This window comes from Blennius ocellaris (genome assembly GCF_963422515.1).
Source record: "Blennius ocellaris genome assembly, chromosome: 10".
Classification (NCBI taxonomy): Eukaryota; Metazoa; Chordata; class Actinopteri; order Blenniiformes; family Blenniidae; genus Blennius; species Blennius ocellaris.
Window position 1 is genome coordinate 23,306,587 of NC_137659.1, and position 65,654 is coordinate 23,372,240.

The 65,654-nt window shown below is 41.4% G+C and overlaps 1 protein-coding gene and 2 long non-coding RNA genes across 4 annotated transcripts; all 3 read left to right on the forward strand.

The window, feature by feature from the left end:
- The first annotated feature begins 28,792 nt into the window (after positions 1-28,792).
- LOC308135775 lies at positions 28,793-31,031 on the forward strand. 2 transcript variants are annotated; one of them, XR_013936809.1, is made up of 4 exons: positions 28,793-28,890; positions 29,035-29,163; positions 29,812-29,992; positions 30,525-31,031. It is a non-coding gene; the product is annotated as an uncharacterized lncRNA (long non-coding RNA). The 2 variants fall into 2 exon arrangements; XR_013936810.1 differs by having other exon boundaries at positions 29,930-29,992.
- Positions 31,032-45,587: 14,556 nt separating this feature from the next.
- LOC308135773 (uncharacterized protein) lies at positions 45,588-49,777 on the forward strand. The gene is made up of 4 exons (XM_080503880.1): positions 45,588-45,663; positions 45,808-45,936; positions 48,197-49,105; positions 49,240-49,777. The coding sequence occupies exons 2-4, from the start codon at positions 45,813-45,815 to the stop codon at positions 49,242-49,244; spliced, it is 1,038 nt and encodes a 345-aa protein (XP_080360006.1). The 5' UTR covers positions 45,588-45,663; positions 45,808-45,812; the 3' UTR covers positions 49,245-49,777.
- Positions 49,778-51,582: 1,805 nt separating this feature from the next.
- LOC308135778 lies at positions 51,583-55,416 on the forward strand. The gene is made up of 3 exons (XR_013936812.1): positions 51,583-51,676; positions 51,821-51,949; positions 55,247-55,416. It is a non-coding gene; the product is annotated as an uncharacterized lncRNA (long non-coding RNA).
- Positions 55,417-65,654: the final 10,238 nt, after the last annotated feature.

The following is a 65,654-nucleotide window of genomic DNA, read 5'->3' on the forward strand; positions in this document are numbered from 1 at the left end:
GAGGTGGTCTTCTTCAGCCAGCTCCCTCTGGCCAAAGACATTTTGTTCAGCAGTACCAACCGTCCGGCCCAAGTCTCTCGGTGCCGCTCTGCCGTGTGCTGCTCATGTACCTTCCTGCTTGCTGATGACTGTCAGTCATATTTTAATCATGTTTAGCATGTAGCCTCGCTACTGTGTGAGCCCTGGAAAACATTAGCATGTAGCACGTAGCATAGAAGTTTGGTTTCCATTTGTGTTGAACTGCACAGAGGCTGACAAAAGGTCCCCTGGTTGATGATGAATCTTAAAGAAGCACATTTCATTATTATTTCTAACAATGCTGCTTTTTGTGTTTTGAAAAATGTGAAGTTAAAATGTTGTATGAGCAGATGTGAACTTTGAAGAAATGGAAGTAAAATGTTGACATGAATCCAATGGGTTTTGTTATTCAGTGTTTTTATTGAACATGAATGAGTTGTCATTTCATTTTTCACTCTTTTTACACTACGTAGGAAAAACTAGTGTTTGTTTACATGCAACATGTGCTGAACTACATATCATGAAGGAAGACATTTCAGTGGAAACATGCAATGATTTCCTCGTCTCAAACTATTTCTTCAAACAACAAGTGACGGCCGTTTCCAGCTTTGTGGGGGCCCTCGGCGCGATGCTGTCTGGAGGTCCTCAGTTTGTCAAACTAGAAAGGGGAGATTCCTCATCCTTTAGATTTTCCTCCAACAACCTCATATTAAAATGAAGGAGCTCATTTGGAGCCACTCAGACACGTTAAACTGTTTAAAGAAAAACCTATAATATGAGGAAAACAACAATCCTCCATACCTCAATAAATAAAACCAGACACAGTGATTTTAAAAATGTTTACTTTAAATCATAAAGTACAATCAACATTAATCTATAGTGCAACAATGAAAACCAATCAACACTAAAAGTGTCTCACACTTGATGTTTTTAGTCTCATTATTAATAAGACACATGTAAGGTCACAGTATATTGCCTTCAAAATGTCTGCTTCCTGGCTTGTTTTGACTTTAAAAGTCATCAATGATGTCCTTATATGACGGCTGCTTGTCTTCTCATGGTTGATGCTGATTATTGCAGGACCAGTGAGGCCATCCTGTCCCTGGATGATTTTATTGATGAGATCAAAACACTGGGCTGCCTCCACCACAATGCCATTTATCGGTGACTGGAAGTGTTTCAGACAAAATGCAGAAGAACAGAGAATTGAAAGTGGGCAGAGTGGAAGAAGGTCAACAGGAAGAAACGGCCCTGGAAAGACAATTATCCCACTTTCAATAAAGTAACTAAGTAACTTTTTTAAAGCTCTGAGTGCCTTTTCTATCAGCTACTTTTCTTTTACTTGAGTATATTTTCAAGTAAAAGTGTACTCCTGCAATCAGTAGCACACAGTAAAATATATTTGTTTGGGGGTAAATCAAAGCATGGAGGCTATTTGGTGGGCGATGCTGCAAAATTTGATATTAATCTGATACCAAGTAATAACAGAACCAATATTGTAGATACTGAGGCTTTTTACCTCAGAAATGTAGCTCATCTACTTTGTTGCAGAGGAGAGCAATGTGTAAATATTTATCGAGGGAATCATCAATATGCAAATTTGAATGAAAATAAAATAGAAAGGTTTTTCATGATCTTTGAATGATTTTGGAACTTTATTAATTGCTTTAGTTGATTACTACCATAAGAACATGCAGTACAGAGATTGTAGGCAAATAAAATTGAGTTGTTATGAACTCATTCAATATATGCAGGGTAAATAAAATCTGTAGAAAAGTATCACTGCAGAACAGGTCGTTATGACACAACGTTTTTATAAGTATTGTGTAAAATAAAAACGTGGAATTTCGGACAAAAACATTCAAGATATCACAACTTTAAACACATTTCCTCTCATGTAATTAAAACATTTTAATCGCTGAAAAAAACATGATCTGAACGATCACGTGACGTCAGACCGGAAACAGGAAGAGGAAAGGCGGAGCCAGCACGAGTGAAGCGGTAGGAGCGTGCAGACCAACGAAGAAGAGAATCGACCTGAAATGTAACGATCCATCTAATCACGTAAGTATTGATCAACACTAATACCAACGTTGGTTTTAATACGTGGATATTGTCGCTCTTCCCGCCGCCACTACTGTTTGGAGCTTGTTGGACTCTCTCGCTGTGTTGTCGTGTCTCACAGAGGAAACATTTCATCTCCTGCAGCAACAATGACTTCAGTTCAGGCTTTGGGAGAGTTTGAACAAACTCTCGTCGAGCACGAGGAGGAGGCTGATTCTCAGCACAAACCGCTGGAAAACACCTGGAAACCTCAAATCAAGTTCCACACAACAGGTATGGAAAAGTGTGAATGAACACATGAATGTGACTGGTGCAGGATCTCCATTGTTCTGGCTGTGTTTGGTTTATCCAGCGCTCACTGAAGCAGGATTTGTGTCTCTGGAGGGAAACTTGGATTGAGCTCACACTTTGACTTTTTTACACATTTCCAGGTTTGAATCAATACACAGTTGTAGTTGAGGTCACAAACTGGAGAAGAGCGTCTAGAATCACGTGGATCAAGTTTTCAGAATAGTTATTACACATTTCAATAGATTTTTTCCCCTTTTCATAATATTATCTCATGAATCAAAATAATAAAAAGCTGTCTCTTGTCGTCTTGATTCAGGTCCTTCATTATCGCATATATATATATATATATATATATATATATATATATATATATATATATGTGTGTGTGTGTGTGTATGAAATAGAGAACCCAATAAAAAGAGTGTACTTTGCATTTCAGTGCATAATTGAGCTATTACTACTATTCACTCCTGCCGATGGGAGGCAGAACTGGGCCCTCATTAAGTTTTTATATTTGCTTGGTCGAAGGGACCGAACCAGGGATGTGCAGAGGCCTTTGGAGGGGCAGTTGTGTGGTGTCAGTTTAGTGCCACAAACACATAAAAACATCGACATCAAGCAGAAGTAGACCAATTTCTGGGTGCTTGCTGTGCCTTTCTGGCACCTTTCTTTCATCTGCATTTGAATTACATGTGAATTCTACAGATGGGGTGACAATAGTTGAGTGCAAGGCATCTTAACATCACGCCAGCAGCAGCTTTAACTACCACAGTACGTATTCATTTATATCCTGCTGGTTTCAAAATCTCAACACATATATGGGTTATATTTGTGCCAAATCTCTGAGCGGGCAAAGGGAAACTTTGAGCGTAGAAAAATAAATTGGGCGAGCACACAGCACAAGTTTACACATGAGAAGAGTTTATTTGGCCCAAACAGCTCATGTGTAGTTTTTTAATGTTAATATTAATACTTATATAGTGGAGGTCCAGTCATGTCGGGGGTTGTTTAAGATATCTTGTCCTGGGCCCCAGCAAAGCGCTACTCTTGTCCCACATGGACTGGACAGTCAAGTTGTGGACTTTGATGTTTGTTGAAGATGAATTTCCTGAGAACATTTCAAAGCAGGACGTCTCATTATCACTCCATCTCAGGCAGCATGGTAAACTGTTGACACAATGTTATGAGAAGATGAGAGAAGATACCATGTAGAAAAAGTAGATCCTAAACAGTCCTTGTTAATCCAGCAGCTGTTCAGCAGCTAAAGGTTCACATCAAGCAATAACACGACGACTGTACGCTGTTTATGACATTTGAATGGAAGTTTTCAATTTCACTGCTTGAGTTCAGGGTTTTTCTGAAGCTGCATCTGTAGAAGTAATGTAACTTTTACTTTGTACTTTTTGTCCCTCCAGAGCTCCAACTGCACCGTGACTGTAGGGAGGAGCAGCTCTTTACACCAGAAACAAACTGCAGTCTAAAGCAAGAAGAACCAGAACCTCAACAGATCAAAGAGGAACCAGAAGAACCAGAACTTCCACAGATCAAAGAGGAACCAGAAGAACCAGTACTTCCACAGATCAAAGAGGAACCAGAAGAACCAGTACTTCCACAGATTAAAGAGGAAGCAGAACTTGTACAGTTTGAGGAGCACCAGGAACTCTGTACCAGCCAGGAGGAGACTTTGGAAAATATTGACCAGAAAAGACATAAATTGTGTCAGAATTTAACAACTCTCACTGGTGAGAAGAAAAGTGGTGAAGGCTTTGTTCAAAGTTACAGCGGACAGGAGGGTTTGTTGGTGCAGAAGAGAACTCACACAGCTCAGAAGCCGTATTCTTGTAAAATGTGTGGGAAAAGTTTAAGTGAAAAGTGTGATTTCATGACACACAAGAAGCAGCCTCCCACAGGTGAAAAGTCATATTCTTGTGAAACATGTGGGAAATGTTTCAAGGGCCGGTGTCGTTTGTTTCGCCACATAAGAACTCACACAGGTGAGAAGCCGTTTTCTTGTGAAACGTGTGGGAAAAGTTTCAGTGAACCGAGTAAGTTGCGGCGCCACATCAGGACTCACTAAAGCCTCGTTTCCACTGCGCAGTACACGGCGGTACATTACGTTCTGGTACGGTACGGGGTTTCATGTGTTTTCACTGCAAAAGCTACGGCTGTACCTGTGATGTAGGACCTGATAAATGTACATGTGGGCACGGGGACGAGTTGGAGAGAACAACGTGGAAGTTTGAAGTGATAAAAGTTGTTCAACTCCAGGAGAAGTCCCCCCCTCTGGTACGTCCTCGTCGTACGTGAACAGAACACCTTACATGGTGTCAGAAGTACTGAGCTCTGCCAGAGAAAACATTGGAGGTCAGGCAGAGAGACGTGGGTGAACGGAGTAATCCCGGTTGGCAGAAGCTAAATTGAGCTAATTAGTGTTTAGCAACAAGTGGAGAAAGGCTGTGGGCGGAGCCAAAGCGCTACACAAGCTTCTCCCAGAGGAGGAGACGAGAGAAACGTCACTCCAGAAATGATCAAGAGTAGTGGATGGATTCCCCATTTTCCATACGCCCACCTGAACACTTTGTATATTCACTGGTATATATCACTTATATTACGCACAGTTTAGCGTAGAGGTTTATTTTTTGATCGCTTAAAGGTGTACAGGAGGATTTTCCCGAATTTTAGGAAAGAACCGCCCTCTCCACCTTTTGAAAAAAATGCACATGCGCAGCGCTGTACCTGCTCCCGAGACGGAACGCCTACTAAAACGTGTGCGAGAGACGTGACGAGCCCAGTTCTCCTCGTGCACGCTCTGTTTACAAGTCGGCGTCGCTCACATCGCTCACCGTAATCACTACTCACGATGCAAATGACAAAACAAACTAATCAACCCTGGAAAGTTACAATATAGACGTAGATAACTTTTACTGGAAGTGATTTGAAATGGATTTCTCCAAATAGAAGCCAAACTTTCCCTGTGGAGTAGAAACTTGGCGACTGAAGCGTCAGTGGGAAGCCCAACCTGGGCTTTCAGCGCCATCGTGTGAAACAATCTCCCAAAAACACTCTGGTCTTGTTTCTCTCTTCCCAAGCCTTTCTCTTCTTCTCATACACTTTTTCTCTTGTGACCCTCTGCCATTTTCAAAGTACCCGTTGAGAACTGCGAGCTAGCTGAAGCTCACCATAGACACCTGAAAGCGCGCATGTGCAGAAAGTGAAAACTACTAGATCCACGCTACCTGGGGACGAGCACGAGGACCAATAGTCTTGATCCACCCGGAAGTATAACATCCTCCTGTACACCTTTAAGTTTACTATAGTTTTTTTTTTTTTAATGGTTTCAAATTGTGTGGCATTTGGCAGCAGAGTGAGACTTTCATTGTTCAGGGAAACGTGTTTCTTACTGTGTATATAGACAATAAACACCTTGAATCTTGAATCTTTTATAAATGGCCTCACTGGATTAAAGACTTGGAAAGGTTCAGGATGGCTGCAGGACTCTACCAACAGCCAGAAGAATACGAGGTAACTCACTGGTTTGCACAATGGGAGATAAAGCAGATAGCATACTGAGCACACTGGGCTTTAATGAAGATGACAAAAAGAAGTACAGAGCAGTTCAGGATGCTTTTGAGAAATTCTTCATGCGCAAACATAATATCATCCATGAATGAGTTTGTTTCAAGAAGAGATGTCAAGAACCGGGAGAATCAGCAGAGTCCTTCATCTCAGCAGTGGAGAAGTTGGCTGACGAGCAGTATGGTGCACTGCAGGAACCCACTGTGTGAAACAACCAGTACACATCTGAAAGAAGCAAATGTGGATGTTGTGGAGGCTGAGAACCTCCAGCGGTGTGACAGTTCACCTGTCAAACGTTTCCTTCTGCATTTCACCACACTGCCTCTTTTAACACCTCACAAGTCCCAGTCAGTCACAGATGGATGATTTTGGTTACTTGTTATACTTAAGTTTCTGTCGTGTCCCAGTCTGTGGGATTTGGGTTGGAGGTTTAATCCCATCTTTATTCATCTAAACTCGTTTGTGAAGTTTAGTTCATAGAAGCTTGATTGAATGTAAGTGGCATTTGCAGTCTTTTGAGGAGCAGAGTCATTTTGAGAAGTCAGACTTGGGGAATGAGTCAGACGATTACAAAGAACCTCTTTGTGTACTTGTGCAAATGTTTGTTTTAAAATGTTGGGACACACCACCCCAAAATGTTAAAGATGTTTCAGAAAGATTTGATGGCAGTGAGCCTTAACTACCAGTCAAGTTGTATTATAGATGCACCAATTGTCAGTCCTTGTGAAAAATTATTGAATTTATTTGTTGAACTGGCTGGAGGTGCTTAAATTATCTTTCGTTCTAGATAACTCAGACCATACCAGGACTAATACACCTAGTTTTAAATACTGGATAGTGACCGCAAAATCTTTAGGGATACTTCTACTGCAAGTTGTTAATGGCCATGGAGCTTTGGGAAATTGAAATACTGAGACTGCCTGTATAAATCTACCTGATTTGGCATTTTGTTTTGTATATTGACATTCACAGCATATGCATTGTTTGTGTTTTATTTAACTTGAAAGCTGGCTGAAGCTTGATTGAATATTGGTATTGTGATAAAAGGAGCCTTGTTGAAGTCTTAAGTAATGGAAAAGAAAGTTTCTGCATTTGTTATCTTAAAGATGTGCTTATAAAAGATTATTTTAATTATTTTACAAGGTTTACATATTTGTTTTCATGGTGAAATTTCATTTGTTTCCACAAACAGTGGCCTTGGCTTAAGATGCACAGAATTACATTTTGTTCAAATAATAAAAGCCTGCAAACACGTCATTCTTTGTTCTGCTTACTTGATTTGTTTAGTGCAATCCGCTTCCTAGAGTCAACTGAGTAAACACAACTGTGCAGTAAGTCAGACTAACTTGGCTTACTTAAGTTGGTTACACTTAGAAAGATCAAGTTTATGATACTTGCTATTTTTAAGTTTAAATAACTTCACAAAATTAAGTAAATAAAATTAGATTTAAAGCAAACTAACTTAAGACAATCATTTAGATTTACTTACCTTTTTTAGTGCTGAACTCGTGACATTTAGAGTTCACTGACACACCCACTCTATTCTGCCTGACAGAACCTCCTCCAGGTGCGGCCACGCAGTGGCGGCCTGTCAATAGGGGGCGCAAGGGAGCCGCCTCCATCAAAATTGCAGGAAAAATATATAGACACAATAAACATAAATTATGTGGTCAAAATAAATGGTCACATCTATTCACTCCTAAAAGGTGTCTGATTTAGATTTTTCAGCATTCCTATTCCATACTGCAGAGTTTTTCAACCACTGCTCCGCGGCACACTGGTGTTTCCGCGAGATCTAGTCAGGTGAGCTGTGGGAAATTATCCAATTTCACATTTTTTTCTAAAAATCATTTGCTCTCACAGTCCCTGTCAGCTGTGAGAGCAGTGTGTTGAAGAGTAATCATGTATAAATACTCTTCACCACTAGAGGGCAGCACAGAACTTTGCCGGTGAAATGTAAAGTGACAGACGTCAGTGTGGTTCATCTCCACCTCCTGCTACCATCTTGTATCAAAGTACTGTGTCAGTGACAGTGATGGAGAAGTTTTAGAAAAGGAAGAATGTGAACCAGGATCTCAGCTCTTCATCCATCAGGTCCAGGTTTCACACTGACGGAGTCACTATTAAAAAAAAAAGAAATTGGGAAATACTTTTTTTCTGTATTTATTTGATTCCTGTTGATAAAACTTTGATGAGAAAGACTTTATATTGTTAATAGAGGCTACAGAGTTTAAAATGTGAACATTTTCGGGTGGTGGTGGGCCTCCAGATTTTTCCAAAGAAAGAAATGTGCCTTGGCTCAAACAGGTTGAAAAACACTGCTATACTGAGTTTATTTGGGGTTGTTTATGTGTGTGGACGTAAATACATACGTTTCAATGGCGGGGCGCTGGCCTAATGAGTGTTTGGCTTCCATGTGACTTAATGCTGGTCCCTGATTGGCTACGTAAAGATTCTCCTCCCCCTGGCCAGTTTTGTGTCATTCTTCCTCCAATCTGATAGATTCTTCATCTTGACACTTGCCAGTCAAGGTCACTCCCTGGCAGACTCTCCCTGTCATTCGACCATACGGAGGCAAACTGAAGAATCGGACCACGACCAGACAGGAAACGATGGAGGAGCGAGCGAGAGCAACATCGAATAATCACAGAGTGAAAGATTATCAAGAAAACAAAGAGAGGAAAAGCAACCTGGACGCGTGGTTTGTGGGAGAGGTATGGAGGCTGACGACCTGTACAGGTCTGGTGTACAGGGCTTTTCTCTGCTTCTTCCTGGACGGGGAGCCGGGGACTAGTTTATACTTCTTTGTTGTGTGGTGTTGAGAGTTTGTATGGGGCATGGCTTGATGTACGGAGGAGAGTGAGGGTAGTGGGAACAAAGTGGAAGGAGGGAAATGTGGTCGATCAAAGAAGAAGGAGGGAGAAAGAGAGGTGAAAATTACGGTGGCCCTGAAGTGCCAACCACAACAACAAATCGCTAAACACAACAACAAATCGCTAAACACAACAACAAATCACTAAACACAACAACAAATCACTTAACACAACAACAAATCACTAAACACAACAACAAATCACTAAACACAACAACAAATCACTAAACACAACTGCAAATCAAAAAAAAAGAAATGCAATTTCGTTGTACCTGTACCTGTACAATGACAATAAAGTAACAATCAATCAAATGGAAAAACACAACTGCAAATGGAAAAACACAACAGCAAGTCATTAAACACAACAACAAATTGAAAAAACACAACAACAAATTGAAAAAACACAACAGCAAATTGAAAAACACAACAGCAAATTGAAAAACACAACTGCAAATTGAAAAAACACAACTGCAAATTGAAAAACACAACTGCAAATTGAAAAAACACAACTGCAAATTGAAAAAACACAACTGCAAATTGAAAAACACAACAGCAAATTGAAAAACACAACTGCAAATTGAAAAACACAACTGAAAATTGAAAACACAACAGCAAATCATTAAACACAACAACAAATTATTAAACACAACAACAAATGAAAAACACAAAGACAGTAACTTAAACAGAAAAGGCAGTTGGCAGCAAGAGATCGTCTGATTGGACGACGGGACAGTAGCGCTTATGAACCGGAGGTCATTTCACTTGTGGCTCGTTTACTTTCCAGAGGAGAAAATACTGGGAAGGAAAGGAGGAACAATGTTTTGTCCAAGCTGCAGGAAAGAGTTGGAAGAGGAGTGTTGGGATTTATGGTTGGTAATTAGCATGAATAATTACTGTAAGTAATGGATTACTGAAAGTAATAGATTACTGAAAGCAATTTAGGGAAAATTGGAATTACTATTAAAGTAACCGGTTAGTTACTCATCAGCAACTCCTAGAGTAATTGAGTAATTACTCAAAAGTTAATAAATTATAAAAAATAATTTATTAATGGAAAATTATTAATTTGCATAAATTGGTTATTTATCAAATAATAATTAAATCGGGGCACCACCAGCTAAGCTGGAAATAGCTAATACCAAATTTCAGTCTCGGTTGTCAAAAGGTTATTTAAGTAAGTTAATATTTCTGTGTAAATATAACAATATTAAATAACAAGGAAGGTGTGAGATTCGAGCGCAGACTGTTACAAACCAGTGAATTGTCAACAATAAATACACAATGATTACCAAGAATCGATCAATTCAGTTAAAATGCATTTATTAACAAAAAGCATTTATTCAAAAATAATTCATAAATTATTTATTAAAACAACACAATTAAGTAATAAACATCAAACACGGAGATCTAATCTATTAAACAGCAAACACTATGTACAAAGAAAGAGGGTGTGTGTGTGTGTGTGTGTGTGTGTATGTGTGTGTGGAACCCTGAGTGGGGGTGTAATGACCACAAGTGTCCACCAGGTGGCGGCGGACCTTGGCGGGTCAGTGTGTGTGGGTGTAATGACCACAAACGTCCACCAGGTGGCGGCAGGCGTTGGAGGGTCAGTGTGTGTGGGTGTAATGACCTCGAACATCCACCAGGTGGCGGCAGGCGTCTGGTTCGAGGCAGTAACCGGAGCGACCACTAGGGGCGCGGCGGCGCACGGAGGGAGAATGCAATGACTCGACTTGTCTGTTTGTCGTGTTTTTTCATTTGTGTTGTGTTTTTGAATTTGCAGTTGTGTTTTTTTTCATTTGTGTTGTGTTTTTCAATTTGCTGTTGTGTTCAGTGATTTGCTGTTGTGTTTTTGAATTTGTTGTTGTGTTTAGTGATTTGTTGTTGTGGTTTGCACTTCAGGGCCACCGTAGAAAATGGTGAGCTGTGCTGTTTCACTTGGGAAGCTCAGGCACTCCAGTTTGTCGTGTTCTTTAGCGATCTACTGAAATCTTCACTCCGTCGTACCTGCAGCAGGGATGACCTGCGAGTGTCTGTCCAGCAGGAGGGAAACCTGCTGAGGTCTGGAGGCAGAGACTCTCCAGCAGCACTTGAAAACCCACTGCTAGGTGTGATGCATCTCAAGGCATTGAGAAGAGAAAAGGGACCAGATATGTCCAACACAGATGACCTCAGCTTGTAAATGGTCAAAGAAAAGCTGCTAATATCATAACTGTGGTGCCTGTAGTGGGAAATTACAGATCTGATCTTTTTATTTTTGAAAAGTTTGATTTTTGGCATGAGCACAAAGCTACCAAGTGAATAAAGATGAATATGAGTCTCTCAGGATGTCTGACTTCTGCTCAGATTATTTTCACAACATGACATCCAGTGTAATATTGTGTTCAATCCATTTCAAAAAGACATTTTCAGCAACACAATCTCATGGAGCAGAAACTGTGGAAAAAGTAAGACGGTGCAAAAGGATACGTCCAAAGATTCCTTTGAAATATTTTGCACTATAACCTGTTGAATCACTTTGTTCCCTGCAAAAGAAAAAAAAAGGAGACCATACATGTATTGCAGCAAATCAACGTCAAAAGCATCATGAGGTGTTGGCAGGCCCGCCCCTCCCTACACGCAGAACACGCGCTGTGCGTAGGGCCCCGCGATCCATGGGGGGCCCCATTTTGCGCAAGTGAATTGAATTTCCCTCGAGATCAATAAAGTATCATCATTCTCTGCAAATGCGCAAAGGATGAGCGTGCATTTTGCCGAGAGGCGCGTAGAACGCCACACACACACACACAGAGAGAGACACAGAGAGAGAGAGAGAGAGAGAGAGAGAGAGAGAGAGAGAGAGCTTCCAAACGTCAATACGATTCAGGAATTAGCAAAAGGAAGAAAAAGTCCAAACAGTCAGAGGCTCGTTCTTCACTTGAAGGTGAGATGTTGTTGAAATAAAAAAGAAAAAACTTTGTGGCATAAACTGTTTATGCCACAAAGTTTTTTCAGACGTGTGCATCTGTAAAGTTCTTGTTCCACTGTTGATAGAGGCTGTTCATTTGATTTGTTAGTAATTGTAATTTATTATTATTATTATTATTATTATTGTTATTATTATGTTATTGGAAGGGGGGCCCCAAAATAAAATCCTGCTTAGGGCCCCCACTTGGCCAGGGGCGGCCCTGGGTGTTGGTGATTTATGACCTGAGATGAGAAACAAGTCACCCTCTGGTACCTGATGAAGTCTATGAGATCGTTCCCAGCGTTTGAAGCACCACTAGAGGGCGCTGCACAGCAGGACATTGGAGCTTCAGGTAGATGGTATTGAAGGGACTGAAGGGACTGAAGGGACTGAAGGGACTGAGGAGACGGTGGACAGCATTGAGATGAAAACAACCTGGAATAGAAGCGGCTGCAGGGAAAAGCCTTACTCCAGGGACGTGACATTGATTTACTTCTAATTCTCCTTTAACACACAAATGCATTGCAATAAACGACTGACTGGACCTCCGGAAACACTGTTCAGTTTGAAAAACTTTGGTGCCCCACTCCAGATGTTCAAACATGTGTGACTTCAGAGGCTGATGGTTGCTCTCCACACACCATATTAGTCACTTTATTGTTTTCTACTACGTTATTCTGTAGGATGTAAAGTAGCAATAGGTGATTGTTCTCCACATTGCCCTCTGGATTTCTTCTCTTTTGCTTCCCTTCCTACACTGTGTGAGAGAGAAAGTCAATAGACAGACATATACGGATTCTGTGCATTTTCACATCTTTATGAGGAAAAACGTTTTCAGAACTTCTCAATATTTGTAGGGACTTTGAATACAGTTATAAACACATAAAAAGGCTGGAACCCGTCACATAATTCAAACTTATGATGTCTTTACAAACCATTCAAAACAATTCTGCCCCAGAGTCTCGGGCAAGTCAAGTCACAAGACGCTTTAGGGACTTGGAAAACTTTTATCATTTGATGGTTTTGTTGTCAAAAGCAGATTCCTAATTAAGCTTCTATTCCCACATTCAATCCTTCAGAAACTAATTACACACAGAAAAACAAGAGAACAGGTGGTAATTTGTTTCCTCTTTTTTTTTTTTTGAACTTTCGCCATCCCCACAGTGCATGAAAGAATGATCAGGAACCCTGCATTATATTTTAGTCCTGCACTGAGTTTTTTGGTGGAATTTGGATCAGATGGGAAAAAAAAACAAAACAAAAAAAAAAAAACCTGGTCTGCAAATGCAGATCCTGCAATCCATGCTGGACCTGTCTGTCGTCCTCCGGAGGGTCTCCGTCTGACACCAAGCAGGGCACTGTGTGCTCTCTGGAGCCTTTACTGAAGGAGTACAACAGGGAGGCCTTGGCTTTCTCCTAGTACTCTGACCTTGACAGGAAATACAAAATTAAATCTCACAATTACATTTAAAAAAAAATGCCCCTCTCAAAGACACCACTTCCACTGAGAGCAGCTTGGTGTGGTCGAAGGTAAAGACTTGATAGAAGAGGAAGAGGGGATCTGAAATCAGGGCGTATAATCTCCATGACGGCGTATAGAAGAGGGCCAGGAAGATGGACGGGATCTTTACAGAGAGAAAACCTCCCCAGGCTGTATATGGACAGGATCTGGTGATTCAGCGGCGCTCTCTGTCTTTGGGGTGCCCGACGTCTTCCGGCCCCTTGCATTCACTGTCGCCTTTCTGCCTTTACAGGACTCCACCAGGATCTCCCTTGTAGCCTGAAAACTTCAGAGCTGTCAGATAAATGAAGCCGGCTACATTTCCCTGAGGCGCCGGCATGGCGACCCAAAGCTGCAGAGGATGTGTTCACATTTAAAAACCCTGGCACGAGCAGAAGGTGACTGGAGGAAGGAGGAGGGCCTGCAGTTGTACCTCCTGCTCAGCAAGTCTGTTTCTCTGCAGCTCCTTCTCCTGGAGGAACTTGGCTCGGTGGAGGAGTCGCAGCGCCTCGTCTTTCATCACCTGGTCCTGAAAGTCACCTGGACGGGACATCTCTGAAGAGGAAGAAAGAAGGAAGGCATCAGCAGAGGCACTGCTTGTGTCTATTTCAGCTTCTTCATTCAATACTGAAGAGTGAAGATCTCAATTATTTTGGGCAGTATTCTTTTTATTACAAATGTTGACTGATGTCCATCTGGGATCTAATCTTCTGACTGCAGGTTATTTACTGGATTCCTTCCACTGGGGTTCTATTAGCACAGAGAACTACAGATAAACTGTGTCTACAGAGGAAAATGCTTGTACAAATGGAAAAACTAAGACTTCTAATCCAATCATTAATGATAATAAACGTGCTGATCTTAAAATAGTGTTTCTTCACTTCCATCAGATGTCCAGCAGAGGGAATCACAGCACTGTAGCCACAGTAACTCAGGAGGCTTCGCTCTATCCTACTGTAAATGTGTGTATTATCTGTACTGACAGAGCTGTGAAGAGACGATTTACCCTGCAATCATTACGTCTTGCATGAAAATCCTCCTCAACGCATATTAAAGTGTACTTCTTCAGTTTGGTTTGGGTTAAACATACAGCAGAATCCTGCTCACCCAAAGACACTTTCCATTAGCTTTGGGTATTTTTTGCAACGGTTGCTATGGTGAGATAAAATCCTTGCATAAAATATGAAACACAACCTCCAGGGGATCATTGAAGAATGGGGGACATGATCAAATTCTTCAGTTTACTTTGTTAATATGAATAAATGCTTGGTTTGAACACTTAGCGGTCCACATTAAAGTTGCACAGCATTTCAATACTGTACAGTCGTTGAGCTGCAGGAATGACGACAGACACATTAAGAAAAGAAGCACAGTGTTGTCCTCATCATCATGAGTTGTTTTCTTGTTGAAATCATCCTCGGAGTTGATTTGTATTTTCTCCTTGTAACAACCAATAATGCCAGAATGTAATACCTGCCAATGATGTAATAATCTGAACCTTTCTCAACATAATAATATCAATAATGTCGGCACTCGCTAATGATGGAATAGAACATTTGAGCGAAAAACATTTTTCCAGTAATTGAATAAGTGATTACCTTAATGAAGAACCATTTAAAGAAAACTTTTTTAACATTTAGTAACTGCAGCTAATAATATAATAGTACATAAATAAGACTACATTTCTTGGGAATAAAACTTTTTGTTGTTTTGCATGTATCGTGCAGTTTGTTTATCAAAAACAGATATAATCCATTCCATTTTCTGTGTCTTTCATTTGTGGTTGTTCATATTCTATTTTCTTACATTATTGGCTTAAATTTGAAATGGCTAAAATTGTTGTGTTCCAGGCAGTTATTCCGTTGTGGGTTGCCACACTCCTTTATGTTCAGCATTAACAGAAGAGGCGCTGCGCTGCAGCTCTCCGGGGAGCAGACGTCCTGCTGCAGGAGTGATGCTGAGGTCCCAGTCTCCTGGAACAGCGAAGGAGAACAACCTGGGACCCGCGGGAACCCCGGTGTGTTTTCCCCCTGGGCCTGACGTCTGTTTGGACTGGTTCCGCTCGGTATGACGGTTGGCCAGGTGAAGGACGGCGGTGGAGTGGTCGCCCACTGCCGTGGCCCCAAACTGCACCAGAGAGTGTGAGAGCTCCAGTGGCGGGTGAACGCCCACCGCCCGGCACGGCAGCACAAGTTCTCTGAAGGTGGCGCAAAACAAATCCATGGGAAAGTTCATTTTAAGAAGGTTAATGCATGCGCAGTGAGAAACTATTAAAAAAAACCACAAAAAAAAAACCTGTTTATTCCAGATTTGCAGCGGAGTTGGAAATGGTACTCTTTGGCAAATCTGGCACTGGAAATCAGAAGGATCTCCAGGGTTTCTTGAGGAAGCAGTGTACCAAACCCATCATTTGGCTGCACGTCAATAAACTGTGAGAAAGACAAACAGTTCTCAGTCAATTCAAAGAGCTCCGATTTCCATCTGAAAGTTCTAACCCTGCAGATGAGAAGCAATCACAGAGATCATGAAACTATTTATAGGTTTGTTTGTTTTTTTTCTTCTTCCCTGCAATGTTTGTCTCGGTCTTCATGGGGGAGCTTTTATTTGTGGAAGCTTCCATTCCCACACGGGATTTAGATTGCCTACTCAAGCAGAGCAGATTCGTCGAAAACAAAGCATGAATGCAGTTTATCTTAGTGATTCGTGCTCGCGCTGTGTACACACTCTATGAAAGCTGTGTTAAGTGATCACTAATGCAAACTACTTCAAATAATGGGAAGCCCACGGTGAAAAGAGAGAGGGTCAGTTATCAGAAGTGTACAATTAAATAAAAAAGCCCAGCGAAGCAGGAGAGATCAACGAGACTTTCTATTTCTACCTGGAAACCAGTGATTGTGCTTCACAAAGGCCAGATAGTGAAGGATACAGAGCAGTCATGCCGTACCTCTGGGACACCCACAAAGCCAAAGTCCTGGGGCAAGAGGGAGAGGTTGGTGAGGCGGACGCTGCTCTTTACTGATCCTGAAATGGAGCAGAAGCCAAAGTCCACCTCGGTGCAGTCAAACTGCAGGTCCCAGGACGTCACCACGGCGTGGACCGTGAAGCACGCCGGCTGCACCTGCACACACATCAAGAACCTTTGGTCAGTACACAATAGTTTCCTTTGGTATTATTCTACCAGCTGCAGCAGGAAGACATCCCGTTTAAAAAGTGGCCATGTTGCTGAGCAAACTCTCTAAAATGAGATCAGTGAAATAAACATCATCAATAATGCTGTCAGCTGGTTTGGCCGAAACAATACCATTACATTTTAAGTCTTTATGAAAAGATTTTCACATTCTGATTGAAGGCAAAAGGATACTCAGGGACAGATCTTATTTTTCCCCCCTACTCGTCGAGTGGACTAGTGAGCCATGGGTTGCACCAGTCCTGCACACTTTGCACTAGTCCTGCACCAAGTCAAATATATATTGTCAAACAAAAAACAGTTTCATGTTATATTAAAATTACGATCAGAGAAATAAGTGTATGCAATTGCAACACAATAATGTCACGGATAGCGGACAGGACCCAAGTGCAGGACTCTGGAGGCAGACTGAGTTCAATCAAGTCTTTTATTGAAGACGACTATACAGACTGACGTGTTGCAGGTCGCTCTTCCACCTGAGGAGCGCAGCAGACATGACTCCAAAACACTGGACAGAACGGACGAGACATGGATGACTAACAGACCAACAATGAATAAACACAGACAGGACATATATATAGGGCAGGGTGATGACTGGAATTGGCCCTAGGGGTGTGCGATATGGACAAAAAATAATATCTCGATATTTTGGGGGGATTTTGACGATAACGATAATTAGACGATATTCTTTAAATGTGTGTTTTTTACAGCCTGAGTTATAGCTCATTAATTGTTTCTAGTGGATGATATTAATGGACACAACGTTTTAAAGGAAAAATGCACCACCTGAATCGGCACCATTTCTTTTGCTATATAATTGGTGATAGCATTTTGTTACGTCTCGCCATCGGGTGCTTTTTTTTGTCATAAGGCAGTTTTCTGTTGATTGAGTCCGCTAACGTTTGTTGGCTGTGTCGTGCAGCAGGTAACGTTACCTTCGCCGACTTAGGTTTTTCTTTGGCAGCTAGCTTTTGACATTCTTCGTATTCCTTCGGGTGGTTAGTCCGCAAGTGGTGAAACAGGTTGGTTGTCGAGCTGCATTTAGCGGCAACGGCTTTTCGACAAACTTTGCAGATGACGGTCTTTTGGGTAACGTCAGTCTTTTCAAAGCCAAAGTACTTCCATGCAACTGAAGTCGATCCACGTCTTGGAATTAAATCTTCTGAAGTTGGAGCATCCGCGGGCGGTGTGTCCATGTCGTCTTTCAAATGTTTATGTTTAGAGGCACGCTAACCTGCCGGGAACACGCCAGTGAGAGATCATGTGACCTGCTGCGGTTTGCTGCTTTACGCAAGTTACGTAACTCTTGTTCAGTGAATGTGTGGGGTTTCAACGTGTGTTTCTAGTTGTTTTAGTGAAGTCATTTGCATACTCCATAACGTAAATTTGCACATCGTTAAAACAACAATGACGATATTATCGTAAACGATGTATATCGCCCACCCCTAATTGGCCCCAGGTGTGGAGCGGGACGCCCAGACCTGTGGCCCGCCCACTCTTAAGGGAGATCCCAGCCTACCTCTTGACAAATAATTTGTGTTGCAGGTGCATCATCCTAGAGTTTTCTTATGGTGCATGGCATAAAACTGGAAAAACAGCTCAGGACGTAGTCACCCCCCCCCCCCCCCCCCCCCCAGCAGCAGGCAGGTGATGGGGAGGGTTACATTTTGCTTAGACAATGGCTTCTGCACATCGTGCAACAACAGCTTGAAGTTCTCCAGTTGTTATAATGTTGGTTTATATGTACAAAATAACACGAGAGAACTAATAACTAGTTTTAGACAAAACATTTATTGTAGTATCATACATTAAATGATATTATTCAGTGACCAGAGTACACCATTAAAGACACAAAACTGATGCATGACAGAGTCCAGTAATGTAGAACACAAACTAACAAAGCGTGGATCCAGTTCATTGTCACTGAAATATTTTGAAAACAAGTATTGAAGCACAATTCATGAACATTGAAATGTTCTTATTTCAGGTGTCTGATCGAGGGACAGCTTCAGGAACTAGCTACCTATATTGCAGTCGCTCTGTTTGCTTTAATAGTATTATTATTATCATTATTGTTGATTTTATATATTAGGCTATAATAAACTCCTCTCAAATGCAAAGAATGACATGTAGGAATGAATGCATGTATTCTGTCAAAAGACAACTTGAGGTTAGTAGTAGGTCAGAAAAGGAAGCAGTACAAACTATTTTGTTCACTTTGGACAACGTGGGGGTCTGCGTGACGTCATCATCTCAGAATAAACTAGTTCCATCTTTAAAACCTCAGAATCACTTGGAGAAATGCTTTATCAACGCAACACCAACAGAATGTTTCCAGCTCTAACGCAACACAAATGATTGGGACTGTGTTCAGTGAGTTTAGCGCGGAGAATGACGCAGCTTCACAGAGGTGTGAATCGCCTGCTTACAGCGGAGGAACGAGCTGTTTTGATGCCACGCTAAGCGCCGTTCCCCTCGCTCATTGCGGTGCATTCATGGTCACTGGCAATTTCTTTGCTAACAACTGTAGCAACAGAGAATGAAAACGTTTTCTCAACAAAAGTCACAACCCGACTGGTTTTATAACTTAAATCAACTTTCACACGGTACAAAAACTCACCAGGATATTCTTGATAAACTCTCATAAGCTCCGCAACTCGCTCGGCCGCACCTCGAAACAGGACTAGCAGCACGGTATAGCTCGCTCGTACACCGTTGCGGTGCATTCAAGGTACCTGGGAATTTCCATAGGCACCAAAAAAAAGTAATGTATAAGGAAAATAAAACAATCAAAATAATAAAACAATACCATTGGTGGGAAAATAACCCTGGGTTACATTAGCTTTGCGGTGTTTTGAGCGTAAAATACGTTTAAACAGCGGACACGTCATGAAAAGTTGGTTAGCTGCAATGCTAACTTCCCTAGCAGAGCAACCATCAGGTAAAGTCAAAGCAGGCCGCTTCATGGATCTGAAATCTCCGTAAGTTGGATCGTGAATTTCTAATTTTGCACAAATCACAGGGACTGGCCATCGTAAACGTCTACTAGTCGGTAGAAATATGTAATGGTCGCGGATCAAGCCTTATATATATATATATATATATATATATATATATATATATATATATATATATATATATATATATATATATATATATGTAAATCTAAAAAAAAAAGCTGAATGTTTTGATACTTCGTTATTTAAGTAAATCGTATAGAAACTATAGTTACTATATAGTCCAACTTTTTTATTATATAGCATTATTATTATTATTATTATGGTCAAAGGTCATTTGCATATTGTCACGAATATGCAAATCAGAAATCTTGCATCCCATAGTCCTTTGCGTCGTAGCATTTTTTGGTTGCCTGGCAACCCAGAAGCTGCAGCTACGGTCATTCCGAGAGACGGCAGCAGAGGTCAGAGCTGAGAGGATCGGAGTTTTTGTGAGAGGAGAGTTTGTTTCGACAACAGTGAGATTTCAAAATGCTGTCAAAAAAAGTTTGGAGATTTAATCTCAACTTTTTCAACACTCCTAAGAGGAGGAAAAAAGAGAACATGTCTTCAGGTGAGTAACATCCTCCAAACAAATTAACAAACAGCCTTGATTATTCAATGTAAATTAGCACTCAGCAGTTCAGAGCATCCTTCTGGACAATGACAAAAACACAGATAATTCATGGAAAATACTGCTGGACTCGTTTCATGTCAAACCAAGTAGTTTCAGAAAATCGAGCTAAACATGCTCGATTTTCTGAAACTACTTGATTCTTGCTTCATTCGATTATCAAAGTTTCCCTGTTTGTATTTTAGTTTCTACAACACACTAAGAATTGATTTTCAAGATGTTTTTACAGTTTTATCATGGATTTTTGCTCAAATATACGTGATATGTCTTTTTTTCCTGTTGCAATTTGCGACAGTTAAAAAAAATGTTCTTCAATGCTCCTGTGTATTTCAGCTCCTGTTGCTTTTCACCACACTTTGCACATTGAATTTCTCATTAATGACGAACATTTTAGATGATCAAACACATTTTTGTCCAGGATCCATGGTTTCTCACACACATACGAAACAATCTTTCTTTTCCACACTAACAGGACTCAACCTCCAGGAAGGAGATCTTCTCCAAAGCTCCTCCGCTGTGTACACTGTCATAGCGGCAGTTGGGGAAGGCTGCTACGGGAAAGTGTTCCGTTGTAGGAACAATGAGACCCACGAGACCGTCGCCATCAAGGTCCTCAAAAAAGCCATGGCGAAGGATGCTAAGAACGAGGTAAATACTTGGACCTTTACTTGCGCTTAGTTTTTTTTTTTTGTATCCAAATATATTCTTCAACATCAGAATTTGTTGGAGGATCCTGACACACATCTTCCGCTTTGTTCTCTCCAGCTGGCAATGCTTGACGCTATTAGCATCCTGGATCCTGACCAAACCAACTTGGTCAGGTACTATGGCTCTTTTGTGCACGAGGACTACACATGTTTGGTCTTTGAGCTATTGTCCATGGATTTGTACGACCTCGTTGATCCGCCTGGACTCAAGGAGTACAAACCATTGAGTCCGTGTGACATCCGGCCCATTGCACAACAGGTTTGTCTTATTGGCTCCAATAATGTCTTGTTGTCTGATCAGGAGAGGAAACTGTGAGTGTGTCCTCGCTAACCTGTTTGTCCTCTCATGCTTTGTCTGTGCAGCTCCTGGTGGGTCTGGATGCACTGAAACAACTGGGCATCATTCACGCGGACATCAAACCGGACAATGTCATGCTTGTCGGTCCAACTAACAGACCGTACAGAGCCAAACTTGTGGATTTCGGATCAGCACTTCAGGTCCCAGACATCAAACTTGGGATGATTCGCCAACCTCTTGGCTACAGGTATGTTCACGTCCTGGTCTCATCCACACAACCTGTGTCAGTCACAGGCTCCATGTTGATCACTTCTTCAGCTCCCCTGCATTTTCCTCCTCAGAGCTCCGGAGGTGTCCCTTGGCCTTCCTTTTACCGAGGCCATCGATGTTTGGGGGGTGGGCTGCATCCTTGCCTTCCTCTACTTGGCTGACAACCTTTTTCCTGTAACCTGTGAATATCGGATGGTAGGTCTGCTTGTACCAACATATATCCCCAAGAAGTTGGAAACCTTGTGGGAACATCTGCTGATGTGTCTGTGATTCTGTCTGCAGATGAGGAGCATCGTTTCGATACTTGGTCAGCCACCAGACCACCTGCTCTCCGCGGGGGGTTTCACCCGATACTTCTTCACCGAGAAGCAGGCTGGTGACGATTCCAGATGGCGGCTGATGGTAAAGGAACTTTTCTGGTTGATCTTGGTTTAATCATCCGACTTGAACATTTCTATAACAATAATTCTGTTCCTGCAGACACATTTGGAATACCTGGTGGCCAACAATGCGACTCTAAAAGGGGAGAACGAGTTTTTTCAGCTGCGCAGCCTGGATGATCTAGTTGAGGTAGGCGCTCTCTCACTGCTTCCAGCTTCTTCACTTTGTCACATCGATTTTAACAAGGCGCCTTGGTAAAATGGCGCCTTCACTACTGACTGTAATTTATAAATTCTATACATTTTTTTTAATGGTTTGACACATACAACCTTCAAGTAAAATGTTTTGTGGAATCACAGAACATTTCTTCAGGATGCTGAAGTAAATCATTTTAACTACTGGACAACTAGGAAAATATCAATTTATGAATAAACTAAATAATACGGTGGCTCATTTCACCAGGTTATGTCATTTTCCTTGTTACAAAACTGAAATAAGTTTTTTTGTCTGCTGCTTGGTTTTCACCTCGCCAACAAATCAATGGCGTCAGAGAATTCTCAGAAAAATTCCACATTGAGAGACGTTTTCAAAAAGTTGCATTTTCAGTGGCTCCCAGCACCGTTGTGGTGTAAACGGGCTCTCTGTTTGTTTGTTTGTGATCCGCCTCCGAGCCGATCCACTGACCTGACTTTGTTTCTTCATGCAGATCTCTCCAGTCAGGGATGAGGCGGACCTTGAGGATAGGAAGGCGCTGGTCGACCTCCTCAAGGGTCTCTTAAAAATCGACCAAAAACAGAGACTGACCCCCCGTGCTGCACTCGAACACCCCTTCTTTACCACGTCGTACCAGCAGCCGCCCCCCCAAAGTGGACCCTTGGAGGATGACAGTGTGAGTGCACTAGTGCAGCCCCAAAAACCCCCCACCACTGCCCAACTGGACTGCCAAGACTCGGACTCTGGCGTTTCTCAGCTGTCAGAGTCTGACAGCAGCTTTGTGATGGTCTCAGAACTCTGTGACGAGGACCTTCTTGAGGTGGGTTCCTCTGAGAGTTCTGATGACAGTGGAGCAGAACTGGCTGACCTCTCAGAGTTGCTGAGTGACATCGTGGCCAGGGTCTCTGCCACCGTCCTCAAGGACCAAGTCCTCGTTGAGGACGACAATAGTGAGAGCTCGCTTCAACCGGCAGCAGAACAGCCTCTGCCAGGCGCCACGTCCACAGGACGATTTAAACAAATGAGAAAGAGAATCCGCAGATTCTTTCAAAGAATCCAAAACACACTGTGTTGCTGTTTTGTCAGCCAAACGGATTAATTCATTTTTTTCATTTTAGTCATTTAGTTAAGATTGTTCATATTGTTGATTTAGTTCATTTAGTTAATATTGTTGATATTGTTCATTTAGTTAATGTTGTTAATATTGTTCATTTAGTTAATGTTGTTAATATTGCTCATTTAGTTCATGTTGTTAATATTGTTCATTTAGTTAATGTTGTTGATATTGTTCATTAGTTAATGTTGTTAATATTGTTAATTTAGTGAATGTTGTTAATATTGTTCATTTACTAATGTTGGTCATTTTGTTTTGTCTTTTTTGGCAAATAAAACTCTTTAAAAAATGATTTGAATTGTTTATTCTTCCAGGGGTTTGGGGGGTTGTTTTAGTTTGACAAACTGCTGCCTGAAATAAAAGCCAGTGTGGCAGTCGCTGCCAGTTCCTGGATGATATCAACCAACATTTTTGGACTGAGGCTACAATATATGACATCCTGTGTGATTTGTGACGTCCCACTTATCTCACATTAAAAGGACCCAAATCAATACTTGGTCAGTCAGTGGCAGTGCAACACAATTAGCTTTACATTTTACTGGTACTGACTCATGTCCTGGACAGACATATGGATGAGGAGCTTTTCAATACATTCTCTAAAGTTAGTGGGATTTAAAAATATTTATCTATATATTCTAGTAAGAACAGCTGATTTTGTTCTTAATTGACTTATTTCCTGTCACATTCAACTAGGTGTCACGCGGAGCACCATTTATGTAGGGATTTCTTACCTCATAAGGATCACTAGGTACCATTTATGTTGCGTTTGGCTCTCAATACTGATAAATAATTATCGAAGATAGTTATTAATTATGTTATTGAATTTTAATCTGATCTGTATCACAATACCTCGGAGCACGACCTGTTTAACAGGAACTGATAGCCAATTCAGTTATATCAGTCTCACAAGATATACTAAATAGTTAATGAGGAATTTGAACTAGTAGTTAAATTAATTACAATTGCCACAATAAACAGTAAAGCTTGAAGGATTTTGAGTTTGTGACACAGAAGAGGTCGACATTTCATTCACATTCATTGATATATGTGTAGGATTGCAACTTAACAAGTTTGTAAAGCAAAGATTAGCTTTGGAAAATTAAGATTTTCAAACATAATATTTGCCCAGGTAAACAAACTGTAAGTAATACAAACCCTTAGATACTCAGTGTTGTAATAAACATGTATAAGTTGATGTTGCATTTTCAATAAAGGAGACTCATAACAACGCTGTCCTCACCTTCTCACAATGCGTACAATATATATACGGGTAAGCGCTAGTTTTCTTGTTGACAAAACACTCAGTGTCGGATATATTTGATCCATAGATTATATTTACACTGTTAATGTTTAGTTTCTTATCTTCTTCACTATTTATATCGTCCACTGGTATGATTAGTGATTTTTGCAGTGCTATCAAGAGCAGTTTAAGTCCAGAAAAAGTCACATGACCCTTTGGTCACGTCACAGGAGCCTTAAAAATGATTGTTGCTTTTTGAGTTGCAATCTAAAGCTCAGTGTGCGTTGATCTGCTCTATTTAATAAATCTCCCACAGACACTGTAAAGAGGAATGAAATGGATGAAATCTTTAGATAATATCTTTAATAATGGAAGGTTGTCTTCATCTGGGTGGATAGAGTCGATCCCTGTCCGTTATATAGTGCGTGTGAGCAGACTTCCTGCTGGCCCGCATCCCGGGGCTGCAGAGGTTTAGTGGGCAGTCACAGAGACCAAAGCCAGGAGGGCGACTCTGGAAACAGTCGTCTCGTCACCCTTCACGGTGAGAGGCACACACGCCTGCACCACCTAGTAGGGCTGAAACACACAAACAAACCAGGGCGCAAGTTCACTCATAAAAAGTGTGACTGGGTTTCCCGGTAATTCCTCAGTGCGACGCCGAGCTTTGCATAAGAACAAGGAATAGGAAGAAAAACAGGAACATGCTGGATGTTATTGGTGGAAACCTGAGGGAGCCCTTTTCAAATGCTGTGTCTGAAAAGCTCTGGATGGAGGAGGAGGAGGTGAAACCAGTAATAGGTAGACGAAACTATACATGAAACCGTATGTAACCAAGGAAGACCATCATAGTAGTGTTGGGATCTGCAGGACCACAGAAAGTTTGTTCATTTTTTGGTTAGAGACAATATTAATTTGTCATGAGACACAGTCATGACATGAATTCTGACCCAGGAATGTGATTGACCATCACACCCAGTGGGGGTGGAGGGCCTTCTGCAGGACCTTCCTCCCCCCCTTTCTGCTCAAGACTCTTCCCCCATGCAATCAGCCAGTCACTGATTGGTTGAAGCTCTCAGGCTTTGACACCTCTGAAGTCACACGTGGACAAAAGGCTTTCAGCCAGCCTCCATTCTCGCTCTCTTGAAAAGCAAACTCCAAGAAGGTGAGTTGCTGGAGAGCAGCTCATCCAGCGTTAGCACACAGCTAACACCAGAGGCCTGCAAGCAGGGGCCTCCACTCCTCTCTTGCAACGAAGACTCCGAGGAGACCTTCCCAGGACCGGAGACCAGCACCCAGAGTCTGATCTCCAGGGAAACCACCCGGTTCCTCCAGGACGGGACCAGGGACCCTCACAGAACTTCTTTGTGTTTTTCCTGAACAAGCAGGGAAACCATCACAGACCTGAGCGACCAGCTCCTCAGTCTGAACAAAGGAACAACCAGGAGCTGCAAAGAAGGACTCCTGAAACATCAACTTCATCTTCTTCTCCTCAGCCTGCAGAACCAGCAACCACAGTTAGCAGGAGGTGCTAACTACAGGAGAAGACACCAGCTTCCCTCCAGCAGGACAACAACTGAACTCCTTCAAGGAAGTGGTAACAACAACTGGGCTTTACCTGAGATTAGTTAAACTTGATGCTATGCATAGAACCGTTTAACTTTATGAAGATGTGTTGGTTCTGTTACAGTGATTGAGTTCTTTTGATAATGATATTAGGAGCAGTTATCAACCTGTAAACCAACGTTAGCTCTGCCACAGACACAGGGTTTGCATGCTGATCTTTGCTTTACTAACTAGTTAACTCACAATCCTACACATATCACATCAAAGACAACATCACACAGTAACTGAACACCATCTGACGACTCCTGACGTTTTACAAGACAAATCGCATTCACATCAAGTCATTCTAGAAATGGTCCTTTAGCAGAGACACACAGGAGCCTCCATTGCTTCCCAACACACGGTGGAGACCCAGGACAGACTTCCTGCTCTCTGATAACCTCCATTTGAATGTAGTTTCTTGTGATCCGCCATCTTGTTTTGTAGTTCCATCACACGTCACACACACACACTCCCTCCACCTCTCTCTCTCTTTCTCTCTCCACACACACACACACACACACACACACACACACACACACACACACACACACACACACACACACACACACACACACACACACACACACACACACACACACACACACACACACACACACACACACCCAGCTGTATATAAGTAGTTAGAATCTGTGTTTTATTTGTTTTCATTGTTAATAAATATATTTTTGGAATCATACTTGCTGTTTTATTAATGAGCACAAAGATGAATGAAATGTCGACCTCTCCTGTGTCAAGAACTCCAAAATCCTTCAAGCTTTACTGTTAATCCTGGTAATTGTAATTAATTTGACTATTAATTCAAATTCCTGATGAACTGTTTAGTATATCTTATGAGACTGATATAACTGAATTGGCTATCATTTCCTGTTAAGACAGGTGGAGCTCCGAGGTATCTGATACAGATCAGATTAAATTTCAATAACATTATTAATAACTATCTTAGCCAACCAAAACATAAATAGTGATCCATATGAGATAATAAATCCCTACACTGATGACTATCAGTCATATTTTAATCATGTTTAGCATGTAGCCTCGCTACTGTGTGAGCCCTGGAAAACATTAGCATGTAGCACGTAGCATAGAAGTTTGGTTTCCATTTGTGTTGAACTGCACAGAGGCTGACAAAAGGTCCCCTGGTTGATGATGAATCTTAAAGAAGCACATTTCATGATTATTTCTAACAATGCTGCTTTTTGTGTTTTGAAAAATGTGAAGTTAAAATGTTGTATGAGCAGATGTGAACTTTGAAGAAATGGAAGTAAAATGTTGACATGAATCCAATGGGTTTTGTTATTCGGTGTTTTTATTGAACATGAATGAGTTGTCATTTCATTTTTCACTCTTTTTTCACTACGTAGGAAAAACTAGTGTTTGTTTACATGCAACATGTGCTGAACTACATATCATGAAGGAAGACATTTCAGTGGAAACATGCAATGATTTCCTCGTCTCAAACTATTTCTTCAAACAACAAGTGACGGCCGTTTCCAGCTTTGTGGGGGCCCTCGGCGCGATGCTGTCTGGAGGTCCTCAGTTTGTCAAACTAGAAAGGGGAGATTCCTCATCCTTTAGATTTTCCTCCAACAACCTCGCATATTAAAATGAAGGAGCTCATTTGGAGCCACTCAGACACGTTAAACGTTTAAAGAAAAACCTATAATATGAGGAAAACAATCCTCCATACCTCAATAAATAAAAGAAGATACTGAGTGATTTAAAAAATGTTTACTTTAAATCATAAAGTACAATCAACATCTAATCTAAAGTGCAACAATGAAAACCAATCAACACTAAAAGTGTCTCACACTTGATGTTTTTAGTCTCATTATTAATAAGACACATGTAAGGTCACAGTATATTGCCTTCAAAATGTCTGCTTCCTGGCTTGTTTTGACTTTAAAAGTCATCAATGATGTCCTTATATGACGGCTGCTTGTCTTCTCATGGTTGATGCTGATTATTGCAGGACCAGTGGGGCCATCCTGTCCCTGGATGATTTTATTGATGACATCAAAGCACTGGGCTTCCTCCACCACAATGTCATTTATCGGTGACTGGAAGTGTTTCAGACAAAATGCAGAAGAACAGAGAATTGAAAGTGGGCAGAGTGGAAGAAGGTCAACAGGAAGAAACGGCCCTGGAAAGACAATTCTCCCACTGTCAATAAAGTAACTAAGTAATTTTTATAAAGCTCTGAGTGCCTTTTCTATCAGCTACTTTTCTTTTACTTGAGTATATTTTCAACTAGAATTGTACTCCTGCAATCAGCAGCACACAGTAAATTATATTTGTTTGGGGGTAAATCAAAGCATGGAGGCTATTTGGTGGGCGATGCTGCAAAATTTGATATTAATCTGATACCAAGTAATAACAGAACCAGTATTGTAGATACTGAGGATTTTTACCTCAGAAATGTAGCTCATCTACTTTGTTGCAGAGGAGAGCAATGTGTAAATATTTATCGAGGGAATTATCAATATGCAAATTTGAATGAAAATAAAATGTAAAGGTTTTTCATGATCTTTGAATGATTTTGGAACTTTATTAATTGCTTTAGTTGATTATTACCATAAGAACATGCAGTACAGAGATTGTAGGCAAATAAAATTGAGTTGTTATGAACTCATTCAATATATGCAGGGTAAATAAAATCTGTAGGAAAGTATCACTGCAGAACAGGTCGTTATGACACAGAACGTTTTTATAAGTATTGTGTAAAATGAAAACGTGGAATTTCGGACAAAAACATTCATGATATCACAACTTTAAACACATTTCTTCTCATGTAATTAAAACATTTTTCTCTCTGAAAAAAAAACGAGCTGAACGATCACGTGACGTCACACCGGAAACAGGAAGAGGAAAGGCGGAGCCAGCACGAGTGAAGCGGTAGGAGCGTGCAGACCAACGAAGAAGAGAATCGACCTGAAATGTAACGATCCATCTAATCACGTAAGTATTGATCAACACTAATACCAACGTTGGTTTTAATACGTGGATATTGTCGCTCTTCCCGCCACCACTACTGTTTGGAGCTTGTTGGACTCTCTCGCTGTGTTGTCGTGTCTCACAGAGGAAACATTTCATCTCCTGCAGCAACAATGACTTCAGTTCAGGCTTTGGGAGAGTTTGAACAAACTCTCGTCGAGCACGAGGAGGAGGCTGATTCTCAGCACAAACCGCTGGAAAACACCTGGAAACCTCAAATCAAGTTCCACACAACAGGTATGGAAAAGTGTGAATGAACACATGAATGTGACTGGTGCAGGATCTCCATTGTTCTGGCTGTGTTTGGTTTATCCAGCGCTCACTGAAGCAGGATTTGTGTCTCTGGAGGGAAACTTGGATTGAGCTCACACTTTGACTTTTTTACACATTTCCAGCTTTGAATCAATACACAGTTGTAGTTGAGGTCACAAACTGGAGAAGAGCGTCTAGAACCACGTGGATCAAGTTTTCAGAATAGTTATGTATATGTGGAGGGTTTTCTATTCGTGGATTGTTTTCAACGTGATTTGTGGAGTATCCTCCAGGTTGTTGAATGGACTGATTGCATGCACAGGACACAATACTGCTACAGCCATTTGTTATTGACCTTATTCCGGAAGTTTGCATGGGCGCTGCCATGCGCGTAATCACACTTCCGGTTTAGCCCCGCGCTACTTGATTTGCGATACCAGTCTCTTGAATTGTTTCCACTTTTAAGCTAATTTAAAGCTATCAGAGATGGCCGGGGTTAATTGCGCAGTGCGTGGTTGTCACAATAAATGGATAAAAAGGAAGCTAGCTCTGTCGCAGCTTTGTTTTGAGCACTAGAAGAAGAGGTCTGAGTGTTGTGGTCCTGTGTTTACCTTGCACTGCCTCCCTACCAAGGACGAGGATCGGCGAGCTTGGCTGAAGGCACTGAATTTAAACAATCCGCCGAAGTTACCTTTCGTCTGCTCTTTTCACTTTGTGGATGGTAAACCTCCACCTGAACATCCTTACCCAGAGAAATGGTTGGGCTACGTCGCTCCTCTGAAGAAACCTCGTCGGGTGCTTGTGAGACCATCCAGTAAGTTGATATCGACTTTAAACAAGCCGTTTGACGAGGCCTGATCTCCAATCAAAAACAATAACTTCATTCTTTGATTTGTTAAAATTATGTTAAGTAACTATGTGATGTGTTTTATGTAACATTTTGTTAAACTATGAAAACCAGAGGTGGGCAGTACACTGTTAGCTAGCTACATTCACACTAGCTCGCTGCAGTTAACTTGAGCAACATTTTCATAAACTTGTACGTTTATGAGTCATTTTCTGACACCCTAAAGTAATACACCTGTAATGCATTTGAATATTTTTTGTTAATAAGCTTTATTTTCACAATATAAAACCACTTCTGTGTCTTGCACTGCTTCCAAAATGATTGTTTTTCTTGCTTTGGTGGTGGTATCACAGTGAGTAATCCCGACTATTGTTTTGTAATAACGTTACTCTTAAGTATACATTTTTATACTCTACCCTATCCACCTCTGGTAAAAAAAATTAATAAAAAAATGTTGTATAATTTCTTAAAAACGAATTGAATTTGTCTGTGTCTTCAGCTGCATCTGCCAGCTGTGCTGTGGAAGACGATACCCCCGAAGAAGGAACACCTTCACTTCCTCCTGACCACCACTATACAGATACTGGGCCAATATTAGACCAGCCACTTAAATGTGATCAGGCAACACAGTGTTTAGGTCCCCGAACTGTACAGACAACTCCTACGCTCTGATCACTGAAGCCTGCTGTACACTGGTTTGCCCTTGGAAGGTTTTGGTTTTTTAGCTGATCAGCTGACAAAAGATTACAAAAATTCCTTTCAGATGGACGCTCGTGATCACATCTTTGTGTCACTGATGAAGCTACGCCTAAATTTGCTGCAGGATGACCTTGCTGAAAGATTTCATGTGTCACAGTCACAAGTCAGCAAGATTACATGGCTGTGGTTCGACATCATGGAGGAGAAGCTGAGGAGTTACATCCCTTGGCTGCCCAGGGAGACAATTCCAGCAGGTCATAATGTACATGAACAGATTATTAAAAAAACAAACCTATTTCCAAGTGGTGTTGCCAATGTAGGCTTTGTTTATTTGTACATTAAAAGAATTAACCTCATATAAAGTGTGAATTATTTTGCTTGTCGTTTAAATGAAAATAACAAAACAAAATAATTAAAAATGTCGGCATATACTATTTCCGGTCATCTCATGTCATCCACCCGCTCTGAAATATCTCTAGGATGAGCCAAAGATATTCCTCCTGAACTCCTCAGTGCATGTGTGGTCTCTTCCCATGTCGTTCTCTCCATGTTTCTGTGACTGACAGTGAAAGACAAGGAATTAGCAGAGTCAGAAAAACAAAGTTTTACAAATGGAAATACAATATAACAGACTATTGGTGCAACAGAAAGTATAATAAGAGATAAAGTAGCTGTACTTTAGTTTTTACATTCATGCTTTACTGTTCTCAGTATTAGAATAGACTAGACTACATTATGATCATCAAATGTCTGGGCCTAAGGTGATGGTAGTGAGCATTAATTAAAATCTTTTAAAACAACACAACTATCAAATTATTTAACAGCTGTCTGTGTCTTTCTAGTGGCTACTAGATGAGTGTGAATATTACGTACAAACACTTACTACTACGTTTGAAACATTATCACACCACCACTATCTTTACAAAGCATGTTGTGGGTAGTTTTTAGTCGCTGGGTTTGTTTAATAGATGCCTTAATATCCTAAGCAAGACGCGGCTTAAGAATCGCTCGACCGGCTGTAAGCTAGCTAGTTAGCAACGTTAGCCTGTCGTCTTGTAAACACTGCCAACTCCGCGCTGCGGCACGATAATGACAGCATGTAGCACTGGACACACTCTGATTTAGACTGTAGTCTGTAATAAAGTCAGCTCTATATGGAATATTGTGTTTCCACACTTAAGAATCCTCCAGATTGTTACTCTTTGCTCTCCTCAGTGAAGAGGAGGTCCGTACTGAGCACACAGAAGGGAGGTCATCTGACCGGCAAACGGGCTCTAGAAACACCTCAAAGTCGTTTTCAAACTATCAACACAAGCAATGCATCGTTTACTCGTTGGTGTACATGATCATAGCACATTTGGCGCAAAATAACCTCCCTTATGTGATATTTTAGACGCAAGTCTTCCCAGTAGTTCTCCGTTGAAACGAACGCGATTTCGCTGTAACCGGAAGTGCGTTTCAAACAGGAAGTGAGGGACAGAAGTAAAAGTGGGCGGGGCGGAATAAAGTGGATAGCATGTAGGCATCAACACACACACTGATTCACATAGAGACAGAAGAAATCCCCATTTTCCCTCGTTTGCATGTCCAAAGGTACTAAAACAATAGAAATGGTAACCGGAGACTCCCTGGTGTCTGAGAGACTGCAGGTCCCTTTGTCTCCATTGTGATGAGCAGCAGCTCAGTGAGGGAAATGAGTGGTTTGAGTTCCGTTGTTAATGTTTCTACAGTAGGTATTTGAAGAGAAATGACCGGTTTTGAGAATATTTACTCAGATTTTCAATATTTTTATGTTTTCTTCCCTTATGGTATACGGCAGAAAACTAGAAAAACGGACCTGCTGCTGTGTGGTTAAATTGGCTTTGGCACTTTTGCTTAGGCAATGGCTTCTGCACATCGTGCAGCAACAGCTTGAAGTTCTCCAGTTGTTATATTTATACTGACCTGATTCAGAATACTGCAAGATGCTGCAGAGTTACTGTGTACAACAGACTGCTGCTTGATTTATCAGCTCATAGTCATGCCTCATTGTAGATTACATTAAAACCATGGTGGTGGATCACTTGCTTTGTCTAAAAATACTCCTCCAAGTTACTTCCTCCTGTGTTGCATGCATTTTAGTATTATGTAGTATCTACAGGACTGAGTCCAGACTCCTCATAATTCAGCTTGGCTCCCTGCATGTGTGCAGTGATTTCTGCGCTTTCATCACCTTTGACATATTTTGAGGGCATGCAATGTTTTTAAGTTATCGTCCAGGTTGTTCCAGAGGTTCACCCCTCTGATGGAAATACATCCACCTTTTTTAGTTCCTCTTGACATATTTTTTAACAAAAACCCCAGAACCCATACGGACTGTCCCTGTTTGAATAGTTTGTGGATCTGAAGTGGAAGGTTATGATGAAGTGTCTTATACAGAAGAGCTGCTGTGTTAAGGTTGACAGTGTCGTGTATCTCAAGTGTCTTCCATGTGCCAAACAGAGGATTTGTTGGAGCATGATCATTTGTTTGATTTATGATTGTAATGGCCTTTTTCTGAAGTAAAAAAATAGTTCAACACTTGATTTATATTTACTTCCCCATAATTCCACCCCATTGTTCACATAGGGAAGAATGAGAGGGTTAAATATTAAATTGAGTGAATTTCTTTTTACGAGACAACAGTGTTATATTACACATAATGCTGATATTTGTAGCTAATTTTGTCTTCAGAATATTGATATGTTTTCTTTAAAAGAGATTCCCAAGAATGGAATGACCTGCACTTGTTGAATTAGTTCATTATTAATTTGAACATGGGTTTGGCTGTTCGTATCCTTGTTTCCAAATATGACGTGTTTCGTCTTTGACAAGTTCATTGAGAGTTTGCTATTATCAAACCAGCTTTTTAATACTGTTCAGGTCTTTTCAAGAGCGATAGAGACAGAATCATCTCCATATAATATACAATTAACTTTCCATAATATTACATACATCGTTTATGTACATAATGAATAATTTGGGCCACGATGTAGAACCTTGTGTGATGGGCTCTTTATTGGAGTCCAAATTATTAATGTGCACATGTTGGTCTCTATTGCTGATTCAGATTCCAGTTCCTAACGATTCCTTACTCCAATTCCAAAATAGTGAAAAATTAGGTCAATTGTTTATTCTCGGCCAGGCTCAGCTCGAAGGGACCGCGCGGGCTCATCCTCCTGTGGGCCCACCACCTACAGAGGCTGCCGTAGGGGTCGGGTTCTTTGTGGATTGGGTGGCAGTCGATGACAGGGGCCTCGACGACCCGATCCCCGGACACAGACTCTGGCTTTTGGGACATAGAATGTGATCTCGCTAGGGGGGAAGGAGCCCGAGCTTGTGAGGGAGGTTGAGAGATCCCGTCTAGATATAGTCGGGCTCGCCTCCACTCACAGCTTGGACTCTGGAACCCAGCTCCTCGACAGGGGCTGGATACTCCACTGCTCTGGAGTTGCCAGCGGTGTAAGGTGGCGGGCTGGAGTGGGCTTGCTTATTGCCCCACAGCTCAGCCGCCATGTGTTGGAGTTCACCCCGGTGAACGAGAGGGTTACGTCCCTACGCCTTCGAGTAGGGGACAGGTCTCTGACTGTTGTCTCGGCCTATGGACCGAACAGCAGTTCAGAGTACCCAACCTTCTTGGAGTCCCTGGGAGGGGTGCTGGATAGTGCCCCAACTGGGGACTCCATTGTTCTCCTGGGGGACTTCAACGCCCACGTGGGCAATGACAGCGAGACTTGGAAGGGGGTGATTGGGAGGAACGGCCTCCCCGATCTGAACCCGAGTTGTGTTCTGTTATTGGACTTCTGTGCTAGTCACAGTTTGACGATAACGAACACCATGTTCGAGCACAGAGGTGTCCATAAGTGCACGTGGCACCAGGACACCCTAGGCCGGAGGTCAATGATAGACTTTGTGGTCGTGTCATCTGATCTCTGGCCGTGTGTCTTGGACACTCGGGTAAAGAGAGGGGCAGAGCTGTCAACTGATCACCACCTGGTGGTGAGTTGGATGCGCTGGACCAGGAGGAGGCCAGATAGACTCCGCAGGCCCAACCGTGATATGACGGTCTGCTGGGAACACCTGGCCGAGCCCTCCGTCCGCGCAGTTTTCAACTCCCACCTCCGGGAGAGCTTCTCACAGATCCCAAGGGAGGTTGGAGACATTGAGTCCAAGTGGACCATGTTCTCCACTTCCATTGTCGAAGCTGCTGCTCGGAGCTGTGGCCGCAGGGTCTCTGGCGCCTGTCGTGGCGGCAATCCCCGAACCCGGTGGTGGAAACCGGAAGTAAGGGATGCTGTCAAGCTGAAGGAGGAGTCCTACCGGGCATTGTTTGCTCATCGGACTCCCGAGGCAATCGACAGGTACCGGCAGGCCAAGCGAGCCGCAGCCCGGGCTGTGGTGGAGGCAAAAACTCGGGTCTGGGAGGAGGTAGGAGAGGCCATGGAGGAGGACTTTTGGTCGGCCCCGAGGAAATTCTGGCAAACCGTCCGGCGCCTCAGGAGGGGGAAGCAGTTCTCCACTAACACTGTTTACAGTGGAAATGGGGAGCTGTTGACCTCAACTGGGGATATCGTTGGGCAGTGGAAGGAATACTTCGAGGAACTCCTCAATCCCGCCACCACGTCTTCCATTGAGGAAGCAGAGGCTGGGTTCTCAGAGGCGGACTCGTCCATTACCCAAGCTGAAGTCACCGAGGTTGTTGTGAAGAGGAACAATGTGGTTTTCGTCCTGGTCGTGGAACACTGGACCCCCGGCAGGGGTGTCCTTTATCACCGATTCTGTTCCTCATATATATGGACAGAATTTCTAGGCACAGTCGGGGGCCGGAGGGGGTCCAGTTTGGGGACCACAGAATCTCATCTCTGCTATTTGCGGATGATGTGGTTCTGTTGGCCCCATCAAGCCTTGATCTCCAGCGTGCACTGACACGGTTCGCAGCCGACTGTGAAGCAGCTGGGATGAAGATCAGCACCTCTAAATCCGAGGTCATGGTTCTCGACCGGAAAAAGGTGGCTTGCCCCCTCCAGGTCGGTGGAGTGCCCTTGTCACAGGTGGAGGAGTTCAAGTATCTTGGGTCTTGTTCACGAGTGGGGGAAAGATGGAGCGTGAGATCGACAGGTGGATCGGTGCAGCGTCTGCAGTTATGCGGACGTTGTATCGGTCCGTCGTGGTGAAGAAGGAGCTGAGCCAAAAGACGAAGCTCTCGATTTACCGGTCGATCTTCGTTCCTACACTCACTTATGGTCATGAACTATGGGTCATGACCGAAAGAACGAGATCCCGGATACAAGCGGCTGAAATGAGCTTCCTTCGTAGGGTGGCTGGGCGTACCCTTAGAGATAGGGTGAGGAGCTCAGCCACCCTTAGAGATAGGGTGAGGAGCTCAGTCACCTTAGAGATAGGGTAAGGCGCTCAGCCACCAGGAAGGAGCTCGGAGTAGAGCCGCTGCTCCTCCACATGGAGAGGAGCCAGCTGAGGTGGCTCGGGCATCTATTTTGGATGCCCCCCGGACGCCTCCCTAGGGAGGTGTTCTGGGCATGTCCCTCCGGTAGGAGGCCTCGGGGCAGACCCAGGACACGTGGAGGGACTATGTCTCTCGGCTGGCCTGGGAACGCCTTGGGGTGCCACCGGAGGAGCTGGAGGAAGTGTCTGGGGTGAGGGAAGTCTGGGAAACTCTGCTCAGACTGCTGCCTCCGCGACCCGGCCCCGGATAAAGCGGTAGCCAATGGATGGATGGTTAACAAAAATTTAATCCTGTCTGAGCAGCATTAGTGCTGAAATACTAAAGTGCATTGCATTCACAGTAAAACAACAAGTAAACTAGTCAATAATTAAAGTGCATTCAATATATGACAGCTGCTTACGATCAGTAGATATCCCTGAGAAATATACTGAAATAAACATTATGGGTACAAGAGCTGCTCGATTACAAACAACAAAACTACTTCCTCTCGAAAACCCTGCCTCTCTACAAAATAAAGTTCCCCAGCGCCCCACAGTAACTGGGTGAATTATGACCTGAACTGATCACCGCAGTGGGGAACTTTAGTTTGTAGAGAGGCGGGGTTTCCGCTCGGAAGTATTTTGGTGTTACACTGCGCTGCTCTCATGTTGGACAGAGAGAGAAAAGAAAGGAGTTCCTCATAAGTGTGGTTGGATGGAGAATCAAGTTGGGAGTTCCTTGCTGAACTCCAAACGACTCCCGTTCATCGGCTCGACAACATAATGGCTTTTCTTCGATCGTGTGAATTTTGAGATGGTCTGGAGCCATAATCACGATTAGAATTCGATTAATTGAGCAGCCCTAATGGGGACCCATAAAGAATAATGTTTTATGGTTACCCGCCGTTTTTGATTCGGTTCCTACTTGGAAACGAATTTGGGTACCCAACCCTAATAAACACTCCCACAGTGTTTCCTCTGTTGTTAATATCCTCAGCAAGAGCCTTGGCTGCCATCAGGGTGGATTTGTTTGATCCAAAGCCGTACTGATTGTCACGCAGCAGGTTAGAACTCCAGAAAGTTATCAAGCCACAGACACAACGTTTTGCTGAAATTTGTAGAAAATTGTGGAAGAAGGGAAATGGGCCTATAATTAGAGAAAGGGTGTGTTACCACTCTTGTGAATGGGGATTACGTTTGCCGTTTTCATTTTAGATGGAAGAATACCAGTGAGAAGTGACGCGTTCCTTTATTCCTTTAACATCATCATATCTATATTATAGTTGATTTTTTATTCTCAAAATTCCTATTACTTTGTTTTCTTCCACACCAGTTAAAAAAAGAGTTGGAATCCTGGTTGATAATATTGGTGCAATACTTGGTTATACTGTCTGTATCCTTGGATTCTACAATTTCATTTGCCAGTGTTGGTCCTACATTTACAAGATGATCATTAAAAGTATTGGCTATGTCCTTACTGTTTGTTAATTCGTGATTATTATTATTAATGAAATGATTTGGAAATTCAGTTGTTTTCCTTCCAATTCTAATCATACACTTTAGTGTTTTCCATGTTCCTTGGATATTGTTTTTATGCTGTTCCAATCCTTTATAGTACTATTTATGTGCTCATTATACTTGACTGGTTTTTATAGTTTATATCTCTGCTCTGCCATTTTAGTTCTATGTTTTGTATATAATCTATAAAGATGATTTTTTTTTTATTGCATGCATTTGCTATGCTGTGTGCCATCATAATGGCTTATCCATTGTATTTTTATTTTTAACATGGCGTTTTTTAAATGGCAGTGCTCGTCATGAAGTTTGATAAGGATGGACAAAAAGGCATTATATCACTTGCCCGAGCAAAGTTTTTACTCGCGTTCAGACAAGCCTTAATGTCGAGCACTGGTTTCATTCAAAAGTATCTCAGTCATCTACGATAATACTCACCAGAATCTAGTGTTTTGGCTGTTCAGCTGTCTTGAATTGAACTTTTCTCGGGAACATGCGTGAACCCTCACAAAGTTACGCCGCGATTGCGTGATTTGACGGTGCCTTGCGAGATTCAAAAGGGCCACGCTCTCATTCCAGGCATGAAGTCGTTCTTGGTTCAGAAAATTCTATACAAGGGTTTCCTTTTCTGACCGTATACTAACCTCAAGTTGTCTTTTAAGAGAATACATGCATACATTTGTACATTTCATAGTTGCCTGTAGAGAGGAGTTTATTACTGCCTCATATAAAGTCAATAATAATATTAAACCAAACAGCCCTGGTATCGGCAAATATGCAAATTCAGGTATTGGGGTCGTATCAGAAGTGTAAAAAGCGATGCACCGATCCAAAACTGGATCAGTGCATCTCTAATGTGAATGGAAGTTTTACATTTCATTTCTTCGAGTCCCACATTTTTGTGTGAATGAATGTTTTATTTCATTCACAGTTTACAGTGCATGGGCCTCATTTATAAAACATTGCAAAGGATTCCTACTAAAAATGTATGCACCCCAAAAAAAAAAAAAAAAAAAAAAGACGTACACCAAAAAGATTGTGGATCAGAAAAAGCGTGCTCCAGAATAGATGTGTGTTGTATTGGGGCTGCAACAACGAATCCATTAAATTCAATTATTAAGCGCTAACAAATTTCATTATCAATTCGTTGTCGCATGATTTACGTGCCACTCGGCCGGCGTTCGCTCTCTCAGAAACAACAAGGTTGCGGCGCGGCACTCAATTGAGCCTGCTAGCGGGAAGACAAAACAAAACAACTAGTGCAAAGTGGAGCATGTAAACAACAACAACAACAGAGGATTCACAAGGTCCAGATCTGCCACCCTGGCTAAGACGACTGTTGTAACGTTGCATGTCTGAGAAGCTCTAAGCCCCGCCTACTTTTTAACCTCAGGAGGAATGGAGGTGTAGAATGATAGAATGCAGCTCTACAGAATGGAAACTCACGTAAACACGCTGATTAAAGTTCTCTTTCACATGAAACCATTAAAATACTTATTTTATGGTAAAAAAAAATCCAAGCTTTCATTTACAGTAGTATGTGGTGTTTTTTTTAGGTGCTGATGAACCAAAAGTGTCACTTCATTGTACATTTCTGTGGGCTACGATGAAAATCGTGAGAACAATGGAAAACTGCTTCAAAACTATATACAGTGGTCCCTCGTTTATCGTGGGCGTTACGTTTAAAAAATATCCCGCGATAAGTGAAATCCGCCAAGTAGTTAACTTTTTTCAATTTTATTTTGTACCAATTTATCAAATTATTTATGTTGAGCTTATTTATTGAAGTATATAACTTGTTATCGTATTTTATTTATTTGTTTTCAAAAGATTGCAGTACAAAATTGCAGAGTGCAGTACAACATTGTGTTACAAGATATTTTTATATATTTAACAGGAAAGTCTTTTTTTTTTTTTTTAAACATGTTCAAAAAATGCTGTTCCAAATTCAAAGACTTAATCGTGTAAATAATCGGGATTTCAATCTTGCACAAACTAATCGTGATTGTGATTTTTGTCCATAATCGAGCAGCCCTTGTACCCATAATGTTTATTTCAGTTTATTTCTCAGGGATATCTACTGATCGTAAGCAGCTGTTATATACTGAATGCACTTTTAATTATTGATGTTTATTTGTCGTTTTGCTGTGAATGCAATGCACTTTAGTATTTTAGCACTAATGCTGCTCAGACAGATTTTTAAGTAAGGAATCGTTAGGAATCAGAATCCATAAGCACAACTGGAATCTGAACACGATTAATTAAAATCCTAACGGTACCCATCCCTATAACCTGCCCTCGCCCACAGTAGACTGGGATCGGCTCCAGCGCCTCACGACCCTCAACTGAGTAAGAGGGTTAGAAAATGGAAGGATGACATGTTTGACATGCCGTCCACCCCTACTTTATATGATCGATTTGTATCGTCTACAAGAACGTTCTGCCAGTCGTGATTTATAAGGTCTACCTTTAATACCATCAGTGCTCCTGGTGATTTTATTGTAATCAGATTACTTGTCTGACTTCTTTTAAAGCTGGAACTGTAGAAGTAATGTAACTTTTATTTTGTACTTTTTGTCCCTCCAGAACTCCAACTGCACCGTGACTGTAAAGAGGAGCAGCTCTTTAAACTGGAAACAATCTGCAGTTTGGAGCACGAAGAACCAGAACCTCCACAGATCAAAGAGGAACCAGAACCTCCACTGATCAAAGAGGAACCAGAACCTCCACTGATCAAAGAGGAACTGGAACTTGTACAGATCAAAGAACAACCAGAGGAACCAGAACTTGTACTGATCAAAGAGGAACCACAACTTGTACAGATCAAACAGGAACCAGAAACTCCTCAGATCAAACAGGAACCAGAACCCCCACAGATCAAAGAGGAACCAGGAGAACCAGATCCTCCACTGATCAAGGAGGAACTGGAACTTGTACAGATCAAAGAACAACCAGAGGAACCAGAACTTGTACTGATCAAAGAAGAACCAGAACTTGTACAGATCAAAGAGGAACCAGGAGAACCAGAGCCTCCACAGATCAAAGAGGAACCAGAAGAACCAGAGCCTCCACAGATCAAAGAAGAGCCAGAACCGCTGCAGATCAAAGAGGAACCAGAAGAATCAGAACCTCCACAGATCAAAGAGGAACCAAAAGAACCAGAACCTCTACAGATCAAAGAGGAACCAAAAGAACCAGAACCTCTACAGATCAAAGAGGAACCAGAAGAACCACAACCTCCACAGAGCACAGAGATTGAGGAACACCAGGAAGTCGGTACCAGCCAGGAGGGAGAGAGGCTTCTACTGAAGTTTGAAGGTGGTTCCTTTAGAGTTCCTTCTATTGAGGAGCAAAGTTCCCTGAGTGAACTAGAAGAAGTACCAGACACTGAGCAGTTCCTCTCTCATGACTCTGAAGTCCACGATGTGAAAAAACATGTTGACTCAGAATCAAGTAGAAATGCAGAGATGAAAAGAAGCAGCATATTTCAGAGTGATTGTGTGGACAAGTTTCCTGTGTCAGAGAAGCAATGTCACTCAGGTGAGAAGCCGTATTCTTGTGAAACATGTGGGAAATGTTTCAGTCAAAAGAGTAATTTAAACAGGCACAAGAGAATTCACACAGGTGATAAGCCGTATTCTTGTGAAACATGTGGGAAAAGTTTCAGTCGAAAGTTTGATTTGAAGAGTCACAAGAGAATTCACACAGGTGTGAGCAGCATGTTTCAGAGTGATTGTGTGGACAAGTTTCCTGTGTCAGAGAAGCAGGCTGAATGTGAAGTTAAAAGTTGCACCGGACAGGATGGTTCGTTGGTGCAGAAGAGAACTCACACAGGTGAGAAGCCATTTTCTTGTGAAACATGTGGGAAAAGTTTCAGTCGCAAGTCTATTTTGATGCAGCACAAAGGAGTTCATACAGGTGAGAAGCCGTATTCTTGTGAAACATGTGGGAAAAGTTTCAATCACAAGGGTAGTTTGATGACACACAAAGTAGTTCACACAGGTGAGAAGCCGTACTCTTGTAAAATTTGTGGGAAATGTTTCAGTCAACAGGGTCATTTGATGTGTCACAATAGGACTCACACAAGTGAGAAGCCATTTTCTTGTGAAACATGTGGGGAAAGTTTCAGTCGCAAGTTTATTTTGATGCAACACAAAGTAGTTCATACAGGTGAGAAGCCGTATTCTTGTGAAACATGTGGGAAAAGTTTCAGTCACAAGGGTAATTTGATGACACACAAATTAATTCATACAGGTAAGAAGCCGTATGCTTGTAAAACATGTGAGAGAAGATTCACTCAAAAAGGTGATATGAAGATTCATGAGAGAAGTCACACAGGTACGCCATTTTCTTGTGAAACGTGTGGTAAAAAATTATGTTCAAAGGCTACGTTGGTGCGCCACTATAGACTTCACACAGGTGAGAAGCCGTACTCTTGTAAAATTTGTGGAAAATGTTTCATTCAACCGGCTCAATTGAGGTGTCACAACATGACTCACACAAGTGAGAAGCCGTATTCTTGTGAAATATGCGGGAAACGTTTCATTCAAGGTACTACTTTGAGGAAACACAAGCTAACTCACACACATGAGAAGCCGTATTCTTGTGAAACATGTGGGAAAGGTTTCATTAGTCGCAGTGTCTTTAGGATTCACAATAAAAATCACGCAGGTGAGAACCCATATTCTTGTAAAATATGTGGGAAATGTTTCGATGCAAAGAATCATTTGCGGCGCCACTTAAGAACTCACACAGGTGAGAAGCCGTATTTATGTGAAAAATGTGGTAAAGGTTTCAGTGACAGTTGTACTTTGACCATTCACAAGAGAATTCACACAGGTGAGAAGCCATATTCTTGTGAAACATGTGGGAAAAGTTTCAGTCTCCAAGCTCATTTGAACAGACACAAGATAATCCACACAGGTGAGAAGCCCTTTTCTTGTGAAACATGTGGGAAAAGTTTCAGTCTCCAAGCTCATTTGAAGAGTCACAAGAGAATTCACACAGGTGAGAAGCCATATTCTTGTGAAACATGTGGGAAAAGTTACTATCTCCAGAATGATTTGAACAGACACAAGATAACTCACACAGGTGAGAAGCCCTTTTCTTGTGAAACATGTGGGAAAAGTTTCAGTCTCCAAGCTCATTTGAACAGACACAAGATAATTCACACAGGTGAGAAGCCCTTTTCTTGTGAAACATGTGGGAAAAGTTTCAAGCTCCGAGCTCATTTGAAGAGTCACAAGATTACTCACACAGGTGAGAAGCCATTTATTTGTGAAACATGTGGGAAAGGTTTCACACGACCGAGTACTTTGAATAATCACAAGCGAACTCACACAGCTGAGAATCCATTTCTGTGTGAAACATGTGGGAAAAGTTTCAGGCTCCAGGATGCTTTTAACAGACACAAGGAAACTCACAGAGGTGTGAAGTCATTTACTTGTGAAACATGTGGGAAAAGTTTCAGTCGACACAATAATATGATGAAACACAAGAGAACTCACACAGGTGAGAAGCCATTTACTTGTGAAACATGTTGGAAATGTTTCAGTCTCCAGGATGATTTGGACAGACACAAGGAAACTCACACAGTTGTGAAGCCATTTACTTGTGAAACATGTGGGAAAAGTTTCAGTTACAAGAATAGTTTGACAAATCACAAGAGAATTCACACAGGTGAGAAGCCATATTCTTGCGAAACATGTGGGAAAAATTTCCGTCAACGGAATCATTTCATGACACACAAGAAAATTCACACGAATACTGTTGAAGGTGTGTGAATGAATTTCAGTGATGAAGCAGGTTTCCACTGCATAAAGGTCGATTCATCCTCCATCAGAACAAGAAGAAAGTGTTGCCAAACAAAATGAGGTGGTCTTCTTCAGCCAGCTCCCTCTGGCCAAAGACATTTTGTTCAGCAGTACCAACCGTCCGGCCCAAGTCTCTCGGTGCCGCTCTGCCGTGTGCTGCTCATGTACCTTCCTGCTTGCTGATGACTATCAGTCATATTTTAATCATGTTTAGCATGTAGCCTCGCTACTGTGTGAGCCCTGGAAAACATTAGCATGTAGCACGTAGCATAGAAGTTTGGTTTCCATTTGTGTTGAACTGCACAGAGGCTGACAAAAGGTCCCCTGGTTGATGATGAATCTTAAAGAAGCACATTTCATTATTATTTCTAACAATGCTGCTTTTTGTGTTTTGAAAAATGTGAAGTTAAAATGTTGTATGAGCAGATGTGAACTTTGAAGAAATGGAAGTAAAATGTTGACATGAATCCAATGGGTTTTGTTATTCAGTGTTTTTATTGAACATGAATGAGTTGTCATTTCATTTTTCACTCTTTTTTTACACTACGTAGGAAAAACTAGTGTTTGTTTACATGCAACATGTGCTGAACTACATATCATGAAGGAAGACATTTCAGTGGAAACATGCAATGATTTCCTCGTCTCAAACTATTTCTTCAAACAACAAGTGACGGCCGTTTCCAGCTTTGTGGGGGCCCTCGGCGCGATGCTGTCTGGAGGTCCTCAGTTTGTCAAACTAGAAAGGGGAGATTCCTCATCCTTTAGATTTTCCTCCAACAACCTCACATATTAAAATGAAGGAGCTCATTTGGAGCCACTCAGACACGTTAAACTGTTTAAAGAAAAACCTAGAATATGAGGAAAACAACAATCCTCCATGCCTCAATAAATAAAACAAGATACTGAGTGATTTGAAAAATGTTTACTTTAAATCATAAAGTACAATCAACATCTAATCTAAAGTGCAACAATGAAAACCAATCAACACTAAAAGTGTCTCACACTTGATGTTTTTAGTCTCATTATTAATAAGACACATGTAAGGTCACAGTATATTGCCTTCAAAATGTCTGCTTCCTGGCTTGTTTTGACTTTAAAAGTCATCAATGATGTCCTTATATGACGGCTGCTTGTCTTCTCATGGTTGATGCTGATTATTGCAGGACCAGTGAGGCCATCCTGTCCCTGGATGATTTTATTGATGAGATCAAAACACTGGGCTGCCTCCACCACAATGTCATTTATCAGTGACTGGAAGTGTTTCAGACAAAATGCAGAAGAACAGAGAATTGAAAGTGGGCAGAGTGGAAGAAGGTCAACAGGAAGAAACGGCCCTGGAAAGACAATTCTCCCACTTTCAATAAAGTAACTAAGTAACTTTTTTAAAGCTCTGAGTGCATTGTCTATCAGCTACTTTTCTTTTACTTGAGTATATTTTCAACTAGAATTGTACTCCTGCAATCAGCAGCACACAGTAAATTATATTTGTTTGGGGGTAAATCAAAGCATGGAGGCTATTCGGTGGGCGATGCTGCAAAATTTTATATTAATCTGATACCAAGTAATAACAGAACCAGTATTGTAGATACTGAGGATTTTTACCTCAGAAATGTAGCTCATCTACTTTGTTGCAGAGGAGAGCAATGTGTAAATATTTATCAAATTTGCATCAATATGCAAATTTGAATGAAAACAAAAATTAAAGGTTTTTCATGATCTTTGAATGATTTTGGAACTTTATGAATTGCTTTAGTTGATTACTCCCATAAGAACATGCAGTACAGAGATTGTAGGCAAATAAAATTGAGTTGTTATGAACTCATTCAATATATGCAGGGTAAATAAAATCTGTAGAAAAGTATCACTGCAGAACAGGTCGTTATGACACAGAACGTTTTTATAAGTATTGTGTAAAATGAAAACGTGGAATTTCGGACAAAAACATTCACGATATCACAACTTTAAACACATTTATTTTCATGTAATTAAAACATTTTTCTCTCTGAAAAAAAAAAACCGAGCTTAACGATCACGTGACGTCACACCGGAAACAGGAAGAGGAAAGGCGGAGCCAGCACGAGTGAAGCGGTAGGAGCGTGCAGACCAACGAAGAAGAGAATCGACCTGAAATGTAACGATCCATCTAATCACGTAAGTATTGATCAACACTAATACCAACGTTGGTTTCAATACGTGGATATTGTCGCTCTTCCCGCCACCACTACTGTTTGGAGCTTGTTGGACTCTCTCGCTGTGTTGTCGTGTCTCACAGAGGAAACATTTCATCTCCTGCAGCAACAATGACTTCAGTTCAGGCTTTGGGAGAGTTTGAACAAACTCTCGTCCAGCACGAGGAGGAGGCTGATTCTCAGCACAAACCGCTGGAAAACACCTGGAAACCTCAAATCAAGTTCCACACAACAGGTATGGAAAAGTGTGAATGAACACATGAATGTGACTGGTGCAGGATCTCCATTGTTCTGGCTGTGTTTGGTTTATCCAGCGCTCACAGAAGCAGGATTTGTGTCTCTGGAGGGAAACTTGGATTGAGCTCACACTTTGACTTTTTTACACATTTCCAGCTTTGAATCAATACACAGTTGTAGTTGAGGTCACAAACTGGAGAAGAGCGTCTAGAATCACGTGGATCAAGTTTTCAGAATAGTTATTACACATTTCAATAGATTTTTTTTAACCTTTTCATAATATTGGCTCATGAACCACAACAATAAAAAGCTGTCTCTTGTCGTCTTGGTTGGGGTCCCAAAGTTATCCCAAAGTAGACAGAGAGAGAGAATAGGTGTGTGTGTGTGTGTGTGTGTGTGTGTGTGTGTGTGTGTGTGTGTGTGTGTGTGTGTGTGTGTGTGTGTGTGTGTGTGTGTGTGTGTGTGTGTGTGTGTGTGTGTGTGTGTGTGTGTGTGTGTGTGTGTGTGTGTGTGTGTGTGTGTGTGTGTGTGTGTTTATTGATGCATCTAAGGCTTTTGATAGGATTAACCATGAAAAACTGCTGGGCAGAGGTGTCCCTACATTTTTAGAAGAACCAAAAGCGGCAGCTACACCGTGGCACCCTGAGGCAGCTGGGTGCCGCTGAACCTTCCACTGCCGTACCGTGACAGCAGTCACTGGCAGTCTTTCTCTCTCTCTCTCTCTACACTGCCAGTAGCAGAATGAGTTACCCCCCCCCGTTTTTAGACATGAGTTTCAGAGGGAGCTGCCTCACTATTTCATATCAGTAGACGGACAGCAATTTCCATCTTGTTCTATTCATTTTATCATCACCCATAATCAAATATACACCATGTTCCAAATTATTATGCAAATGATATATTCCTTTAATTTTCCTAAATAGTTGATGCAAATGACAGTCAGCATAATTTTCAAATCATCAACCGTGAGAGCAAGACTCAAATGTTATTGAACAAACCTCCCAATGCTAACAGTTTTTTTTTCAGAAATAAAAAACTTCAAAATACACTGTTCCAAATTATTACGCACAACAGCGTTTCAAAACATTTTATAGGTTGTAAAGAAATGTACAGCATGAGGAGGTCATATTAATTGAAATCAAAAGCTAATTTAATCAAAAACATCAACAGGTCCATTTTACATTTTAACACAGGACCCCATATTTGATAGCAGCTTCACAATTCTTGCATCAATTGAGCTTGTGAGGTTTGGGAGAATTTCTGCTTGAATGTCTTTGCAGGATGTCAGAATAGCCTCTCAGAGTTAGTTTGGATGTGAACGTCCTCCCACCCTCATAGATCTTTTGCTTGACGATGCTCCAAAGGTTCTCAATAGGGTTGAGGTCAGGGGAGGATGGGGGCCACACCATGACTTTCTCTCCTTTAACGCCCATAGCAGCCAATGATGAAGAGGGATTCCTTGCAGCATGAGTTGGTGCATTGTGATGCATGAAGATGATTTTGTGACGGGAAGCACGGTTCTTCTTTTTGTACCATGGAAGAAAGTGGTCAGTCATAAACTCCACATACTTCTCAGAGGTCATTTTCACACCTTCAGGGACCCTAAAGGGGCCTACCAGCTCTCTTCCCATGATTCTGGCCCAAAACATGACTCCACCACTTCCTTGCTGATGTCTCAGCCTTTTTAGGACATGGTGGCCATTCACCAACCATCACTACGCCATCTGGACCATCCAGGGTTGCACGGCACTCATCAGTGAACAAGACGGTTTGAAAATTAGTCTTCATGTATGTCTGCAGCCGTTTGTGCCTGTGAGCAGTGGTTAGGGGTGGCCCAATGGAAGGTTTATGCGGAACTGCAAGCTTCTGGAGGATCCTACACCTTGAGGTTCGTGGAACTCCAGAGGCACCAGCAGCTTCAAATATCCGTTTGCTGCTTTATAATGGCATTTTAGTAGCTGCTCTCTTAGTCCGATGTATTTCTCTAGCAGAAATCTTCCTCATTGTGCCTTCATCTGCACCAACCCGTGTGTGCTCTGAATCAGCCATAAATTTCTTAAAAGTACGATGGTCACAATTTAAGTTTTCTTGAAATATCCAAGGTTTTCATACCTATTCCAAGGCATTCAACTATTTGCCTTTAATACCATAATTGTCTCTTGTGATTTTATTGTAATCAGATTATTTGTCTGGTTCCTTTTAAAGCTGGAACTGTAGAAGTAATGTGACTTTTATTTTTGTACTTTTTGTCCCTCCAGAGCTCCAACTGCACCGTGACTGTAGGGAGGAGCAGCTCTTTAAACCGGAAACAAACTGCAGTCTAGAGCAAGAAGAACCAGAAGCTCCACAGATCAAAGAGGATCCAGGAGAACCACAACCTTCACAGATCAAAGAGGAACCCAAAGAACCAGATCCTCTACAGATCAAAGAGGAACCAGAAGCTCCACAGATCAAAGAGAGTCCAGGAGAACCACAACCTTCACAGATCAAAGAAGAACCCAAAGAACCAGATCCTCTACAGATCAAAGAGGAACCAGAAGCTCCACAGATCAAAGAGGATTCAGGAGAACCACAACCTTTACACATCAAAGAGGAACCACGAGAACCAGAACTTCCACAGATCAAAGAGGAACCACAAGAACCAGAACCTCCACAGATCAAAGAAGAACCACAACCTCCACAGATCAAAGAGGAACCAGAAGAACCACAACCTCCACAGATTGAGGAGCACCAGGAAGTCGGTACCAGCCAGGAGGGGGAGCGGCTTCTACTGAAGTTTGAAGGTGGTTCCTTTAGGGTTCCTTCTATTGAGGACCAAAGTTCCCTGAGTGAACCAGAAGAAGTACCAGACAGTGAGCAGTTCCTCTCTCATGACTCTGAAGTCGACGATGTGAAAAAACATGTTGACTCAGAATCAAGTAGAAATGCAGAGATGAAAAGAAGCAGCATATTTCAGAGTGATTGTGTGGACAAGTTTCCTGTGTCAGAGAAGCAGGCTGAATGTGAAAAGCTTCTTTGTGAGGAAACATGTGGAAATATTGTCCAGAAAAAACCTTCATTGTGTCACAATTTAACAACTCTCACTGGTGAGAAGAAAAGTGGTGAAGTCTTTGTTAAAAGTTACACCGGACAGGATGGTTTGTTGGTGCAGAAGAGAACTCACACAGGTGAGAAGCCGTATTATTGTAAAATATGTGGGAAAATGTTCGTTTACCACAGTCACTTGAAGATTCACAATAGAATTCACACAGGTGAGAACCCATATTCTTGTGAAACATGTGGGAAATGTTTCTATCCACAGAGTAAGTTGCTGCGCCACTTGAGGATTCACACAGGTGAGAAGCCGTATTCTTGTAAAATATGTGGCAAATGTTTTAGTCAACAGAGTGATTTGGTATGTCACAATAGAATTCACACAGGTGAGAAGCCATTTTCTTGTGAAACATGTGAGAAAAGTTTCAGTCACCAGAGTAATTTGATGAGTCACAAGAGAACTCACACAGGTGAGAAGCCGTATTCTTGTAAAATATGTGGTAAATGTTTTTATTCACATAGTTATTTGCGGCGCCACATGAAAACTCACAAAGAGATAAAATCATGAAAGACTATTGAAGGTGTGTGAATGAATTTCAGTGATGAAGCAGGTTTCCACTGCATAAAGGTCGATTCATCCTCCATCAGAACAAGAAGAAAGTGTTGCCAAACAAAATGAGGTGGTCTTCTTCAGCCAGCTCCCTCTGGCCAAAGACATTTTGTTCAGCAGTACCAACCGTCCGGCCCAAGTCTCTCGGTGCCGCTCTGCCGTGTGCTGCTCATGTACCTTCCTGCTTGCTAATGACTGTCAGTCATATTTTAATCATGTTTAGCATGTAGCCTCGCTACTGTGTGAGCCCTGGAAAACATTAGCATGTAGCACGTAGCATAGAAGTTTGGTTTCCATTTGTGTTGAACTGCACAGAGGCTGACAAAAGGTCCCCTGGTTGATGATGAATCTTAAAGAAGCACATTTCATTATTATTTCTAACAATGCTGCTTTTTGTGTTTTGAAAAATGTGAAGTTAAAATGTTGTATGAGCAGATGTGAACTTTGAAGAAATGGAAGTAAAATGTTGACATGAATCCAATGGGTTTTGTTATTCAGTGTTTTTATTGAACATGAATGAGTTGTCATTTCATTTTTCACTCTTTTTACACTACGTAGGAAAAACTAGTGTTTGTTTACATGCAACATGTGCTGAACTACATATCATGAAGGAAGACATTTCAGTGGAAACATGCAATGATTTCCTCGTCTCAAACTATTTCTTCAAACAACAAGTGACGGCCGTTTCCAGCTTTGTGGGGGCCCTCGGCGCGATGCTGTCTGGAGGTCCTCAGTGTGTCAAACTAGAAAGGGGAGATCCCTCATCCTTTAAATTTTCCTCCAACAACCTCACATATTAAAATGAAGGAGCTCATTTGGAGCCACTCAGACACGTTAAACTGTTTAAAGAAAAACCTAGAATATGAGGAAAACAACAATCCTCCATACCTCAATAAATAAAACAAGACACTGAGTGATTTAAAAAATGTTTACTTTAAATCATAAAGTACAATCAACATCTAATCTAAAGTGCAACAATGAAAACCAATCAACACTAAAAGTGTCTCACACTTGATGTTTTTAGTCTCATTATTAATAAGACACATGTAAGGTCACAGTATATTGCCTTCAAAATGTCTGCTTCCTGGCTTGTTTTGACTTTAAAAGTCATCAATGATGTCCTTATATGACGGCTGCTTGTCTTCTCATGGTTGATGCTGATTATTGCAGGACCAGTGAGGCCATCCTGTCCCTGGATGACCTCTGACCTCAGGTTGGTCTTGATGAGCTTCAGCTTTGAGAAGTTCCTCTCTGCTGAGGCCACAGGCAGAGTGCAGTCGGGCGAGAAACCCGACTCCTTGAACGGACTCACGGGTTTTTGAGTCCGTTCAACCAATTGAACGGGTTGTCTGAGTCATTTGATTCAGTTGTGCATGCGCACTGTTTCCACCCACTCCTGGACCTGGAGGCTCAGCTGAACTGTGACATGAACCACGGGGGAGAATCATGTGTTCATAGTAAAATGCTGAAACACTTCTGAGGAAAATAAACAGTAAGTACACATTAGTTTTTAGTGGTCCTGGTCTCCTTATTCTAGATTATGTGTTGTTTCTGAGGTTTATTTGAACCAGGAAATAAATTAAATAAATGTTTAAACTGAATAAATACCCGGCATCCAGAATTGCAGATATACAGTATATATCAATATGTATATGATTTTCTTTCCCTTCACAAGCAGAGCCTAGATGTTTGGAGAGATCATTCGTGTAAAAATTAAACAGAATAAGAGATAAAAATGCTCCCTTGTCTTATTCCAGGACTGACCTGAAAAGGACCAGACACACATTTGTCCCATTTTACATTTATGTTCTGATGAGCATACCAAGAGGACACAGAATGCGTTTATAAGCATTGTGTAAAATAAAAACGTGCAATTTCTTTGAAAAACATTCATGATATCACAACTTAAAAACACATTTATTTTCATGTAATTAAAACATTTTTCTCTCTGAAAAAAAACATGATCTGAACGATCACGTGACGTCAGACCGGAAACCGGAAGAGGAAAGGCGGAGCCAGCACGAATGAAACGGTAGGAGCGTGCAGAGCCACGAAGAAGAGAATCGACCTGAAATGTAACGATCCATCTAATCACGTAAGTATTGATCAACACTAATACCAACGTTGGTTTCAATACGTGGATATTGTCGCTCTTCCCGCCACCACTACTGTTTGGAGCTTGTTGGACTCTCTCGCTGTGTTGTCGTGTCTCACAGAGGAAACATTTCATCTCCTGCAGCAACAATGACTTCAGTTCAGGCTTTGGGAGAGTTTGAACAAACTCTCGTCCAGCACGAGGAGGAGGCTGATTCTCAGCACAAACCGCTGGAAAACACCTGGAAACCTCAAATCAAGTTCCACACAACAGGTATGGAAAAGTGTGAATGAACACATGAATGTGACTGGTGCAGGATCTCCATTGTTCTGGCTGTGTTTGGTTTATCCAGCGCTCACAGAAGCAGGATTTGTGTCTCTGGAGGGAAACTTGGATTGAGCTCACACTTTGACTTTTTTACACATTTCCAGCTTTGAATCAATACACAGTTGTAGTTGAGGTCACAAACTGGAGAAGAGCATCTAGAACAGGGGTGGGTAATCTTGGTCCTGGAGGGCCGCAGCCCTGCACGATTTAGATGTCTCCTCACATCAATACAGCAATAAGTGGCTCCTTGTCAAGCTTTCTGCAGAGCCTCATGATAACAGGTGTGTTTGAGCAGGGAAACATCTAAAACGTGACATGGCCTTTTCAACCTCCGCTCTTGTTATATCTGTGGTTAATCGTTTGTCTTGTTCTATGCCTATAGATGGTAAATCTAGAGAGTATAGCAAATGACTTGTGGATTTCTTCTGGGCTGAGACACATCTGGTTGGTAATTGGGTGTTTTATTTTGTAAATAGATCTTTCAGATTGTTGTTTCTTTAGTCTCCACGCCAATGTTGTCTTTGCTCGAGGGCCGTTCTCATAATAAGTTTGTTTAATATATTTCAATTTGCGTTCCACTTTGTCATCAAGTTTCTTATTTAGTTCAGATTTTATGACTGATATTTGTTCCACTATGGCAGGATCCTTGGTCTTTATATGCTTCTGTTCCAGTGTGTCTTGTCCATTTAGCAGATCATCGGGTTGCTCAAGCTTTTCTTTTTTCTTCTGTGATGACCACGTTATTATTTTCCCTCGCAATACTGCTTTTGCAGCTTCCCACAAAATACTTGGTGACACCTCCACCTCATTATTAAACTCTACGTAGACCCTAGTTTAATTTCTGTTAAAGTCTTCGAATTGTTTGTCATTTAGCAGGATTCTATTGCGTCTCCAAATCGTGTGTTTGGGTTGCACATCGAACTGTAGTTTCAGGTACACTCCAGAGTGGTCATCTACATCCCGAACATCAATGTTGCAGTGCAGGACTCTGTGTCTCTCTGTTGTAAATATAAAAAAAAATGATCAATTTGTGAATAGACTGCATGTGGGTGGGAGAAAAAAGTGACCTGCCTAGTAGACAGGTCAAAGTCCCTCCATACGTCAATTAAGTCATTTCTTTCAATCATTTTCTTAGTATTTAGAAATTATGTTAAGTAGTGTTATGTCTTTTAAGTCTAATCTTCCTGTCACCAAAACAAGATGCCCTTCCTTGTCTATTACCTGTTTGGAGAGTTGGAAGTGGGTTTTATTTGCACCAAACTTTTAATGTTAAATGGGATAATATTTTATCATGTGAGCAGTGGAGCAAGACCAGGGGAACACTATCTCCTATTTTGTTTCATATCTATATGGATGACCTTTCAAATCTGTTGAATGAGTCTAACACAGGTGGTCTGGTGGGCAATACAATTGTAAATCACATTATGTTTGTGGATGACCTGGTTCTGCTGAGCCCTTCTAGTGCTGGGCTGCAACCGATGCTGAAGGTGTGCTCTCGGTATGGCAGCGATCACGACATCAAATATCATGCTAAGAAAAGCCGCATAATGATAGTTGGAAGCACTCTGGACAAGAAATCACGTTTTCCAACATTTTATCTGGCAAACAGTCCACTTGATGTCTGTGAGGAAATTAAATACTGTATACTGTTTTTATTAATTTCTGGAAGGCTTCACCAACCTGCAGCACCTCCCACAGTCAGCACCTGTGTTTTTTTTATATATATATATATATATATATATATATATATATATATATATATATATGGACCTGTGTCTGCAATAATGAAGAACTTATAGGGCTGGGCGACATGGCCTCAGGTCAATATTAAGATACCGTATTTTCTGCCCTATAAGGTGCACCGGATTATAATGCACACCTCCATTGATTGACATAATTTACAACTTTGTTCATATATAAGGCGCACCACATTATAAGGCTCATGGAATAGACCAGTGGTCAGCAACCTTTATAGCTCAAAGCCATTAGGTTACATTTTCCACTGATTCTAACACCCAGAGAGGTGCACACACTTTATTTTGATAGTCCTACCTGCAGCCTATGCCAGGAGGACACTACACACAAAACCTTCTTCACTGCTGGTTGACAACTTACAACTACCGGTAATAAACTAAACTACATGAACTAAGCAACAAAAACACAACACAACACAATTATTACCGACACCACAAACCAAATAGAACCCCCAATAATTGCATTTAAAACACCACAAACAGAAACTCCCATAATTCATTGCAGCTATTGGCTGCACTGAGGAGCTCAGGATGCAAGGCATGATGGGAATTCATGTTTTGTGTTGTTGGAGGTTATTGTGGCTCGTTGTTGGGCTTGGTGTTGTGTTGATTGTGTTTATGTGTTTTTGTTCCCCAGTTTAGGGAGTCATTATTTCATGTAGTTTATTTTGGTTTGTTAGAATGTTGGTGTGCAACCATGAGTGATGAAGGTGTTGTGTGGAGTGTCGTCCGCTCTGAAGATCCGGTTGCCAAGTTAGAGTTGTCAAAATAAAAGCCTCTGGTTGTTCAGCTGGCAAGTAGCAGACTCGAGTAGAGCAATTCTTCCACGGTGCTCGCCACAATATATAGGGTGCACCGGGTTGTAAGGCGCACTGTCAAATTTTGAAAAAATTTGAGGTGTTTAGGTGCCTTATAGTGCGGAAAATACGGTATATTGATCAGTTTACCTCACTAACAATAAATGGACGATATGTTCTCCACTGTGCCCGTTGGCATACAAAAGAAGTTTGTCCATTAGATGTAGCAGGGATATTGATAGTATGACTTTCCTGGACCTATTTATTGCCACTTTAAAGGACTGTAAAACTACACTGTCTGATAATGAAATAAATGAAGAAAATACAGATAAAGTGCTTGTAGTTGTTAAGATGTATTGAAGAGCGGATGAGCACAGATGACTTGAAATGAGAAGGACGTAGAGCGAATTATACCGTGACTTTGTCTGTATTGCACCTGAAAACAGTGATGTGAAAAAAGACCTAACTACTTCTCCTGAAAGAACTTGCTTATTTTTTGTGTAAAATGACTTTTCACGAACAGCACATGGCGACATGGCACTGTGCCCGCGATCAAGGTGTGGATTCCCGCAGCTGGCGTTCAGTCTGCCACTGATTCTAAATGCGGAGGATTTGCTTCGATGGCTTCTAAAGCCGTTCACTTCAACCTTCTGAACCTCCTCCATCGCCTCCTCTCTCCATTTTTGTTACAGATTGGATGGGTGGAGTCACATCTCTCCGGCAGTACAGCGTCTTAAAGGGACGGCTACCTACACACACTCAAAACCAACATTTCTTTTATTTATTTATTTAAACACTGAATATACCAACATGGGCAAAATGACATGGGTACATTTTCGGTTTAGTATGTATGCATGTATGATTGATTTGACATTTTGGGTTTTATGTCACAAGAATGCACTTTTATCAGAGTGTTGTTTACCTTTTAGTATGTTTACATTATTTGCACATGTTGGCAAAATTGCACAAATTATATCTAATTCATTTGGTGCCAGTGGTGTGTGAATGTGGTGAGCTATATCAAGCGCTTTGGGGCTGCTCACACAGCCATAAAGCACTATATAAGTGAAATCCATTTACCATATTTAAAATATGTTCAGAAATGTGTTTTGTTTTTTTGATTTTTTTACAAAAAAATTTGAGATATGATAGTTTTGCCATATCGCCCACCTGTATTTTATATTAATATCGTCTCCAAAAACATCCTGCCAATCATGATTTATAAGGTCTGCCTTTAATACCATAATTGCCTCTTGTGATTTTATTGTAATCAGATTAAGAGTCTGAGTCCTTTTAAAGCTGGAACTGTTGAAGTAATGTAACTTTTATTTTGTACTTTTTGTCCCTCCAGAGCTCCAACTGCACCGTGACTGTAGGGAGGAGCAGCTCTTTAAACCAGAAACAAACTGCAGTCTAGAGCAAGAAGAACCAGAACCTCCACAGATCAAAGAGGAACCAGAAGACACAGAACCTCAAAAAATCAAAGAGGAACCAGAACCTCTACAGATCAAAGAGGAACCAGAAGACCCAGAACCTCTACAGATCAAAGAGGAACCAGAACCTCTACAGATCAAAGAGGAACCAGAACCTCTACAGATTGAGGAACACCAGGAAGTCGGTACCAGCCAGGAGGGAGAGAGGCTTATACTGAAGTTTGAAGGTGGCTCCTTTAGGGTTCCTTCTATTGAGGATCAAAGTTCCCTGAGTGAACTAGAAGAAGTACCAGACACTGAGCAGTTCCTCTCTCATGACTCTGAAGTCCACGATGTGAAAAAAAAACATGTTGACTCAGAATCAAGTAGAAATGCAGAGATGAAAAGAAGCAGCATATTTCAGAGTGATTGTGTGGACAAGTTTCCTGTGTCAGAGAAGCAATGTCACTCAGGTGAGAAGCCGTATTCTTGTGAAACATGTGGTAAATGTTTCAGTCGAAAGGGTGGTTTAAACAGTCACAAGATAGTTCACACAGGTGAGAAGCCGTATTCTTGTGAATCATGTAGGAAAAGTTTCAGTCGAAAGGCTGATTTGAACAATCACAAGAGAATTCACACAGGTGAGAAGCCGTATTCTTGTGAAACATGTGGGAAAAGTTTCAGTCAACAGAGTAGTTTCATGATTCACAAGAGAACTCACACAGGTGAGAAGCCGTATTCTTGTAAAATATGTGGGAAAAGTTTCACTTGTCACAGTCACTTGAAGAATCACAAGAGAATTCACACAGGTGAGAAGCCATATTCTTGTGAAACATGTGGGAAATGTTTCTATCCACAGAGTAAGTTGCTGCGCCACTTAAGGTCTCACACGGGTGAGAAGCCGTATTCTTGTAAAATGTGTGGCAAACGTTTCAGTCAACAGAATGATTTGATGTGTCACAATAGAATTCACACAGGTGAGAAGCCATATTCTTGTGAAACATGTGGGAAATGTTTCTATCCACAGAGTAAGTTGCTGCGCCACTTGAGAACTCACACAGGTGAGAAGCCGTATTCTTGTCAAATGTGTGGCAAATGTTTCAGTCAACCAAGTGATTTGATGAGTCACAAGAGAATTCACACAGGTGAAAAGCCATTTTCTTGTGAAACATGTGGTAAAAGTTTCAGTCAACAGAGTAATTTGACGAGTCACAAGAGAACTCACACAGCTGAGAAGCCGTATTCTTGTCAAATATGTGGGAAATGTTTTTATTCACATAGTAAGTTGCTGCACCACTTGAAAACTCACACAGTTGAGAAACCATATTCTTGTGAAATATGTGGTAAATTTTTCAGCCGACGGAGTGATTTGAGGAGTCACGAGATAACTCACACAGGTGAGAAGCCGTATTCTTGTGAAACATGTGGGAGAGGTTTTAATCACCGTAGTTCATTGTGGTACCACATGAAAACTCACAAAGAGATGAAATCATGAAAGATTCTATTGCAGCTTGAGGCCAAAATCACAAGGTCTCATCCAGTTTGAAGTCAACATTGCTGATTTCAACTCTGTTGAGACGCTTCAGGAAATCATTGACTTTCTGCTTTGTCACAAAATGAGAAGATTTCAAGAAGTTTGGTTTCCATTTGTGTTGAACTGCACAGAGGCTGACAAAAGGTCCCCTGGTTGATGATGAACCTTAAAGAAGCACATTTCATGATTATTTCTAACAATGCTGCTTTTTGTGTTTTGAAAAATGTGAAGTTAAAATGTTGTATGAGCAGATGTGAACTTTGAAGAAATGGAAGTAAAATGTTGACATGAATCCAATGGGTTTTGTTATTCAGTGTTTTTATTGAACATGAATGAGTTGTCATTTCATTTTTCACTCTTTTTACACTACGTAGGAAAAACTAGTGTTTGTTTACATGCAACATGTGCTGAACTACATATCATGAAGGAAGACATTTCAGTGGAAACATGCAATGATTTCCTCGTCTCAAACTATTTCTTCAAACAACAAGTGACGGCCGTTTCCAGCTTTGTGGGGGCCCTCGGCGCGATGCTGTCTGGAGGTCCTCAGTGTGTCAAACTAGAAAGGGGAGATTCCTCATCCTTTAGATTTTCCTCCAACAACCTCACATATTAAAATGAAGGAGCTCATTTGGAGCCACTCAGACACGTTAAACTGTTTAAAGAAAAACCTAGAATATGAGGAAAACAACAATCCTCCATACCTCAATAAATAAAACAAGACACAGTGATTTAAAAAATGTTTACTTTAAATCATAAAGTACAATCAACATCTAATCTAAAGTGCAACAATGAAAACCAATCAACACTAAAAGTGTCTCACACTTGATGTTTTTAGTCTCATTATTAATAAGACACATGTAAGGTCACAGTATATTGCCTTCAAAATGTCTGCTTGCTTGTTTTGACTTTAAAAGTCATCAATGATGTCCTTATATGACGGCTGCTTGTCTTCTCATGGTTGATGCTGATTATTGCAGGACCAGTGAGGCCATCCTGTCCCTGGATGATTTTATTGATGAGATCAAAACACTGGGCTGCCTCCACCACAATGCCATTTATCGGTGACTGGAAGTGTTTCAGACAAAATGCAGAAGAACAGAGAATTGAAAGTGGGCAGAGTGGAAGAAGGTCAACAGGAAGAAACGGCCCTGGAAAGACAATTCTCCCACTGATCAGACACCAAGAAAATACAGAACCAGTATTTCAGATACAGTCAGTCATTCCAGCAACAAAGATTACAGTTTCAGAAAAACAACAAATATTATAGACACTAACATGGCAGAAATAAAAAAAAGAAATACATAAATAAAACAAAAATAAACCGGTGTGGCAGACTTGAAAATTATATTTTAACAGTTTAGTTGTTAAATATTTCAGTGTGGATCATGATCAGTGATATAATTTTTAATTTGTAAACTCAAAATAATAATCAACCTCAATTAGAAACAACTTGAATAATGGAGTAGATTTTTCAAATCCAAAGTTTATTGATATGAAATTTCCCTAATAAAATATAGAGATTGACAATAGTGGATAGTTTATTGTCATAGAATTCAAAATGGGTCATGAAGTTTTTCTCTTCAATATTTACTTCATGTGTTGTTTTGTACAGAATATACTTCTCCGGTTCTTTCCAAAATGCTAAACTGTAAGAGTCATAGACATAATAAAGAATAGACGCCGAAGAGACCGCTAATCTCTATTGGCGCTGGTGAGCAGTGGCGCCGCCATCTTGGTCCGGTCGTCCGCTCTGCTCCGTCTCATCTGCTTGACAGGAGCGATGATGTGTCAGAGACTTTAATCAATAATAACTCTCTGAATACTGAACTGATTTTCACCTGCTTTTCTTTCCTGCAAACTTCATACATGTAGTTCAGATACTGGATGCATGCTTTGGTGTATTTAGACGTTCATAGGGGAATAAAAAATAATAGAATGTTCTAATTTATGATAGGTAATTTATAAAACACAACACACACACACACACAGGTGAGGCACTGCCTCACCTGCCAAAAAAAGAAAAATGTACATGAAAAGAAATATTAATATTTTCCACGGATTTGTGTTAAAGATACATTTTCAGTATGACTCTACACATTTTTGACATTGTATGAAGTAAAAATGGCAGAATTTGAGTATTAGAAGATGAAATCCAGGCAGACATCCTGGGTGAGGCGGTGGAGAGCTGAGCCTCATGTGTGACTGTGACCCAATACAAACTGGGTCACATGACGTTGCCCGTGTCTGTTCCTCAGTATATCAACAGTATGAACCACTGCGGCTCCAGACTGATGCATGTTTGTGGACCATTAGTAATAATTAGACCAACTTGAAGACGTTCACTCCTTTTTCTCTGGCCCTGAATTGCTGAATTTACAGGCCTCTCATTCCCATCCTGAGTCACTGTCGCGCTGCCGGGCGGGTCTGATGTGTTGACGCAAAGTTAATGCGTCGGCCAGAATCAGCGGATTGTAGAGAAGGTGTGTAGTCGGGTCATGACATTGTGACACAGTTTGGGTTCGTTCTGCAGAAGGAAATCAACCTGCTGTGAGGCGCAATGCTAGATTCCAGCCAGCAGAGGAAGATGTTGCCCCACAGCTTGAAGACTGCGCTATATCTCCATATCTATCATCCATCCATCCATTTAGATTCTTCTTTTAAACGGATCATTAATGACAGTTTAAAGTCGTTGTATACCTACAGACTGAGCGGGGGCCATCAAATCTCTTAAGAAGAAAACACAGCAGAGACCTAGAGTCACTCTGAACACTCAAACCCATTTAAAGAAACAGGCAGTGGTGTTCAGTCAGGGGCAGCAGGGCTAGCAGTGCTAGCACTGCTAGCCCTATCAAAATGACTTTTCCTTTTTTTAAATAATTAAAAAGTAATCCTGAATCTGTGTCTGGACTCAATTATTGACTTGAGCAACTTTATCCAGAAGACGACTGGTTCTAGTGAGTGGAGTTCAAATCTCCTATGTCCTCTAAATGCATCACAGCTCCTTTCCTCTGCTGGGGCTAGCAGTAGCTTCATTGCTTTTTAAGGCTTTTTTAAGTTTTAAGGATGTGTGAAAATGTTTTCAAAGAAATTACATTTACTGTATGCAATGTTTTACTTGCAGAAAATAGTTAAATTGTCTCCTGTTTGATTTTTTTTTAACGTCCCTTGAATACGCAGTGCTTGTTATGGCAAAAACTAATTTTAACCTCCCTCTGCAATAGTGCTTATAGCACCACCGTCCATTGACAAATTTTAACAAACATAAGCAGGTTATGTTTGTTAAAATTTGTTTTTGCCATAACAAGCACTGGTCACGTGACCAACAAAGCTTCCCTTGATTGGATGTTGGGTGAACGAGACAGGTATCGATTGCATCGTCCTGATGGCGCAGACATTCTGGCTGTTTTGCAGCTGAATTTTTTTTGCAGCTGAACTTTTTTTGCAGTTGAATTTTTTTACAGCAGAATTTTTTTGCAGCTGAATTTTTAGATACACTGAATATTTTTAGATCTTGAAAAAAAATCAGAAGCAAAAATAGATACGTACTTGAAATTTGACAGCTTTTAAAATTCAAAGTCTGATTTCGACGGTAAAAAAAATTCAGTTAGAAATTCGAATTCAGAATCTGATAGCGCAGTTTTACTTCCATAGAATTGGCTATCATTTCCTGTTAAGACAGGTGGAGCTCCGAGGTATCTGATACAGATCAGATTCAATTTCAATAACATTATTAATAACTATCTTTGATAATTATTAATCATTATTGATAGCCAAACACAACATAAATGGGTCCCAGTGATCATTATGAGGTAAGAAATCCCTTCAATAATCAAAGATAAATAAAGCTCTATTCAGTCCGAGCAGTGGTTTCCAACTTCATTACAACCCTGGAACCTCCAGATTGATCTGCCGTTCACCTAAACATTGGAGTGAAGCCAAACCCCAGTGGTGTGCTGGGAGAGGGAAAGTCAGCTCTTTATTTACTTATTAAACAAGGTTTTAAAGTTGATTGGATTCTGTTTGAGATAGACTAAGTAAAGTAGTGGTTCAGAAATGGAGTGGTTACAAGATAAAAACACTAATATTGCTCAGAAATGGATCATGACATTGACATCGTTGTAACATGTGAAAGTACGTAGAAATAATTCAACATGGAATGAATATATGTCAAATCTGTTGTCAAACCATTGGTGTATGCTGTTGCAAATGTAGCCACACAAGTCCCTTAAAATAAGTGTTGTTGTTTATTTTTCATGGAAAAGTCCTGGGGTGGGGAGAGGCGGAGAGGTGGAAGTGGTGGAGAGCCCTATTGGTGCTGGTCCATGTGGTCCAGGGTGGCTTCACTGCTCTCCAGGGTCGACTGAACTTCCTGCAGGGGAACAAAAAAATGAGAGATGATGAATTTGCTGACCTGAACAATGTCAAGATAAGCTTTTCTTCCTCAAATCTTTGTCTTTGGGAAACCTTGACAAAATGAAAACGGGAGATTTGAGAGTCAAAACAAAAACCTTTTAAAAGGGAGATTAAGCTTGTTATCTCTATTGTCTTATTATCCTTCTTCCTTCTAATTTCTTACAAACTTTCTTCAACAAAACTCCTATTTGGATGTATAAACGTCGATAATAAACCAAAGCTGCTGAAACTGTGAGTAAACTTATTTCAATCTATTCTACAGTCACACGTTGTCAGTGTTTCTCAGTGTGGAGGAGGAGACATGACAGGAATCTTACTTCTGTTAGGGTGAAAGGCTTACCTGTCAATAATACAACCTGTGTCACCTGGTAAATTGTGCTGGTCAATGTTACACCTGCAATATTTGGTTTATTTCAACAATAGCATTCTTGAGTCAGTTGTAAGTTGTAACCTAAGTCTATATTGTGGAACATATGATTTATAAAGTCAGTTAGACGAATAGCAGGTGAACCAGCTGTAAACAAAGTTTAGTTCATGGCAGCTGCTATGAGTTCCCTAGTGGACAGAAATACAGAACAATAAGTTTATATTGGCAAAATTCCAACAATACTAATGTTCCATCTCACCTGTGAAAAGTAATCCCCCGACCCCGCTTTATACAGTCCGCTGATTTGTCCAGAAATACTTCCCATGGTGCTCTGGGGCCTCATTTATAAACGTTGCGTACGCACAAAAGAATGCGTACGCCACTCTCTACGCAAACCGTGGGATTTATAAAAAGAGAAGTTGACGGGAAAATGTGCGGTCCTCCACGCCAACTCTGACCCATGCGTACGCACATAACTGGGGGAAGGAGAAACTGCGCCACCGATGGCAGAAGAACGAAACGGGAGAAACTGTGTGAAACCGATCGTGTAAAATAAATAGTTATATGACCTCATATATGGACAGTTTATTTGCAAGAAGTGGATAGTAAAAAATAAAGTTTCTACAATGAATAAACAAACATACTCCCTGGAGTGCACACGGGAAACATATGATTAAGACAGTAGTAAGACAACAAATGATGTTTACACTGATATGAATGCAGTGTAATATCCTATATCATAAAGCCCATATAGCAGTGTTGGGCGCAGACTGGAGGCCGGCGCTGTACGTGATGGGTGGCTTCTAGGTACGGAGAATTCATGTGGAAATCCTGAGACTTGCAATTTTGTAGGAGTGTTTAACCCGTTCACGACCTTGCAGGCGACAGTGGAGAACCCTAACCCTCAAGCGGTGGCTGCTCACCCCTTTTCCTCACCCACAAGGCGCAGAGGAGAGGACCTAGAATCTATAGTATTGTGGAGCGCACCATCGGGCTCCTGAAGGGCAGGCGGCGGTGTCCCCAGGGCCGCCCCTGGCCAAGTGGGGGCCCTAAGCAGGATTTTATTTTGGGGCCCCCCTTCCAATAACATAATAATACTAATAATACTAATAATACTACTACTACTACTACTACTAATAATAATAATAATAATAATAAATTTAATTACTAACGAATCAAATGAACAGCCTCTATCAACAGTGGAACAAGAACTTTATAGATCAAAAGTGGAACAATCTTTTTTATTTCAACAACATCCCACCTTCAAGTGAAGCACGAGCCTCTTGTTTGGACTTTTTCTTTCTTTTGCTAGCTCCTGAATCGTATTGACGTTTGGAAGCCGTCTCTCTCTCTCTCTCTCTCTCTGTCTCTCTGTCTGTCTCTCTCTCTCTCTCTCTCTCTCTCTCTCTCTCTCTCTCTCTCTCTCTCTCTCTCTCTCTCTCTCTCTCCTGCCTCGGGCTGACTTGGTGGCGGTGTTCTACGCGCCTCTCGGCAAAATGCAGCGCATCCTTTGCGCATTTGCAGAGAATGATGATACTTTATTGACCCCGAGGGAAATTCAATTCACTTGCGCAAAATGGGGCCCCCATGGATCGCGGGGCCCGACGCACAGCGCGTGTTCTGCGTGTAGGGAGGGGCGGGCCTGGGTGTCCCCCTCCACCTCCGTCACCACTCCACTCAGGAGGGATTCCCCGATGACCCCCTCCAGTGTTTCCTCCAGCGGGGTGAGCTCCGGAGGGCCCGTTCCCCCGCCCGGGGCACAGACGCTCTGCCAGTGTGACGCCAGGCGCTTTTTTGCGTCGACTTTGATGTCTGACCACTTTTTTTTCACGTCAGCCACACTCCGACCTTCTGAGGCCACAGCATTGACACCATCCGCCACATGCTGCCACTCTACAGCCTTTTTGGCGTTGGTGACCCCAACACTGTGTCCACCAAATAATATCGCCTTCCTCTTCTCCACCTCCCCGACGAGAACTTCCACCTCACACTGGGTCAAATTGCGTTTCTTGGCTTTTCTTTCTGCTTTCGGCATGCTGTCAGTCATGAATCCATATTCATGAGAGGCGTTTCTCTGAATATTCATGAACAAATATGGGCGTGGTATAACCCGCACACAGGTGCGCCACATTTAGAGTGGATTGTGATTTATAAAGGGAAATCGGCGTAGGACGTGCGTGCGCACTGTTTTATAAATCAGGATATTTTTGTGCGTACGCACTTTCTGTGTTTCGTGCGTACGCCAATTTTGACGTCAATCCTACGCACAGTTTTATAAATGAGGCCCCTGGTGTCTTGATTCTCTGCTGCTGCGGGTTGTGTTTACGGACTTGACGACTGGACCAAGATGGCCGCCGTACTCCCTGCTCCGCGGCAGCCAATGCGGCGTCTACTCTTTATCATATCTATGGTTGCGTGACGTCAAACCGGAAACAGGAAGTTGAGGGGCAGAGCGAACACGAATGGAACCGGTTCGGGGAGCGTTCACAGCCACGCAGGTATTGATCAATAATACTTTCTTTCTTTTTCTGTCGATATCTGGATATTGTCGCTCTTCCCGCCACCACTACTGTTTGGAGCTTGTTGGACTCTCTCGCTGTGTTGTCGTGTCTCACAGAGGAAACATTTCATCTCCTGCAGCAACAATGACTTCAGTTCAGGCTTTGGGAGAGTTTGAACAAACTCTCGTCCAGCACGAGGAGGAGGCTGATTCTCAGCACAAACCGCTGGAAAACACCTGGAAACCTCAAATCAAGTTCCACACAACAGGTATGGAAAAGTGTGAATGAAACACATGAATGTGACTGGTGCAGGATCTCCATTGTTCTGGCTGTGTTTGGTTTATCCAGCGCTCACTGAAGCAGGATTTGTGTCTCTGGAGGGAAACTTGGATTGAGCTCACACTTTGACTTTTTTACACATTTCCAGCTTTGAATCAATACACAGTTGTAGTTGAGGTCACAAACTGGAGAAGAGCGTCTAGAATCACGTGGAAACTACATGATAAAAGGAAAATGAGTGGTTTGATCACAGTGTTTAGTGTTTCTGCTTTAGATATTTGTAATCAAATGAGCAGTTTTTGAGCATTTTTTTATTTAGACTATCAATAGATTTTTTTTCCCCTTTTCATAATATTACTTCATGAGTCACAACAGTTAAAAAAATGATCTCAAAGTATGAGAAGATATTTTTCCTGTTCTTTTGCTTGAGGTCTTTAATGATCACAAGTGTTTTGTATCTACAGGATTGGGAAGGTTACTTACTTAAAAAATGTTAATCCGTTACAATTACAACTTGTCAAAAAAATGTAATCAATAACTTACTCTTAAGTACTAAAACAAAAAGTAATGTACCAGAGTTACTTTTGGATT

What these genes read in the sequence shown, in the direction of transcription:
- LOC308135773 (XM_080503880.1), top strand. Translation starts at nt 45,813, where the DNA reads ATGACTTCAGTTCAGGCTTTGGGAGAGTTTGAACAAACTCTCGTCCAG. An exon ending in AATCAAGTTCCACACAACAG is followed by an intron (nt 45,937 to 48,196) that starts GTATGGAAAAGT and finishes TTGTCCCTCCAG; the next exon opens with AGCTCCAACTGCACCGTGAC.